This window comes from Rattus norvegicus, chromosome 8, assembly GCF_036323735.1.
Source record: "Rattus norvegicus strain BN/NHsdMcwi chromosome 8, GRCr8, whole genome shotgun sequence".
Lineage (NCBI taxonomy): Eukaryota > Metazoa > Chordata > Mammalia > Rodentia > Muridae > Rattus > Rattus norvegicus.
In genome coordinates, this window is record NC_086026.1 from 98718573 (window position 1) to 98790661 (window position 72089).

Below are 72089 nucleotides of genomic sequence, written 5' to 3' on the forward strand. Positions count from 1 at the left end.
GTTGTAAAACATTCACTTCCTGGGTTTAAAACTTACCATAAAGACACAGTTATAAAGGCAGTCACAAGATCACAAAGAGACATGGAATGGAACTAGGAGTGCAGACAAAACTTGGAAGAAAATGAGTTTATTTATTAAAAATTAACACTAAGGTATTAGATATCATCATATCATCATGGTATTTTCAAACAAAGTAAGGTTTAGTAGATTCTTCTTTCTCCTCATCTCCTAGGCTCCTGCTGTTGCCATGCTCCCCCGCCCCCACCCCGGAGAACCTCAGTATAACGAGTGACGCTATGTAAACCCTGCTCCACAATTGCAGTTAGTTGGTTAATAAAAGGCTAGAGCCTGTGATTGGTCAGTAAAGCGAGAAAGGTGGGACTTGAGAACTGAGTGAGGGGGTCTCATTTGAGAAGAGTAGGGAAGAAGGAAAAGGAAAAAGGACAGGGAGAGAGGAGGAGGTCACCAGGACTGGAGAGGGAACAGGAGCATGCATCCAGAAGAAACGCCAAGTAAGGGACATGTCTGATGGAAGTCAGAATAGCTTAAAACCTGCCCAACCACAGGTTCTAGTCCTTTATTATCCAATTAACTTTAAATTGGGGAGCAGGGTTTACACAGTAACTCTTGGTGTGTGAGGGTCTCCTTGTCAGGGGCAACCAGATCCTGGGGACCAGTAATCAGCATCTGAATACATAGCACCCCCAGACCGACTCCCAACAGCCTGCTACTCTTCACCCACCCCTGTCACTACTCACTTCCTCTTTCCTCTTTTGTGTCCTCGTGCACATTCCATGCTTCCTTTTCACGTATGATTCAAGGAGAGCCAAGTCCCAAGGGCAAAAAACTCATGTTTTCTCTCACCCGAGATCCAACATGTAATGTATATGCATACACATTTGTGTGTGTAAATGTGGGTAAACCTACAAAAATACCCACCCACCTATTTCTTAGCAAAGCTACCTAGGCTGTTCTTTGAGGGAAAGGATAAATTTATTGAAAAAAGTGCTAGTGAAATAATTAGATAGCTACATGGCAAAGATGAACTTGGACAGGTACCATATAGCATATGTAAAAACTAAATAAAAAATATATATGTGTGTGTGTGTGATATGTGTGTGTGTGTGATATGTGTGTGTGTGATATATATATATCTGTGTGTGATAAATATATGTGTGTGTGTGTGATATTTATATATATGTGTGTGTGATATGTGTGTGTGATGTGTGTGTGTGTGTGTGTGTGTGTGTGTGTGTGTGTGTGTGTGTGTATCTGGTGCTGGTTTGAATAGGAAATGTCCCACTTACGCTTAAGCATTTGAACAGTGCACTCCCAGCTGGGGATGGTGTTCGGTAGGATATGGGGAAATATAGCCTTGTAGGAGGAAGGAAGTACGTCATGGTGGGTGGGCTTTGAGAGCTTAAAGCCTCCCTCACCTTCCCACCTCTGCTTCATGCCTGAGTTAAAAGTTGTAATCTCTCAGTTGCCTGCTCTGGCCCCTCCTCATGCCTGCTGCTCTCCGAAAGGTAACCCAAGCACACTCCTTTTAGAAGTTGCCTTGGTCATGTCTTTTATCACAACAAGAGAAAAGGAAAAGACACACGGGTAAAATAGAAAAATTATGACCCCTCAAAGGAAAATAAAGAATAATTGAACTTCACCAAAATTTGATTTCTTTTACACTTGAAAAGAAGCCCGCATTGTTGGTATTTTGTCTAAGCTTCACCCCCACAGTTGCCTGGCAACAGCCAGCTGTGCCCGACACTATAACCTCTTCCTCTTACCCTCTCTTACTTCTCCCTTACTCTTTGTTCTTTCTTGCCTCCTTCCCCATTCCCCCACCCCCCCCACGTGCCCATGGCCAGCCACCTTTCCTCTCTTCTTCTACTCTTCTCTTATTTAACCTCTCCACGTGGAACCATGTTGTCTGGGTGTGTTCTGTCCAGGCACAGGCTGAGATTCGAAACCCTAACAGTCACCTCCATCTCTCTGATCTTTGCAACCAAGACCTTCACTTCGCTGTTATTTTCTTCTGCATCTGGGGGATTTTCTTGAAGAATGATTTCTGATTACTGAGTTTAGTTTTTGATGGGGCTGTGTTTACCATTGCTTCTGTGAGGGATGTGTGGCCATGGGCATGTTAGTGACTTAACTTTTCAGTGCTAATATCACCATTTTTAAAGTAGATAAATTGATCGCACCTATCCTACAGTGTGTTGTGGGAAATAATTCACTGTGTATATTAGCTCCTATTGTTTATAAGTAGTCTTATAATGTTGTAGTAATTGGTAATAAAGTGCTTTTTATTATAATGAAGCATTTCTGACTCCAGAAATTTATCACTGCATAAAGCATTGCCATTTGCATATATCAGGCTAAATGTGCATGTAAAACTATCTTTTTTTATTAATGCCCTAAACTTTATTTTATTTCTTCTTCTCTTATACAATAAATTCTAACCATAGACTCCTCTCTCTTCCTCATGATTCCCCCTCCTATCTCTCCTCTCCTCCAGATATGCTCCTCTTTCCCTTTAGAAAATAGTAGGCCTCCCACTGATATCAATTGAACTTAGCATAACAGCATGCAATTAGACTAGTACAAACCTTTATATCCTGAGTGGTGCAACCAGTTAGCATGGGGTACTTATGTGCCTTAAACTTTCATATTTGAGGACTTCTTGGATATTTTACTAGGCAGAGGGCCATATAGTTTTTCAATGTATCTTCTGTTAAATTGTGTGGGGATCCTTTTTGCATCTTTTGGAATCAGAAAAGGAGAGACTAAAAATATTACATTTCCTTCATGGTTTTATTTATTAGACTGTAGGTCAGTAATAGTTCCTTTCTTTCTTAGGGTTACTAAAACATCTTAAGGAAAGGAATGGTTCATTCTGGCTTACAGTTCCAGAAAAGGTCCATAACTGCAAGGGAAGCATGGCAGGAGGAATGTGGGGTATCTGGTTGCATTGTTTCTACAGTTGGGACTAAGAGCTACAGATGTTGGCACTTAGAAAGCTTTTTCCTTTTTATATAGTCCAGGACCCCATCACAAGATGTGCTAATGCCCACATTCAGAGTGAGTTGTCCCACCTCAGTCATCTAATCTAGACAATTCCTCTCAGTCGTGGCCAGAGGCTAACCTAATCAAGATCATCAATCTATCACAAGTAAGCCCACTGGTTTGCCTCTGTGGTTGTAGAGCCTGTCAAGTTGACAATCAATATTAACCAGGGCTATTTATCTGGAAGGGATTATGGGAGAGCCATATTTACATGCTGATCTGTTGTGAATTCTACTCTGGTGTGCTGAATGACAGTTTCCCCTACCTGTGGTATAGTATCAGAGATAAGTAGGGAGCTAACTCTATATGTAACCCACACTGCCACAGGTAGATGTCAGCTGAGGTAATTTCTCCTCTCTTGACTTAGAACCTCTGGCTGAAAGTGTAAAGGCCTCCCCCATTCAGAGTTAACAGAATTTCTACTTCTCCAGATGGCTAAGAACCTCCAAGGTATTTTCCTTGTATTGGTCCCATGGGCAATTCTTATTTCCATCCCTGCTGCTACAACTTGGGGACATGCGCTTGTCAAGTTCTAGTTGCTGGGGGATGCTAAGGAGGATGAGAAACCAGAATCAATAACGCTACAAGGAATCCCCGGACCACAGGATTTTCTTTTCCTTTTAGCTGGGCACTTACTAACCTACACACTGCCCCGTCCCAGTGCTGACAAGGATATCTGCTGCATCTAAGGCACTGTTTTTCTTAACAGTCGACTCCATGTAAGCTGGATATCCAACCCCCAGTGCTTAATAACAGGAGCATTTCCCTACAAAAGTCATGGCAACAAGCTTTGCTCTCTTCCCCTCCCACTTGTTCCTTGAAGTTCTTTGTAGTCTACTACGACGACTTCCCACTTGCTTGCTGTATTATCTTTCTAATATCTCATTAACTAAGAGACAAATAGGGACCTCCCCAACCAATCCCACTCTATACAAATTTCATCAAATTCCCAGCCCTTTGTCACACTCTCCATTACATTGATATAGTTTTTTCTTCTATTTTTAGATACCAGAAAATGGAGAGAGTGAAAAAGATGAATGGTTGTGCTCTAATTTCCATCCAGAAACAGTCCAGGGAAGTTGTTGTATGGGCAATTGATCACTTAAATTGGATTCTTGGCGCAGCCTTTGCCCCTCCTTCCCTATAGAGATGGGTCTCCCACTCCTGCATCTCAGCAGACCTTGGCTTCATCATACTTCCTCCTGGTTTGTGCCCAGGCAGCTCCCGAACAGTGGCAGAGCACCATCTGCAGAAAACACTTCCTGTGAAAGCCTCAAACACTCACCTTTTGGTCCAGCTCCCCCTACTTATGTTTTTTGTTTTTTTGTTTTTTGTTATAGAATTTCCTCTTTATTGGGCATTTTGTGGTGTCAGGGAACTTTTATATTCCAACTGTATTCTAGATCTTCCGATAAAGAATTTCAGTTGGTCCTTATTTTAGTGGGAGTCTTTAGCTCTAAGCATTATGAAATATGTCAGAAACTTGCTTTTTTTTTAACCTAGCAGCTATTTCTTCTCTTCTTATTAATAAGAGAACTCTGATTTTTATTGAGGATGTCATAGTACTCAGAAGAAAACAATCACTCTATAGTATCCTTTGAGTCAGTCACTGTAGACACAAACTTCCTCTGGGTTTTAAGAATGTATGTGTTTCCCTGAATGACATTTTGCTATAGGCCTATCTCATTCTTGGAGTCAGCTATTATGGATAGAAATGAAGCAACCAACTTACATATGTTAGGGAAAGCCAAGATAACTTTAAAGGTCTTGATGTGCGTGTGTGTGTGCGTGTGTGCGTGTGTGCGTGCGTGTGTGTGTGTGTGTGTGTGTGTGTGTGTGTGTGTATCTGCTGGTCTTGGGACCCAGGGATTATATACTTTTCAAGCACTTTGCCAATGTACACCCTAACCCTGATATCTTTGAACCAACAATTCAATGCCAGCCATTAACTGTCCCTAGTCCCACAGTTTTGAGACACAATCTCCCATCTCATTTAAATTTCTCTTAATTGAGTTTCTGTTCAATTATGCCAGGTTGAATTACTAAGTGCAACTGGCAACTTGTTAATGTTTAGATCGTCCAAATGTAAGTAAACTTACCGTGGCCTAATAAACTCACCTAGCCACATTCACTTGAGAAAGAACTAACTCTCCTACTGTTTTTCACCTCTCATTTACGGTTCCTCACAGACTCAGTGGCCAGCATATGTCTGTTCCTGAAGCAAAAGTCAATGGCTATATGGGGAAATTGGACACAATTGGGTTTCCTCAGCAAGGACACAGAGGCAAATGCTCCCTGAGTGGGCATCCACTTAGATCTGCTATTTAGATGATGGTGTTGGCATAAGGTTGCAAACTTAGGCATTTAGAATTCTATTTTAACATTCTATGTGAAAACCAATCTCTGATTCTGGAGGAAAGTACACTGTACTGAACCCAGCAGTCATGCTAGACAGCTCACTAGTAATTTCATCTATAAAGCTAGTGTAAGGTTGCACACCTCGGGCATTTAGAATTGCCTTTCATTCTTGACTGAAACCAATCTCTGGTTTCAGGGTACAGTGCACTTCACTGAACCCAGCAGGCATGAAGATAGACACAGCTCACTGGTGATTTTGTCTATAATTTTATGTAGCAATTATATATGTTTTATGGCAAGACAGGTTTCTGTGATGGTATGTATCCAGATCACAGGATGAGGAAATCAACAGCTCTCACTTCCCCCCATCTCCCATATAGTAAATTAACACTTTGCAAAGGAAATAAACAGCAGAAAACATCTGAAGGCAGATTACTAATTGGGCCATCCTGCTCACAGATATCCACCAAGAATCAGCTGAGTGTCATTACTAGCATCTGATGTAACTCCGTCTTACTGTTTCCTACGACAATAATAGGATAATAAAAAAAGTGTATCATCAATAGCCTTTCCACACAGACGGCAGCAGAGTTTCATACTAATAGATGATGAATGAATGAGTAAATCTAGAATCAAATATGAAGACACCTCTTATGAATTGGTAAACATTACAGAATTATGTCTATTGATTGAAAACTTGTCTTGGCAAACATTGGACTCATTAACTCTTTTGTCCTAGTAGCTATGAGACGCTGTTAGGAAACATTCATTATCTTTTTCCTGTGAGCTACAAGTTAGGAGATGGACACTTGATCTTCTTTTTTTTTCTTTATTAACTTGAGTATTTCTTATTTACATTTCTTTTTTTTTTTTTTTTTGGTTCTTTTTTTCGGATCTGGGGATCGAACCCAGGGCCTTGCGCTTCCTAGGTAAGCGCTCTACCACTGAGCTAAATCCCCAGCCCCTCTTATTTACATTTCGAATGTTATTCCCTTTCCCAGTTTCCGGGCCAACATCCCCCTAACCCCTCCCCCTCCCCTTCTATATAGGTGTTCCCCTCCCCATCCTCCCCCCATTACTGCCCTGCCCCCAACAATCACGTTCACTGGGGGTTCAGTCTTAGCAGGACCCAGGGCTTCCCCTTCCACTGGTGCTCTTACTAGGATATTCATTGCTACCTATGAGGTCAGAGTCAAAGGGTCATTCCACGTATAGTCTTTAGGTAGTGGCTTAGTCCCTGGAAGCTCTGGTTGCTTGGCATTGTTGTACATATGGGGTCTCGAGCCCCTTCAAGCTCTTCCAGTTCTTTCTCTGATTCCTTCAACGGGGGTCCTATTCTCAGTTCAGTGGTTTGCTGCTGGCATTCGCCTCTGTATTTGCTGTATTCTGGCTGTGTCTCTCAGGAGAGATCTACATCCGGCTCCTGTCGGCCTGCACTTCTTTGCTTCATCCATCTTGTCTAATTGGGTGGCTGTATATGTATGGGCCACATGTGGGGCAGGCTCAGAATGGGTGTTCCTTCAGTCTCTGTTTTAATCTTTGCCTCCCTATTCTCTGCCAAGGGTATTCTTGTTCCCCTTTTAAAGAAGGAGTGAAGCATTCACATTTTGATCATCCGTCTTGAGTTTCATGTGTTTTGTGCAGGAGATGGACACTTGAATAAGCATCTGGCATCTTACAGCGTGAAAGAAAAGCCATGGAGACTTACAGTAGAACTGTCTAATACATCTAAGGAAGGTTCATAAAAAGAGGGATGCGAAGAGTTGGTGACTTATGTTAATGTTAGCTACAGCAAGAGCAAAAATAGCAAGAGTCAAAATAGCAATGGCTTGACATGTAAATTTGGTTCTTAATTGTATCAGAGTTGAGTGAAGATATTTCTGGTTAGTGGGAATTGGCATGACCGACCAAGTTATGAGGAAGTAGATGTTTTCCTCCATGTGTGGGGATACAGTCGAATGGTGGCCCTACATCTTCAATATGCTGTGTTTCCTGGGTCCTCTGTGAGTGTTGAACTCTGGTCAGTTGATGGAAGAAGAGAGCAATTTGGCACAAATACAATCAAGATTTTATTCATGTTAGAGGGGATCAGATTTATATTTTATTGAGTAGTTCCAGTCACGCAACCTCATTTAGGGATAGAGGGTTAGAAGTACAGTCCCTGTGCAGGAGATCTTTTTCTAAAATCAGCTCCAACGTATAAAAGGGAGGTTTGGATCTGTGGTGAGCAGCAAGCCAGCTTTACCACAGAGAACTTTCTGGAAGAGCTGGATTAACATAGGGTTGTGAAGAATGAATTTGTCAGCCAGATACCGACATACATCCAAGCTACAGGCAAAAATATTTGTGAGAATGTTTTTAATGAGCCATGTTTTGAAAGATGTGAAGTCATCTTTGCCAATTGAACAGCTTTCGGAAGTTTCATATCTAATAGCGTCCAACAGAGCCATTCACAATGATACATCTGTGTGGGACAATTTCTAGGGGAAGAGTGATGACCTCCATGTTCTTGCAAATCAAGCTGTCTGGGTGTGGGATTGGATCATGAGTTAGTCTGGGGTTTAAATCAGATAGGTTTCAGGCCTGTCCTCCATTCTGAGCTAGCAGAGCATAGCCATAGAGCAAGGACAGGCCAGCCAAGTTTCAGAGAAGAATTTTCTTGTGAGTTATTTGGACAGTACATGGAAAAGTTGTGACCAGAGGGCCTATTAAACAAATGGCCTTCCTAAATCTTGGCTTCCTCATGGGTGAGTCCACACAACCTGTAAGTGCACAGTCCCATCCCACCTAAAATTATTGCATGGTCACTGGGAAATAAGACATCAGAAGTGAGAGGGAATCTGAACAAGTAGATGATATAGATGGAGCCAGTTGCAAGTGACAGTTTTATTCAAATCGGTGAATCCTTGACTTCTGTTTTCATTCAATAGCATTTGGTGCAGTTACATTGGGACACCCCTAGAGTTGGAAACTGGTGAAGGGCCGTCAGTGGCCAGGTGGCAAACTTTAGGATGCATTCCACAAGCTGCAACACATCACAGATGGCTCCTGGTCAGCCAAATTGCCCAATTAAAAATGTGAGGACTGGGGGGTTGGGGATTTAGCTCAGTGGTAGAGCGCTTGCCTAGCAAGTGCAAGGCCCTGGGTTCGGTCCCCAGCTCCCCCCCCCCCCAAAAATGTGAGGACTACAGTTCTCTCAGTTCAGTGCACTGAATTGCTTTTGACTTGCTCTGTCCTTTCCAGAGTTTAGGCACTCTAGTCATCCAGCCCCTCACAGCTTTCCAGCATCCTAAACAATCTTCTTGCCTTTAGCCTTGCCTACTCAGTGTGTGCTTAGAGGATCTCATCCAATGATTTCTTGGTTCACCCTATTAAGTCCTCCAATAAAGAAGTAGCACACAGGGTTTGTAATTTCAGCTCAGCTTTGTGGACAGCTCAGGCAGAGATGGCGCATGGTTCCACTTCTTAACATGATTTCCTTTGTCCCAGAAGAATCAGTCACGCTGTGGGGATGCCAAGTCAAAAACTATTGAGTAGCTTAGAGACTCTGAGGATGTGGCATCATATTTCAGCCTCACCTAACCTTGTCTCTCCCTGGATTGTCTGGGCAGCTCTGAGACAGACTGTATCCCTCATTCCTGATCTGACAGTGAAGCTAAGGTCCTCCTGTTAGTGACATACAGAAAAGGCTGCAAACAGAAGTGAGGAGCTAGTAGCAGAAGGCCAAAAATTTATGGCCACGTTCAAGCAGTTTGTCCAATGATAACATATGGAACAAATATAATCTTTGCTGAAAAGTAATTTTAACCATTTGCATATATTCTCCCCAAGGGGGGGGGGAAATCCTGGGTACCCAGGCTTAAAGAGTGTGTTGCCCCCTAGAATTGCTCTAATTACCTGTGAGCTAATTAGAGACTATTATGTATTCAGAAGTGAGAATTTTATTCTTCAAAATTTGCATTTGCAGCAAGAATCTCATTTTCTATGCACCATAAGGTGAGCGCTCCCTGCTGACTTCCTCTCCCTGTGTATAAGCAGGGCTTACTCTGGGACCATGATAATCAGAAGTCCATTAGGCAGAGCCCAGGGAAGCCAGGAAGAGGGAACAGACTTCTGGGTAGACACAAGGGTCTAGAAACTAGTAGCAGAATCAAATCTTTGGAGTAATACAATTTGGATAGCTCCTTGCTGAAGCCACTTTTGAGTTTGCTCAGACATACTCAGAATTTCCAGAAGAAAGGGCACTCCCACAAGTAAGAAACAGCCCTTGCCTGTCCCTGAAATGAATCAGGAAATTTGGGTTGCTCCGATAGGGCCTGGCAAGGTATATATAGGAGTGCTAGTCTAGCATTCATAAAATACACAGTCGGAGATTTGCCCCATTTTCTTTGGATCCCTAGCTCTGTTTTTTTTTTCTTTTGTTGTTGTTGGGGTTTTGTTTGGTTTTGTTTTGTTTGTTTTTGTTTTTGTTTTTGGTGCCAATGGGCTAAAGTCTCCATGTCACCACACCTCAGAGTTCTGGCTGAGGGACAAGTGTGGAAGAAGGAAAGGATGACCTCCTTCTACTGTCCAACTCTGAGTAGAGAGAATATCACAGGGAGCATGGGCTTCACTGATCAGGATGCTCAGAGTGCCAAGGGCTGTTGCCAAGACCAAGGGAATTTTAAGTTGTGAATCAGAACAGGGTCAATATTACAACTCCTCTGAGGTTAGCACACTTGTAAAGAAATCAGAATTGAGTGCTAAGTGGTTTGGATTCATAGTTTTACTCATTAACTCTTCCACTTTACTGTTTCTATATATTTGTGGTTTCTAAAGGAACAGCTTAGCTTAGAATGGGAAAGCAGCCATGTGGCATAGAGTCCCATTGCCCTGTTCTCTGACCCTGTTGCTGATTCATTATAGATTTATTTTACTGTGAACCAAAACTTTTTTCCCCAGTTATCAAAAGTCCCTGCCAGTGTATTTGGCCAGTGCCAAAATCTCATATAAAAGTCCTGATGGACAAATGATTGTTTCTAAATAGACCAGCAGCAGACTAAAAGTCTAGTTTACTCTAAAGATTTGTTTTGCTAAACTCCCCTCACTTTCCTTCCCAAATAATCCCATTGAAATCTCATTCTGTTGTGAGAAATACTCTGACAAAAAGTGACTCAGTTGGAAGGAATGAAAAAATGCCCAGTGATTGAGTTTTCCTCCTTGATCCAACTTTGCTTTTTTTTTGAAGCATTTTGTTGTATTGATTGCATTTTCCAACTTTTCACTGATTCTTTGTGAGTTTCACACCATGCACCCCAGTCCATCCCCTCTCATCCATCCTCCACCCTCCAAATCTTCCCCCAAAAGAAAACAAAACGAACAAAACAAAACAAAAACAAACAAACCAAAACAAAGCATAAAAAACATCTCATGGTGTAAGCCAGTGTGTCTGTCACAAACAGTGTGCCCCACAGTACACCTTTAAAATGCACGTTTTCATTCCTTTGAGCTAAGCCAAAACTTCCTATTATTGGTCTTGTGTTCTTTCACTGACAGCACCTAAGTGATTTCAGATCACCTATGCATTTCAAATTAGTCCTGTTCAAGCCCCGAGAGAGAGAGAGAGACCCAAGTATAAGAAAAGCTGATGCCATACAATTCCATGCTCTTTGTATGATACAGTGGCAAAGCTGATTTCTTTCCCTGAAGCTTCCCCGGGGAAAGATGAATGCACTGGAGACGGTGTAGCAAGCGGGGATTCACGCACTCTCAACCATTTAAAGCATCCCTGAAGTAGGAAAGGAATGGGAATGGGAAAGGAAGCCAGGGTGAGTGGAAAACTTAGTTCAGCAGGAATGAGAATGATAGAGACAGCAGCAAGGATAGAGACAGCACACAGTTTGGGTGCCAATGCACACCAGCCAAAGTCCACTAACAGCCGAAGGAATGGAGTTCCTTACAGGATATAGCATGGAGAACACATAAGGGAATCTCAATAACAGGGGGCCTGAGAGAAGAGGAAACTGCAGTGTTGTCACTAGATCTTACCTCGGAGGAGGAAAGAATGGATGAAATAGAAAATGTAGCTGGCTAAAATGAAATAAAGTAAAATATAGTAATCACTCACACTAGCTAAGATTCAGTCCCACCCTTTAGTGTCAGCTGGATTCCTGTGTCCTTCTCAGGAGACGAATAATAGATATGATCCAGCCTTAGGATGTAGCAGAAGATGGAATTCAGACTGGCCTGAAAAAAAAATCTTGTGACTAGAAACTATTATTAGGTTGACTTAACCCAGTGGCACACTTCCTGCTTTTTTGGTTCAATTGCCAACTTTTTGGACCTCACATATGAAATGGCAACAGACAAAGAAAGAACAACCCAGCATCTATCCTAGAGGTTCACTGATTCCAGTTGGGTCAATCCTGAGTTGACTCGGCATTGCTGATATATTACTGATGAGACTTCTTCTGTGACTTCTTCAGGTACCTAGGCAGCTAATGCAGAAGGGACCTGAGGAGACACAAGGCTTGCTCCATGCTAGCGACTGTGGCAAGACCTGAGGCGTGAGCCCTGTAACAGACCAGCATGTCCAACAAAACTCTACAAATTGAACACATGAGACGACTCTCAAGAGACAATTTGAGTCATCCTTAGTTCACAGGCCATATTCTTAAGAGTACTACACAGATAAAGGATGCACAGATAAAAATGTTTGCTCTCTTTAAGGATGCCGCTCTTCTATTCATGCCAAAAAATTCTCACAGAGGCTTCCCTCCTCCACACTGTGGCTCTGCACCAGTGCTCCGGTCTCATTTTCGAGATACAGAAATTTATAATTGGTTTTACAATTGTCACGGAGGTACCTTAATGACTTTTTACACATTATTTGTTATAAGGACAACATTACTGGGAACCAGACTGAAGAGGAAATTAACCCATGCTCTGACCACCACCACCTCCGTCACAAGTCAAGCTGTTTATATTTAGCCTTGCTTGGTTCAAGATCTCACCCAGGTGCATCCAAAATTTAATTGTAAGACATTCAGTGTTTTGACTATTCTGTGTCTATTGTGTAATTACTATAATTATACTTTCAGCGATGTTGGGGTCTACAACAGATTCATGAATGTAAAAACTGACTGGCCAATAAAACTCCTTCCTCACTCTGTTTCACACCTAGGTATAGAATTAGTCTGGGGTTAATTTTTCCTTTCTGTTTCTTTTCTTTTTAGAGAGAGAGGTAGTGCTCCCAGGCGAAGAGCGACTTGACGTCTGAGTGTCTTCAGGGTAGCATCTTCCATTTCTGTGTCAGTTTAAAAAAACTAACCCTGCTATTTTAATTGCAAATGTATGTTTTGATTCTATTGTTTAGGAGTTATAGCCCACGTGTGTCCCAAAAGAATGACATGGACTAGAATAGAGAAAATGTGAAGCCTAATTAGAAATCTGTTTTAAAATAGAACTGAGTCCGGGTCCTGGATAAAGCAGTGAATATGAGATAATTGTGTGAGTAGCTAATGTCCTGTTAGACATTGTAACCCTTCTCATGCAAGGCATCACTAATCAAGCATCATGCTCTACCACAAAAGCATAGGATACAGTTTAACATCTTTCTCAGCACATTAGCTAGGAAGAGCATTGCTACAGGGAAACAGGACTGGCTCCCAAAGGCTTGTGTGTTAAAGGCTTGGTCTTCATCCTGGTGCTGTTGGGATGCCGTAGAACTTTTAAAGGAAAACCAATAACAGTCTTTAAGTCACTGTGGGCGGGGCATGCCTGGAAGGGAATTGTGGGACGCCAGTCCTTTCTCCCTTTTCTTTGTTTCCTGCCACTAGTGAATGCGATACTTTGTTTGATCATGTACTCTTCACTGTAACACACTGTCTTACCACAAGCCCAAAGCCAATGAGAGCAACCAACCATAGATGGAAAGTCTAGAAACTGTAAGCCAAATTAAACTCTTTCTCCCTAGAAGCTGATTATCTCGTGTTTGTTATGCAAAGAAAATTGATTAACAGAGACACAGGCTCACATTCTCTGGTGTTGTGGAAAGTGAATGAAGGTAGGAATGAATTTTAAAAATAAAATCTAGACAGAGTTTCACTATGTAGAGCAGGTTGACCTCAAACTTGAGGAATTCTGCCTGTCTCTGCCTCCCTAGTACTGGGATTACAAGTGTGTGCCACCATACCCAGCTGTGAAAAGTAGTCTAGCTTTACCATAGATTAGCCTTGTGGGCTGAGATGCTGCTTGTGAGGGCATTAGTGGGGCTAACCTAGCTCTCCTGAGCCATGTACTTGATGGCCACTGAGTTCTAGTGAGCATTTAGGTGACTCAGTTTTCGGGAAAGACTAGTGAGCATGCTGTTGCAGTACTAACTAGAGTTATAGTAAACACTCCATCCCCTTGAACCATGGGATAAAGAAGAGGACAAGGCCTTAGAACTGCGAGTGTCAGCAAGTGTCCTATGTGGACACCACTTTGTTGCTTTACTCATGGCACCACCCTTGTACTCTTCTTGTTTCTTTCAGAGCCCTTCCATAAGTTCTCCAGTCTTCCTCACAGCACCCTTCTCTGCCTTACAGCAGTGAGCTCCAGCCACATCGTGTCCTGTGCTCACCACCACCTCCACTAACTCCTAGGTAACCTTGGTCTGAAGTTTTTCTTTGTCTAAATGTGTGTTGCCTCCAAAGTAGGGTTTGAAGCAACCTGGTTCTGTGTGTTGGCAAAGTGAGGAGTGTCTGGATGCTTCTGATTTCCTCAGGAAATTAGAATGAGACTATTCTCATTATCTGCAGACCATTATTTTGGGAAAATAAAAGAAAATGGAGCAATGGTTGCAGAATTTAGGATTTGTTTATGAATGAACACTTCACACATAAAACATAGTAAATCCATTCTGAGTCATTTATCTCACTGTACTGTGGGGTCAGGAAGGGTTATACACCAGTGACTCCTCCATGAGAACACCTTCTCTCAGTCTTGTCTGTGTAACTGGGTGACTCTATTTTAGTTGATCTGGAAGTAGAGTTGAGTTTGGAGTAGAAACTCAGAAAACTCACTTTAGATACTGAAGCTTAAAAAGTGAAAGCACTATTTTCTGAGCACTCAGGGAGATGGCCAGTTTGAAATCTGTGCAATGTCCCCAAAGGAAGATTGTACAACATTTTTAAAGGATGGGAACAGAAAACAAGGGGGAAGCTCGGAGGAGCTGCAGTGTTATCCAATTGTGTCTTGACATTCTGGGTCAAGCAAGGGAGTACCTGTTGGAGACCTGGCTGTTTCTGGGCACCTTACTGCAAGGCTCTTAGTTCATTCTCCTAGAGCTCAGAGTGATAAGGGGACAAAGGAGCTGCATATCGTTAATTTATGCATAACAGACAGTTGGTTATATATTTTTACAATGTTTGCACCTTGGTTTAGATAACAGCAGTTTCTATATTCTTTACACTTAACAGATGATTAAGAAAACATTTGGAGAAGTGGGATAAATGTTCATTCCTAGGCCTGGGAACACAAACTTGTTGATCCCACCAACAAAATGGAGAAGTTGTCCTTGAGATGTCTGGAATCAGACAAGTGTTTACAGCAAACAAAAGCTGTTCAGCTAGAGGGGAGTCCCCAGCTCCTCTAGGGCCTGGGACCTTGAGTTTGGTTTCTGAAAATGAAGTGGGAGTACTTAGAATAAGTTTTGTTGTTGTCATTTTTTGTTTGTTTCTTTTTCTTGCTTGTTCCCAAAAGTCATTATCTGGGTTGAGTTCACTGTGGTAGATCACGACTCTGACCTCCACCTCATTCTTGCCTTGTCTCTTTAATGATGATGGCCTTTGACTCCTTCTCAGAATGAAGAAGATGTAGTAATGCCTTATCATCTCAAGAATTCATTTTTTGAATAATAGCCTAATGTAAGAAGTTTATATATCTCATTAACAGGAGTCTCAGCCTTCCTTTTAATGAAAACATTAATGTTCATCTTTCTACATCTGGTCCCATTCCAAGGAGCATCGTGTCAATCAAGAAAGCCTTGCCCAAGCCATTGAGGATGTGGGATGCCATTTCAGAGAGTGTCAGTGTAACTTTAGTTTCTTCCCTAAGAGCAGGGCCACATACAGTTCACCTCACTACAAATACCCACCTTCATATTGTTCCTGTTGCTTCCTTCAGGATTTTTTCTGTGTTCTCCAATCTTTGCTGAATAACAGCATGGTTTCAAATGGGGTGGATTATAGTGGATTCAAAATTCCCATCATCTCTTTTTAAAGTCTTACTCCTTGTGATAACTTCATGTGTTGACTGATGTGCTAAATCATCGCAGGAATTTCCATCTTGAAATGAATGTGACAATTACTCTTTCACTTGAACAAATAAAAGTCTGATTTATGTCTCAGAAACTCTTTGTGGGCAGAGTTTATGTACTGCAGTATATCATATTTTGTCATGGTTGGGGCTGTTAATTTTTTCAATGAGATTTTAGGACAGTAAACTGAGTTTGTGAGTTGTGTCACTCAGCTAGGTTAGGATTATGCTGTGGTAATAAATCACACCCAAGTTTCTCTTGCTTGAAACAATGAGTTTGCTTCTGGTATATGTTTATCACAGCTTCACTGGGAAAACTTGGGTATGTCTCATTCAGGAATGGAGACAAGTAGTGACTCCATCATCTCTCTCTCTCTGTTACCTCAAAAAGAAGGAAGCGGATGTGATGGCTTTCACATTGAATTTTTCTTTCTTTCTTTTCTTGTTCAAACTTGGGTTAAAATTGAAGTATCATGGAAACCACCTTGCATCCTGATACATATGAACCCTCTGTCACCGTGATGAGCTAAACAAGTATTTCGGATTCTCTCAATTCTTTTGTCTTTTGTAATCATGGCCTTTTCTAGCAGACAACTGAAGCTATCATTAACTGTGTTGTGGTTTTATTTATGTTTATTTTAGTGCAATAGTTTTGCATATTCTAGAGTTTTGTTTAAATGTACTCTTCAAGCTTATTTTTCAAGTAAACTTAAGCATTTATTCTTTTTCTACTGGCTTCTTTCACACAGAAAAACTACATGTGTGTATATTGATAGCTCCCTCATTCCTCATCACTAATGAGTAGGATTTTGCTGTAAAAATACATCATATTTGTTTATTCATTTCCTGCTAGTGAAAATTTAGTTGTTATAGTTTTTGGTTACCTGAAAGCTGAGAACATTTTGGTACAAGGCTTCTTGCAAACGTATGCTTTAATTTATCTTGAGTATGTGTCCTGGAGTGGAGATTTTCTAAGCTGTCCACACCATTTTGCATTCTCTCAGAAGCTATGAGAGCTCTAATTACTTTTCATGCTTGCTAACACTTGACATGTTCAGTTCAAAATGTCTTAGTCATGAATCCACTTTTTTTTCCAGTTCTGCGATTCAGTGAATGCAGAATTTTATACACTGCAGAACCAGTTTCATTCTGTGTCAGACCTGTTTTTGTCTGAACCAGTTTGACCGTTTCATTTTCTCCAATACCTATGGTATGCTACTAGGCTCCATATAAAAGGACCCCTTCCAGCCCTCAGTCCTGGCACCTAGAAACCTTCTGGATGTTACCTTCTATCACAGTGTCCTTTTTGGAGTTGATTGGTGAATTTTTTTTTTTTTTACTGTAGATCTGACTTTTTCTTCCTGTCTGTTCCCTTTTCTATTTGATACATTTTGGCTATGTTCAGAGATGCTTTGACCCCTGTGCTCTTTAAGAACCAAATGATAATATATTCTAGAGTTGGGTAAGTTCTTTCCCTTCCTGTCACCACCCTCTTTCCTAGGAAAACTGTCCCTAGTTAGAAGTCTAGACCACTTCCTTTTCAGTGGCACCCAGACAGCCCTGCAAAAAAGCAATATTAAGCAGGCCTGCTGGCAGCATGCAAGAAATTCATGTAGAAACTGTAGTGACACAAAATCTGTTGTGTTCGTCTAAAAGAAATGAACTCACTAGGTCCTGCAGAGGCTCCTCCTGTAGAGGTATGTCTTTTCCTGGAGCAGCCCTTAACTTGGAAATGGAAATAGTGCTTGTTTCCAAGACCAAGATGGTTTCTGGCAAGCTACTGGCAAGATAAATCAGTACATGTCTTGAGGGGAGGAAAGGATGAACAGTGGAGTATCCAGAAGACTTGGCTATTTGGTAAGAGTTTCCTGTCAAGAACAGAGTAGAACTCAAGAAGGAGGCTTGGGCACTGACTGGTGACAAACCCAGGAATATGTCCTCAAGCCAGAGTATAAGCTGTAACACAAGACAGGGCTGGAAGAGTGAAGAAAATGCCATCTGGGATTTTGGGTACTGAGTCCATTCAGGTACTCCTGATACTGCAAAGGCCCCAATTGAGGGGTTAATCTTCCAGAGTTCACGCTGCCCATGGCAATTGGGACCAGGTGAGGGTTGTTAATGCAGAAGAATGAGTGGGGGGAGCTATACGTATAAGGCAGGGTGTGACAAAAATACACCATGTGTCAACTCCTTTAGAGAGGACCCCAGCTGAAAATCCTAGAAGTGAACTTGTACTCAAAGAAACCAAGAAAGGAGGCAGAGCAGCAGTATGTAGAGAGTCCTTCTTAAAGGTCTTACAGTGGGCTGCCTCTTCCCAGAGCTGGTGAAACTTGGCACATTTCTAGCCCTCTGGTGGTGTTGCTCTGCAGCAGTTGCAGAGGGCCAACCAAATATACTAGAAACTCAAGGAAAATTGGCCTGTATTGCATAGAGAGGAGGGAGGAAAAGGAGAGGGAGGGAGGGAGGACAGAAGACCACCTATAGCTATAGGCTGTGGACAAGGAAACTTGGCTAAATATAGCATTTCTTCCCATCCTCAGTGTGTGAGAACCTAGGGATCCTAATAAAACATGAATTTTGATTCCGTAGATATAGGGCAAATCTCAGGACACTGCATTTCTTACACACTCTCCAGGCGATGTCTAGCACTTGCTGGTCAGTTGAACAGATTTTGGATAGAAAACACCATTTGCAAAGAAAAACACCATTCAGAGGCAGCTGCTGAGATGAGGGCATTCAGGCTAAAAATAGCTGTCAGAGTAAAGGGAATGACAGGCTGTTTGCACAGGTGATGGAGATGGGACAGGGAGAGGGAATAGGTAAGATACAGATGGAGATAGCTGGTGCCTAGTGTGGGGTGCCTGTGTGGGATTCTGTTAGTAGGGGCTGATAGTCTACAGAAAAAAATAGAGTCAATTGGGCTGTATGGACATGGGTTTGATGTCTGGGTCAGCTCATTAGTAGCTATTTTGACCTTGATGAATTAGTTTCTTATGAGTTTGTACACTAGTCTGGGTTGTTGTATTAACTTCGCAGATGCAAATGAGCTTGGACAGGTCAGTTCCATGGTGGGTACTCATGTGCTCATTATGATACCAGGAATCCAACTGTAGAGAAAGAGTATTGGAAACAAGGACCACTGGGGATAAGTCATCTTCATGTGACGGGACAGAAGTGTTTATTCTAGACTCAAAGTGCCAGGTCAACCCCTTTTTGACAAACTGGTATATAAGGATGACTGTGAGCCTTGGGAAGTAAGAGATAGCAGGAAAAAAAGATCCAAAGGCCAGATTCAACCCCCACCTGAGAGATTGAGTTTCAGAACCATAGTTTTACTGAACTATTGCAATCCAAGATTAGACTCAGTGCAAAAGTAAATCCCAAGGATGGCGGTCCACTAGCCCCTTGACAGAGAAAGACCACAGGCCTGAACTTCTACAGTTAGCTGTCAGCAGAAAGTATACCATATAAACCTCTGCTTAGCCCGACGGTGGGTCTTTCTGATCTTCTTTGCATTTAGGCAACTATTAGGCAGAGTATTAGAAGGCTTGAAGGTCACCAGGACTTGAATGGCCAAGAACGCTATCTTAGGGTTTCTATTGCTGCAATAAAACACTACTACCAACACTTGGGGAAGAAAGGGTTTTATTTCATCCTATAGCTTGTAGTTTATCATCCAGGGAAGTCAAGGCAGGAACTCAAGGCAGGAACCGAAGCAGAAGCCCTGGAAGAATGCTTCAGGCTAGCATGCTCATTGAGGCCTTCTCAGCTTGCTCTCTTACAGAACCCAGGACCACAGTGGGTGGGGACCTCCCATATCAGTCATTAATCAAGAACACCTTCTACAGACTGGTCCTGGGAGGAATTTTCTCAGTTGAGATTTTTTTCTTCCTGAATGACTCTAGTTTGTGTCTAGTTGAATAAAAGTAGTCAGCACAAATAGGAACTGAAGTACCAATTACTGGTTAGAACACTGGGGCGACTGAGTCATATACTTTGGCCAAGGAGGAGACATAACCTTATGAAATGCCTGAAAGATCCTTAAATAAACTCTAAACCTGGCTTTAGGAGCTTAAAATAATATATAGGATTACTGTATGTCAGGGTGCTTTTTGACAGCCCATTGCGCCCTCTTGTAAAAGTCAAAACGAACAAGCCTGTCAACTACGCGCATCTTTAAGTACTGTTGCTTGTATCAGAGATGCTAGAAATAATACATGTAGGTTGGGATATTGGGCCTTTGGCTATTGCCCCTTCATACTTCCTGCCTTACTTCTGAAATAAACCATACCTGTCTTCTATACTATGCTCTATGTGCCTCATATTGATGACTATTGCAAGGACTGTGGAGCTGAGGGGGTCTAGAGGAAGATCCTGGTGACAATATAGGTTAAATTGGAATAAGCTCTTCAAGCACATACCTGTTGTACAATGTTCATTTGAAATAATTCATTTCAAAGCATCCCTGATTTGAAGAGTCTCATAACTGGAGGTCCTGAGAGCTCTCTCAAACCAATTCCTCTGTTCTTCATTGTACTCATGGGAAATACACAGGCAGGTCCCACATCCATCTTGGATTTCCCCTTTTATAGAATAGTAGGGGCCACAGAGCATAAAGATCGAGTCAATTCCTGTCCCACCAAGTACCATGTATGTGGCATTGAACATTTTACCTGAATTCTTTTAGATGGTGCCTTCTGTAAAATGAAAACAGCTTGTTTTAGACACAGTACATGACCTTTAGACCAAGGTCATCACTTGGTATAAAGAGCTTTGTAGACTTGGACCTTTGCTTCCATTTCATTCTGTATCCTTATCAAGGGTATTACCTTATAGTCCAGGCTGACACAAGGACATGCAATGCAGGCTGGATAAGAGGAGTGATTAAGGCGTACTTACACTAAAATCTTATCTGATATTCTTTTGAAATTAACAAGTCATAGGACATCCTATACCTTTATTTTCTATACCTGTCACCTATGCACACATAGACATCAAAATCCAATGAACTATGAGAACGCCTCTATTCTTATTAGTACCCAGTGTGGTTGTAGGGTTAGTGCTTCTCATTGATTGACGTCCACCTCAGACGAGGGGGATACAGCATTTCCATGTTACTAGTTGATGACAGATGACTGGGAGTAAACAGCTTAGTCTCTTAACTGCTTTGTGAGTCTCTGGAGATGTGATGATAATTGCAAAAGCAAAAATCAATGTAGAGACTCCATTAGAATGGATCTCCAAGTATGTGTAATGGAAATAAATCTTGCTGACCTTTGAAGGATCTGTAGTTTGATGAAGAAATAAAGATTATTTTAAGCTAGGAGTTGGCCAGAAGTTGTCTGCAGGTCAACCTCCTCCCACCACTTGTTTTTCACATAAACACATTTGCAAGTTATTTATTTAGGAATCATTGAAGGATGCCTTTATGCTACAGGGCAGAGCTGAGCAGTTGTAAGAGAAACCCAGACAGCTCACAGTGACTGAAATAGTCACAATTTATTCCTTTGCACAAAAGTTTATCAACTTATGCTTGGCTACTAGATCTTTGCAACTGTTTACTATTATAGTGCACATAGATTCTCCTAACTGCTGGAGTTGGGGTTGGGTTCAGTGATTAAGGCTTGCTAATCTAATGGATGGAAAAATATGTTTAAATTATTTTCAGTTGTATTTGCTTGACTTCTACTTGAGTTCCATGCTTCTTGTAGGCTGATTAACTAGATTTCCTTTTTGTCTGTCTGTGTCCATCACCATTTTATCGTTATGAATTTAGTGATCTTTCTTATTGATTTGGTTCAGTTTTCAAAGGAGGTAGTATGTTAGTCCTTTGTAGTTATATTTGATTTATTCAACCAAGCCTCAGCCTAGAGCAGAGATCGTCCTTCCTAGCCAGAAGTTTAATAAATGTTTAATTGGGTCTGTTCTAGTTTCTGTATTGGAGTAGTAAAAGAAATATTAACCCAAAGGAATTTATTTTAGTGTGATGGGTAAGATAAAGGCCTAAGTGAATGCTTTGCCCCTTCCCCAAATTGCTGACCAATTTCCCAACACCCTGAGTAAACCAAGTTCCCCATTCTTGTTGTTTTTAAAAATATTTTTTTTATAGTTGGGAAATTTATTCTATAGGAAATGATTCATTTTCCCTGTTGAATTATCTGGAGTATTCTTACAAAAGTGCTTTTCTTATAATTTTAACTTGAAAAACAAAATACAAGTCTCTCTCTCTCTCTCTCTCTCTCTCTCTCTCTCTCTCTCTCTCTCCATCCCCCTCCTCTGTGTGTCTCCGTGTGTGTTCATAGTAAAAATAGACTTTAGGAAAGATATCTAAAGTGTTAGTAATAATAGTGTTTGTATGAGATTGTATTTTATAGATCACTCAGTTGTCTTACATTTGAGTAATTTTCAAAATCTCATATACAGAACAATGGAAAATTAACTTATTTTATAAGAATAAAAATCCTTGTTTAAAAATGAATCTTGTAAGCCATTTACCATAATACCAATAAATGAAATCTACTAGTTACATGTAAAAACTGGGATTCCTTCTAGCTACACCCTCGACAACCTACATGGTCTCTGAACCTGTTTCTTCATTTGCAAAAATCATCACAGCACACTGGAGAGAATGTAAACATTAAATGGATAATGAATGTAAAATATTAGTAGCAAGTTTTATTTCTTGTAAGCAGCCAACAATTCATAGTGGTTACTGGAGTAGTAAGTAATTGCACTAAGAAAATGGACGAAAATGATGGCCAATAAAATACCTTCAAAGTACAAGTTGAATTCTTATCATATATACTGTATCCTGGAGTTGGGATTACGTGTGTGCCATGAAGTAGGCATGTTTCACTCAGTGGTGGGGAACCTGCTTAAGTTCCCAGCTATTGGTTAGGGAAGACACCAAGAAAGAAACTTAGTTAACCAAAGACGTGATTCTCAGTATACGACGCTGACGGATTTCACAGCTCTGAATCTGGATTATCATGTCTATATGACTTGAAATCACATGAAAATAGTATTGCTGGTTTTACCTCTTGAAAGTTTTGTGATCTTGAACAATAAAGTTTATCTTCTATAATTTTAGTTTCTCATTTATGAAGTAAAGATAGCTGTTTTTGTTGCTGTTACAATAATTTTATGAGTGAATGATTTATCCATGGGAGACTTTTGATTTGGTATTATCTACCCCCAAGCAATGGTTTGTAATCCTTATAATGTTGTGGTTTGAAAGCCTAGTCATTTATTCCTTAGATTTTATCTGGCATCCCATGTGACTACATCAGCTGATAGCTTAACTGTGCCTAAAAGGTTCAAGAAGGGCTAATTCAAATGTTGTTTATAGGGAGTTGGCATAACTGGGATGGTCTTGATTAGTCTAGAACAAATGACTCCTACAATGTGTCCCCTCCAGTTTCTAACCCAAGTTTCTTCATAGCATGGCGATCTTACAGTTTGATGAATAAATGTAAAGGTTGTATGGTTCCTCCGGGAAAAGTATCTTAGTTGACTTTCTATTGCTGTAATAAATAGCATGGCCAAAAGAACAACTTGGGGAGGAACGAGTTCGTATCTTAAAACTCTCAATACACTCTATCGCTGAAGGACATCAGAGCAGGGACCTGGAAGCAGGCAGTAGAGCAAGACCTGAGTGGAATGTTCCTTACTTGATTGTGCCATGGCTCACTCAGTGTGCTTTCTTATACAACTCGGGATCACCTATGAAAGAGTGGTGTCACTCAAAATGGACCCTCTCACTTCAACCATCAATTAAGAAAATGCCTCACAAACTTGCCTATGGGACAATGTGATAAACTAATGTTTTCTTCTTTTTTTTTATTTATAATCATTTCTTTTTTTTTTTTTTATTAACTTGAGTATTTCTTATATACATTTCGAGTGTTATTCCCTTTCCCGGTTTCCGGGCAAACATCCCCCTCCCCCCTCCCCTTCCTTATGGGTGTTCCCCTCCCAACCCTCCCCCCATTGCCGCCCTCCCCCCATAGACTAGTTCACTGGGGGTTCAGTCTTAGCAGGACCCAGGGCTTCCCCTTCCACTGGTGCTCTTACTAGGATACTCATTGCTACCTATGGGGTCAGAGTCCAGGGTCAGTCCATGTATAGTCTTTAGGTAGTGGCTTAGTCCCTGGAAGCTCTGGTTGCTTGGCATTGTTGTACTTTTGGGGTCTCGAGCCCCTTTAAACTAATGTTTTCATGTCAGCTTAACTCTTCTCAGGTGATCCTGGTTTATGTCAAAGTTACTAAAACAATTTATCCAAGACAGAGAGGCTCTAAAATAGAGGAGTATAACGTGACCTCTGCCACAGTATTTGATCTAAGAAGATCACAGTCCACTCTATTCAAAGAGAGGTTTATCCTATTTCAATAGGGCTGACAATGAGGAAAGGGGGGTCTTGGGGCCATTACTATAATCATCTCTCATGATGGTTTGCAACATATATACATGGTCTCACCCTTTCCCTTATTTGCTCTTGTTGAGACCCATTGAAGATAATGTGTTGCCTTTAATATCATCTATTTCCCATCTTTTATTTATTTATTTATTTATTTATTTATTTATTTTTATTTTTATTTTTTTACAGTCCAGATTTTATTCCCTTCCTGGTCCACCCTCTATCTGTTCCACATCCCTTACCTCCTTCCTGCCCTCCTGTCTACACATGGATGTCCCCACTCCACCCACCCCACCAGACCTCTAAATTCCCTGGGGTCTCCAGTCTCTTGGGGGTTAGGTGCATCTTCTCTGATTGAACCCAGACCCGGCAGTCCTCTGCTGTATATGTGTTGGGGGCCTTATATCAGCTGGTATATGCTGCCCGGTTGGTGATCCAATGTCTCAGAGCTCTCAGAGGTCCAGGTTAATTGAGACTGCTGGTCCTTTTACAGGGTTTCCCTCCTCCTTAGCTTCCTCCAGTTTTCCCCTAATTCAACCAAAGGGGTCAGCAGCTTCTGTTCATTGGTTGGGTGTAAATATCTGCATCTGACTCTTTCAGCTGCTTGTTGGGTCTTTCGGAGGGAAGTCATGATGGGTCCCTTTATGTGAAGGCCCCATAGCCTCAGTAATGGTGTCAGGTCTTGGGGCCTCCCCTTGAGCTGGATCCCAATTTGGGCCTGTTGCTTGACCTTCTTTTCCTCAAGTTCTTCTCCATTTCCATCTCTGCAGTTCTTTCAGACAGGAACAATAACGGTAACCCCAGTTTTGACTGTGGGATAGCAACCCCATCCCTCAGTTGATGCCCTCTCTTTCTGATGGAGGTGGGCTCTACAAGTTCCCTCTCTCCACTGTAGGGCATTTCATCAAGGGTTTCTCTCCTTGAGTCCTAAGACTCTCACCTCTCAAGACTCTGGTACATTCTGGAGGGTCCTCCCAACCTCTTACCTCCCGAGGTTGCCTGTTTCCATTCTTTCTGCTGGCCGTCAGGGCTTCTGTCCTTTCCCCCCCACCCAATACCAGATCATGTTCCCCTTTTCCCTCAACCCTGTCCCTGTCCCCTTTCCCTCTCAGGTCTCTCCCTCTCTCCTCATGTGGTTGTTTTTTTTCTCCCTCCCAAGTGGGACTAGGGAATCCTCATGGACCCTTTAGCTTGTTGACCTTTTTGAGTTCTGTGAACTGTATCTTGGGTATTCTGTACTTTTTTTTTTTGCTAATATCCACTTATTAGGGAGTACATACCTTGCATGTCCTTTGGGTCTGAGTTACCTCACTCAGAATGATACTTTCTATTACCATCCATTTGCCTGTAAAACTCAGGATGTCCTCATTCTTTTTTTTTTTTTTTATTAACTTGAGTATTTCTTATATACATTTCAAGTGTTATTCCCTTTCCCGGTTTCCGGGCAAACATCCCCATTCCCCCTCCCTTTCCTTATGGGTGTTCCCCTCCCAACCCTCCCCCCATTGCCGCCCTCCCCCCATAGTCTAGTTCACTGGGGGTTCAGTCTTAGCAGGACCCAGGGCTTCCCCTTCCACTGGTGCTCTTACTAGGATATTCATTGCTACCTATGGGGTCAGAGTCCAGGGTCAGTCCATGTATAGTCTTTAGGTAGTGGCTTAGTCCCTGGAAGCTCTGGTTGCTTGGCATTGTTGTACTTTTGGGGTCTCGAGCCCCTTCAAGCTCTTCCAGTTCTTTCTCTGATTCCTTCAACGGGGGCCTATTCTCAGTTCAGTGGTTTGCTGCTGGCATTCGCCTCTGTATTTGCTGTATTCTGGCTGTGTCTCTCAGGAGCGATCTACATCCGGTTCCTGTAGGCCTGCACTTCTTTGCTTCGTCCATCTTCTCTAATTGGGTGGCTGTATATGTATGGGTCATATGTGGGGCAGGCTCTGAATGGGTGTTCCTTCAGTCTCTGTTTTAATCTTTGCCTCTCCCTTCCCTGCCAAGGGTATTCTTTTTCCTCATTTAAAGAAGGAGTGAAGCATTCACATTTTGATCATCCGTCTTGAGTTTCGTTTGTTCTAGGGATCTAGGGTAATTCAAGCATTTGGGCTAATAGCCACTTATCAATGAGTGCATACCATGTATGTCTTTCTGTGATTGGGTTAGCTCACTCAGGATGAAATTTTCCAGTTCCAACCATTTGCCTACGAATTTCATAAACTCGTTGTTTTTGATAGCTGAGTAATAGTCCATTGTGTAGATGTACCACATTTTCTGTATCCATTCCTCTGTTGAAGGGCATCTGGGTTCTTTCCATTTTCTGGCTATTATAAATAAGGCTGCGATGAACATAGTGGAGCACGTGTCTCTTTTGTATGTTGAGGAATCTTTTGGGTATATGCCCAAGAGAGGTATAGCTGGATCCTCAGGCAGTTCAATGTCCAATTTTCTGAGGAACCTCCAGACTGATTTCCAGAATGGTTGTACCAGTCTGCAATCCCACCAACAATGGAGGAGTGTTCCTCTTTCTCCACATCCTCGCCAGCATCTGCTGTCACCTGAGTTTTTGATCTTAGCCATTCTCACTGGTGTGAGGTGAAATCTCAGGGTTGTTTTGATTTGCATTTCCCTTATGACTAAAGATGTTGAACATTTCTTTAGGTGTTTCTCAGCCATTCGGCATTCCTCAGCTGTGAATTCTTTGTTTAGCTCTGAACCCCATTTTTTAATAGGGTTATTTGTTTCCCTGCGGTCTAACTTCTTGAGTTCTTTGTATATTTTGGATATAAGGCCTCTATCTGTTGTAGGATTGGTAAAGATCTTTTCCCAATCTGTTGGTTGCCGATTTGTCCTAACCACAGTGTCCTTTGCCTTACAGAAGCTTTGCAGTTTTATGAGATCCCATTTGTCGATTCTTGATCTTAGAGCGTAAGCCATTGGTGTTTTGTTCAGGAATTTTTTTCCAGTGCCCATGTGTTCCAGATGCTTTCCTAGTTTTTCTTCTATTAGTTTGAGTGTGTCTGGTTTGATGTGGAGGTCCTTGATCCACTTGGACTTAAGTTTTGTACAGGGTGATAAGCATGGATCGATCTGCATTCTTCTACATGTTGCCCTCCAGTTGAACCAGCACCATTTGCTGAAAATGCTATCTTTTTTCCATTGGATGGTTTTGGCTCCTTTGTCAAAAATCAAGTGACCATAGGTGTGTGGGTTCATTTCTGGGTCTTCAATTCTATTCCATTGGTCTATCTGTCTGTCTCTGTACCAATACCATGCAGTTTTTATCACTATTGCTCTGTAATACTGCTTGAGTTCAGGGATAGTGATTCCCCCTGAAGTCCTTTTATTGTTGAGGATAGCTTTAGCTATCCTGGGTTTTTTGTTATTCCAGATGAATTTGCAAATTGTTCTGTGTAAGTCTTTGAAGAATTGGATTGGTATTTTGATGGGGATTGCATTGAATCTGTAGATTGCTTTTGGTAAAATGGCCATTTTTACTATATTAATCCTGCCAATCCATGAGCATGGGAGATCTTTCCATCTTCTGAGGTCTTCTTCAATTTCTTTCCTCAGTGTCTTGAAGTTCTTATTGTACAGATCTTTTACTTGCTTGGTTAAAGTCACACCGAGGTACTTTATATTATTTGGGTCTATTATGAAGGGTGTCGTTTCCCTAATTTCTTTCTCGGCTTGTTTCTCTTTTGTATAGAGGAAGGCAACTGATTTATTTGAGTTAATTTTATACCCAGCCACTTTGCTGAAGTTGTTTATCAGCTTTAGTAGTTCTCTGGTGGAACTTTTGGGATCACTTAAATATACTATCATGTCATCTGCAAATAGTGATATTTTGACCTCTTCTTTTCCGATCTGTATCCCCTTGACATCCTTTTGTTGTCTGATTGCTCTGGCTAGAACTTCAAGAACTATATTGAATAAGTAGGGAGAGAGTGGGCAGCCTTGTCTAGTCCCTGATTTTAGTGGGATTGCTTCAAGTTTCTCTCCATTTAGTTTAATGTTAGCAACTGGTTTGCTGTATATGGCTTTTACTATGTTTAGCTATGGGCCTTGAATTCCTATTCTTTCCAGGACTTTTATCATGAAGGGGTGTTGAATTTTGTCAAATGCTTTCTCAGCATCTAATGAAATGATCATGTGGTTCTGTTCTTTCAGTTTGTTTATATAATGAATCACGTTGATGGTTTTCCGTATATTAAACCATCCCTGCATGCCTGGGATGAAGCCTACTTGATCATGGTGGATGATTGTTTTGATGTGCTCTTGAATTCGGTTTGCCAGAATTTTATTGAGTATTTTTGCGTTGATATTCATAAGGGAAATTGGTCTGAAGTTCTCTTTCTTTGTTGGGTCTTTGTGTGGTTTAGGTATAAGAGTAATTGTGGCTTCGTAGAAGGAATTCGGTAGTGCTCCATCTGTTTCAATTTTGTGGAATAGTTTGGATAATATTGGTATGAGGTCTTCTATGAAGGTTTGATAGAATTCTGCACTAAACCCGTCTGGACCTGGGCTCTTTTTGGTTGGGAGACCTTTAATGACTGCTTCTATTTCCTTAGGAGTTATGGGGTTGTTTAACTGGTTTATCTGTTCCTGGTTTAACTTCGATACCTGGTATCTGTCTAGGAAATTGTCCATTTCCTGAAGATTTTCAAGTTTTGTTGAATATAGGTTTTTATAGTAAGATCTGATGATTTTTTGAATTTCCTCTGAATCTGTAGTTATGTCTCCCTTTTCATTTCTGATTTTGTTAATTTGGACACACTCTCTGTGTCCTCTCGTTAGTCTGGCTAAGGGTTTATCTATCTTGTTGATTTTCTCAAAGAACCAGCTTTTGGTTCTGTTGATTCTTTCTATGGTCCTTTTTGTTTCTACTTGGCTGATTTCAGCTCTGAGTTTGATTATTTCCTGCCTTCTACTCCTCCTGGGTGTATTTGCTTCTTTTTGTTCTAGAGCTTTTAGGTGTGCTGTCAAGCTGCTGACATATGCTCTTTCCTGTTTCTTTCTGCAGGCACTCAGCGCTATGAGTTTTCCTCTTAGCACAGCTTTCATTGTGTCCCATAAGTTTGGGTATGTTGTACCTTCATTTTCATTAAATTCTAAAAAGTTTTTAATTTCTTTCTTTATTTCTTCCTTGACCAGGTTATCATTGAGTAGAGCATTGTTCAATTTCCACGTATATGTGGGCATTCTTCCCTTATTGTTATTGAAGACCAGTTTTAGGCTGTGGTGGTCCGATAGCACGCATGGGATTATTTCTATCTCTCTGTACCTGTTGAGGCCCGTTTTTTGACCAATTATATGGTCAATTTTGGAGAAAGTGCCATGAGGAGCTGAGAAGAAGGTATATCCTTTTGCTTTAGGATAGAATGTTCTATAAATATCCGTTAAGTCCATTTGGCTCATGACTTCTCTTAGTCTGTCGACCTCACTGTTTAATTTCTGTTTCCATGATCTGTCCATTGATGAGAGTGGGGTGTTGAAATCTCCCACTATTATTGTGTGAGGTGCAATGTGTGTTTTGAGCTTTAGTAAGGTTTCTTTTACGTATGTAGGTGCCCTTGTATTTGGGGCATAGATATTTAGGATTGAGAGTTCATCTTGGTGGATTTTTCCTTTGATGAATATGAAGTGTCCTTCCTTATCTTTTTTGATGACTTTTAGTTGGAAATTGATTTTATTTGATATTAGAATGGCTACTCCAGCTTGCTTCTTCTGACCATTTGCTTGGAAAGTTGTTTTCCAGCCTTTCACTCTGAGGTAGTGTCTGTCTTTGTCTCTGAGGTGTGTTTCCTGTAGGCAGCAGAATGCAGGGTCCTTGTTGCGTATCCAGTTTGTTAATCTATGTCTTTTTATTGGGGAGTTGAGGCCATTGATATTGAGAGATATTAAGGAATAGTGATTATTGCTTCACGTTATATTCATATTTGGATGTAAGGTTATGTTTGTGTGCTTTCATTCTCTTTGTTTTGTTGCCAAGACGATTAGTTTCTTGCTTCTTCTAGGGTATAGCTTGCCTCCTTATGTTGGGCTTTACCCTTTATTATCCTTTGTAGTGCTGGATTTGTAGAAAGATATTGTGTAAATTTGGTTTTGTCATGGAATATCTTGGTTTCTCCATCAATGTTAATTGAGAGTTTTGCTGGATACAGTAACCTGGGCTGGCACTTGTGTTCTCTTAGGGTCTGTATGACATCTGTCCAGGATCTTCTGGCCTTCATAGTTTCTGGCGAGAAGTCTGGTGTGATTCTGATAGGTCTGCCTTTATATGTTACTTGACCTTTTTCCCTCATTGCTTTTAATATTCTTTCTTTATTTTGTGCGTTTGGTGTTTTGACAATTATGTGATGGGAGGTGTTTCTTTTCTGGTCCAATCTATTTGGAGTTCTGTAGGCTTCTTGTATGTCTATGGGTATCTCTTTTTTTAGGTTAGGGAAGTTTTCTTCTATGATTTTGTTGAAGATATTTACTGGTCCTTTGAGCTGGGAGTCTTCACTCTCTTCTATACCTATTTTCCTTAGGTTTGATCTTCTCATTGAGTCCTGGATTTCCTGTATGTTTTGGACCAGTAGCTTTTTCCGCTTTACATTATCCTTGACAGTTGAGTCAATGATCTCTATGGAATCTTCTGCTCCTGAGATTCTCTCTTCCATCTCTTGTATTCTGTTGGTGAAGCTTGTATCTACAGCTCCTTGTCTCTTCTTTTGGTTTTCTATATCCAGGGCTGTTTCCCTGTGTTCTTTCTTGATTGCTTCTATTTCCATTTTTAATTCCTTCAACTGTTTGATTGTGTTTTCCTGGAATTCTTTCAGGGATTTTTGTGTCTCCTCTCTATGGGCTTCTGCTTGTTTATTTATGTTTTCCTGGAATTCTTTCAGGCATTTTTGCGATTCCTCTCTTTAGGCTTCTACTTGTTCTCTAAGGGAGTTCTTCACATCTTTCTTGAAGTCCTCCAGCATCATGATCAAAACGATTTTGAAACTAGATCTTGCTTTTCTGGTGTGTTTGGATATTCCATGTTTGTTTTGATGGGAGAATTGGGCTCCGATGGTGCCAGGTAGTCTTGGTTTCTGTTGCTTGGGTTCCTGCGCTTGCCTCTCGCCATCAGATTATCTCTAGTGTTACTTTGTTCTGCTATTTCTGACAGTGGCTAGACTGTCCTATAAGCCTGTGTGTCAGGAGTGCTGTAGACCTGTTTTCCTCTCTTTCAGTCAGTTATGGGGACAGAGTGTTCTGCTTTCGGGCGTGTAGTTTTTCCTCTCTACAGGTCTTCAGCTGTTCCTGTGGGCCTGTGTCTTGAGTTCACCAGGCAGCTTTCTTGCAGCAGAAAATTTGGTCTTACCTGTGGTCCTGAGGCTCAAGTTCGCTCGTGGGGTGCTGCCCACGGGCTCTCTGCAGCGGCAGCAACCAGGAAGACCTGTGCCGCCCCTTCCGGGAGCTTCAGTGCACCAGGGTTCCAGATGGTCTTTGGCTTTTTCCTCTGGCGTCCGAGATGTGTGTGCAGGGAGCAGTATCTTCTGGTTTCCCAGGCTTGTCTGCCTCTCTGAAGGTTTAGCTCTCCCTCCCACGGGATTTGGGTGCAGAGAACTGTTTATCCGGTCTGTTTCCTTCAGGTTCCGGCAGTGTCTCAGGCAGGGGTCCTGCTGCTCCTGGGCCCTCCCCCACGGGAGCCCAGAGGCCTTATACAGTTTCCTCTTGGGCCAGGGATGTGGGCAGGGGTGAGCAGTGTTGGTGGTCTCTTCCGCTCTGCAGCCTCAGGAGTGCCCACCTGACCAGGCGGTTTGGTCTCTCTCTCACTGGGTCTGGGAGCAGAGAGCTGCTGGGGGCCGGGATCCGCGGGTGTCAGGATGTCCTCATTCTTAATGGCTGAGTAGCATTCCATTGTGTAAATGGATCATATTTTCTATACCCATTTTTCTGTGGCTTGTTTCCAGCTTCTGGCTATCACAAATAAGGCCACTATGAACATAGTGGAACACACGCCTTTTGGCATGGTGTGGCATCTTTAGGGTATATTCGCAAGAGTGGTACTGCTGGATCTTCGGGTAGACCTATTTCCAATTTTTTGAGGAACCTCCAAATTGATTTCCAGAGTGGTTATACCAGTTTGCAACGGAAGAATGTTCCACTTTCTCCATATCCTTGCCAACATGTGCTGTCACCTGTGGTTTTGATCTTAGCTATTCTGATTGGTGTAAGGTAGAATCTCAGGGTCATTTTGATTTGTATTTCCGTGGTCACTAAGGACTTTGAATTTCTTTAGGTACTTCTCAGCCATTCAAGGTTCCTCTGTTGTGAATTCTTGGTTTAGTTCTATACCCCATTTTTTGATTGGGTTCTTTGGTGTTTTGGGTGGTTAGCTTCTTGAGTTCTTTACATATTTTGGATATTAGCCTTCTATCAGATGTGGGATTAGTGAAGATTTTTTTCCCAATCTGCAGGATGCCGATTTGTCTTATTGACTATGTCCTTTGCCTTACAGAAGCTTTCCAGTTTCATGAGGTCTTATTTATAAATTCTTGATCTTAGAGCTTGAGCCATTGGAGTTCTGTTTAGGAAATTTACCCCTGTGCTAATGAGTATAAAGCTCTTTCCCACTTTCTCTTCTATTAGATTGAGAGTATCTGGTTTTATGTTGAGGCCCTTGATCCACTTGGACTTGAGCTTTGTGCAAGGTGACAAATATGGGTCTATTTTAATTTTTCTACATACAGACAGCCAGTTAGGCCAGCACCATTTATTGAAGATGCTTTCTCTTTTCCATTGTATATATATATATATTTGGCTTCTTTGTCAAAGATCAAGTGTGCATAAGTGGTTTTATTTCTGGCTCTTCAACTTTATTCTATTGATCAACCTGTCTGTCTTTGAAGAATGACTTCTAGTTTTGATTCTCTGTGTTCTAAAGTTAGGATAGTTAGAGAAAGAAAATCAGAAAGAGGAGATCAAAAAGTGGGGAGAATGAGGAAGAGAAGTAGTTAAATATACTAGACTACAGGAAGGAGGAGCAAAAGAATTCAAGAAGAAATTTTAATTCAAAATACAAGAAAGTAATTGTTTTAAAATTTTGTTTAGCTGCTGAACTGTATTCCCTTGGATGTGTTTTTTTTTTCTATAGATCAGGTCACACAGGTCTTGAAATTCATTTGGGCAAAGTATGCAGGTTGCCCCAATCCCATGCTGCATCACGATACTTGATTTGCATTTTAATGATCAAAGGCACTTCTGGTTGCTACTTCCTTATGTTTTTTTTTTTTTTTTTTTTAGGTTAACCATGGCCATGTTTTCAAACACTCAGACATTTCTTTTTTTTACTCTTGTCCACCCCTCATAGTGAGATATTACTTTTGCAAAACCCAGGGAGTAAGAATCTGGGGCATTGTTATTAGCCATTAAATTCAGGTATGGCAGAAAAAAAATGCTTCAATTTTCCCACTTCTCCATGCATCATTTAAGGCCATAGATCCTAAGGAGAATGTCAAAAATACAAACAGCACTGTCAGGGAGGAAAGTCACAGGCACAGATTTCAGGGACTGCAGGACCAACTGGTCTGTTGCTCACTGTCTTTCACAGACCCTCAACTCATATGTCTTCATATTCTTTTGAGTGGAACTCTTCCTTTCATTCCTCTACTTTGGTAACATTTCCAGTCATTTAGAGGCCAGGTCAGATACTCTTTAACAACTCCCCAAGGTGAAAATTTTCATTTACTTTGCAAATAAACATCTTAATAGATGTTTTTAATGTTACTTCTTTTCTCTTTATTGCTGTATGAATGTATTTTTATATAAAGCCATTTGTTCCCTCACCTAATTTCTGTCTCCCAACTAGAACGTTAGCTTCATGAAATTGGGCTCTTTCTCTGCATTGTTTATGACTGAGTGTCCAGCATTAAGAAAATAACCTGGAAAAACCAAGATTTGTGGAGTGGATAAAAATAAATGATTTTTCTTCTGGGTTTTTGTTTGTTAGTTTCATATTTGTTGTTTTTAACATGGGAGACTCTGGCTACTACAAAGTATTGTAAGGACATAAAGAGCTAAATACACTTCTAGAACTTTATCTATTCAGAACACAGAAAAATAGGAGCTAAACAATGCACCATAGTGAAAGGCTCAAATCATCTTTAAAAGAAATGCTAGTTTCAAAACTTGAGAGAGTCTATAAAAATGATTGATTTTTACTAGTATAGCTAAAGAATGAATATGTTAGTTGGGAAGGAGGTTGGTCTGCTACAGAAATACAAATCTCAAGAACAGTTAGAGAGAGCATTTTCACCCAGAATAGGGTAGCAGCAAATCCTGGCCAGTAGCTGTCCAGGGTCTGTGCAGGAAGGTAAATGGCTCTTGTAGTCTTCAGGTTCTTTCAGGGAGATGGAGGCTGTTGAGACCTAACACCCTCACTGGATCTTGCGCTTCTGCTCACCAACATACTTTCTAATGGTAACCCCCCACCTATATCTACTTTCTGGAAAAGAGTACCTTGTTAGATCATTTGTCTGCTAGGTACACAGTCTCACAGGGCAGGCCATACCCCCATGCAGTCTCTCTTCCCTTCTGGTGTTGTTTTAAAAGGAGCTGACAGGGTGCTAGAGAGGTAACTGAGCAGTTAAGAGAGCATACAGCTTTTGCAGAGGACCTGAATTTGATTTCAAGCATTCATAATAGGTAGTGGCTCCAGAGAATTTGAAATCCCCTTCTGGCCTCAGTGGGCAATTGCATTCACATTCTCATATACCACTAGCTTCTCTGTAGGCTTAGATATTTTAAAACCAGTTTTAATAAAGGTTCTCAAACTTTTCCAACCCCCTTCTATCCCACAGTCCAAAGGTAGGGGAGGAAAGATGATAAATAAGATAAGGGGATGTGGACTTGTTTAGAAGTAGTTCTTTGAGGCAATTCCAATCTCCATTGTCAGGATATTAGCACTCCAGTTCAGTAGTGTCAGTATACCAAACACAAATCAGCAGCAGTGGAACAATCCAGCAGAAACAGCAGGAGTCAACAGGAGCGACCAGAATCAGCCAGGACACCAGGAGAAGTTCTCTCTCAAGGAAACAAAGATCAGCAACGATGTAACGCCAACAAAGCATTGCAAAGCTAGCTATGCAAGTGCCTCATCTCTGTTGAGTCCTAGTCATGCTCTCTCCAAACATCATGTGCCCTCCCGTGGGTCTTACCTCAGCAAAGCACCATGTAAGTCTGCTTCATATGACACTACCAGAAATAATCAATTAATCTCTCTCTTTCTCTCTCTCTCTCTCTCTTTCTCTCTCTCTCTCTCTCTCTCTCTCTCACACACACACACACACACACACACCCACCCACCCACCCACCCACCCACACACACACAATTCAGTAAAAGAAATGATAAATAAGTAAATAAAAGACTTGAAGGGCCACCTGTTGTGACTCCCATTATCATTCTCAACTCACCATTCCCACAAGAACCAAATGTTTTCTTTTCTCCTGCCTCTGAGAGCAGAATTGACCAGGACAACACTCAGGCCCCTGCATCTGAGTCACAAGCATCTCCACTACAGTCATAGTAATCAACACTATTCCCCTGTCCATAACCTCTGTGATTACTCTAACTTAGTCTAAGTTGTGTAGCACAGGTCACTCATTAACTAAGCTTGCTACTCATGGTATAGGACTGACTCCTCCCTCAGAAACCCCTAAGAGTAAGCAGCCTGCATTTTCTGGTGGGATTGAAGCTTCTCTTACTTCAGTATCCCACTGTACTATGTCTGTTGCTTGTCCGATGCACATCTCTTATCTGAAGAGCAAACTCATTTTGCTGTGTTCTGTCCTGCTCTTCCTCCTCTTCCCATCTGTATCCCTAAGATTTGACCTATAGTGATCAGACCTCGCAAAACCCTCTGGACCCTGTCTCTCTCATACCTCTCTTTGTAACACCACTGGTTGGAGTTTCTTGTTGCATCCTTTTGGCTTCCCAAAGTCTAGCACAGAATGCCAGACCTATTCCTCTATGGTTTTGAACATTCACAGCCATTATACTTTATATTTTAACTAGTGCATTATAATAGATGTCATCCTGTAAAGGTTTCAAAGTCATAGCCATGCTCTCTTGGAACCTTCATTGCTTTGCCATGGTTCACGTCCTTTGAGTTCTTCTTTAGGAAGAACTGAAATGGTCTTTGTAAGAAGCAACGATGGTTGTTAGGACAAAGTGATTTCCTCTGCCTTAGACATGACCATTTGCTAAGTGGATCAGAAGTTGTTGTGGTGAATGGCAGAAATATACTTCTGCATTGTCATGACAATGAAATAAACAAAATCATATAACAATAGCTAGGTTTGTGATAATAGTCATGGAGCTGTTCACACTGTTTTGTAGGAGACAGAGTTTCAGGATACCCTTACAGCCTTGCCTCTCAGCTCCACTTGATCATGGGAGCTGGAGAGAATATAGGAGGCAGAAGGTTAGCTGAAGACAGGATTCCATGGCGCAGCTTCCTTGAAGACATAATTCATGCTGCAGTGGGACTTTGTTGATGTGATGCAGTTGTTTTGGGTCACCCATGCTCCTCTAAGTAACTCCTCACTGTGCTCCTGTCAAGGAGTCACATAAAGTTACTGATTCTATTTGAAGTCAATAGACACTTGTTTACAAATCCCCAGGAGAAGGAAAAGGACCGCAGATCTTGTAAAATACGCTCTCACTTCAGGTAGATCTTCAAGTCTCAGTTCTTTAAGAATGGTCTACAAACCAGGTGATAAGGTGTCCTAAGACTTCATTCCTGTTTGATAACTGTGCTTCTGGATCACACCAGGGAGAGTATGCATTCTGCAGGATACTAAAGGAAATTAAACAGGACCTCTTGGAGACACTGGACTTCACAGCAGTATGTGAGCCTCTGAACTTTGTGAACCACCAACTTCATTCCATTTGGCTTTGTGTGATAGTTTATCGATTCCAGAGATTAAATTGGTAACTAAAAATAAAAGATTTCTTCCATTCAACACATTTTAATGAAGCTACCTCAGCCTCCAAGGCACTTCTCTCTAATAAATTTATTTTTCTGCAGTGGTAACATCATTAAAATAGGTTTATGGGTTATATTCATGTAGTAACAACTTAAAAGGGACATAATTCAGATGCATAACTCTTGAGATCTTTGTTCCAGGGAATGCTTCTCTCCAAAGCTGTTTTTTTTCTTTTGGCACATTCCTTCTTAACTCAATTGTTGGACAGTTTTACTGTGAATGTTAGCATTTTTCATTCCTAAGCATATTTTAGTTTTGCTAACACATGTGAAAAGAGGTTGTTTTCTATTCTTACCTCCCATTTAATCTTTGGAAGTCATATTAAAGTTTCTCGAGGGTGAACACAGACAATTCTTTTGAGAGAGACTTAGGTAGAGGCAGAGGTTGTTAATCCTGGCTATGTATTAACATCACCTAGAGATACTTTTAAAGTCCCTGCCTAGGTACCACCCCATAAAAATGGAGCAGGAATCTCCTCAGGCGATTGAGTCACTGGGTAGCCGTGGATATGAACTATTGTAAAACCTTCATAAAAACTTTTCTCTTCTATGCACAAGATGGGACAACCAGAAAATTCTTAAAACCCAATTGTATTTATTGGGTCTATTTTTAATTAGTAAATTTTTGATTGACAAATAAAAACTTATATTTTACACACACATACACACACGCATATATATGTATATATATTTCATGTTATTTCATGCTTTTCTTTTTACTGTCCTTTAGGAGGTGGAAGTCCTCAAGATCAACAAGATATATGTTCGACTACTGAGTTACATCTCCAGCTCTTACTGTGATATCTTGATATATGGGTACATTGTGGACTTGGTGAACCAAATTAATTAATGAGTGCATAATGTCTTGTGGTCATCATGTTTATGGTGAGATGGATAAGGGTATTTCATAGTCTAGATTATAAGAACACATTTGTACTATATGTTGTAGGTAGGAGTCTACACTAATATTTGTTCTGTTAACTTTCAAGCTGGATCTCATCCAAAGGATAGGCTCAGGAAGAATGTAAGAATCCAAGGCCTTGGTAAGTTTTGAGCCTTGCTCCCCTTCTTCACAGAGAGGGGAGATAACAAGGAGAAAAGAAGCAGTACCATAAATCTCAGAGATAAGATTGACTACCTGACTAGAGAGTTAAGACTCAACTTTGAATTTATTGACTGTTTGTGTTCTCTTCCCAGCCCAGTCTAGTGGTTAAAGATGAGATGGAGGAGAGATCTTTAGGATACTAATCCTGTCTTCTCAGATGGCTAGCTTTCTAAATAAAACACAACTTCGAGATTCTATGTGCAGTTTGTGGCTTGTAATACAGACTGCATTAGTCTTTTATAAGATCACTTAAATCCACTTTTTGGGGTGATTTTCAACATTGCAGCACTTTGGTATGAACTGGAGTCAACATGTTATATAATAGAACTTTAACATCCATTCCTTCTAGTTTAACTGAAATTTTGTATCTTGTGATCACCTCCCTCTGGAGCCCCAACACCAACATCCAGTCACTGGTAACTACCATTCTATTCTCTGTTTCTACAAATTCAACTTTCTTAGCTTGCTCATGTAGGTGTAACCTCATAGTATCTGTCTTTTTTTGTGTGTGGCTTACTGCTCTTTAGGTTCATCTATATTGTAAATAACAGGATTTTCTTCTATTAAAAAGCTAAATAGTACTCCATTATGTATATATCTCTTTAAGTTTTTTCATCTGTTGATAACTTTATTTGACTATGTTTTGCCTATTGTGAATAATGTTTCAATTAACATATAGTGCAGGTATCTTTCACTATATGATTTTCAAATTACTTGGAAATATAGTCAGGAGAGGGGCCTCCAGATCATATGGCATTTCCATTTTAATATTTACTGGAACCCTCATATCACTCTCCATAGTGGCCGTGAGAATTTACATTTCCACAGTTTTTTTTCACACTCATGTCATTCTTTTATTTATTTATGTTTTTATTTATTTATTTTTTTGAAGCAGTGTCTCATGAAGACAAGCGAGACCCTTATTCTTTATATAACTGAGACTTCTCTTCATCCTCCTGCCTCGACCTCCTAAGTGCTTATATCACTACAGGCTTATACCACCATGTTTGGAATTCACAACTGTTTTCTTTCTGTAAAGGTTTATTTTATCCTTGTGTTTATGGTGTTTATGTGTATATCTTTCTCGCTCCATCCTATAATGTGTGGCTGTGCTTTGGTGGTAGTCATAAAAGTATTGAATTCCCTGGAGCTGCAGTTAGAGGTGGTTGTCAGTTGCCTGATATTCGAGCTCTGGTAACTAAGCTTAGGTCTTCTGGAAGAGAAGCATGTGCTCTTAGTGGTTGAGTCATTTCTCTAGGCCCCTTACTTTTTAATCAAAGAGAAATTGGCTGGTGGTGGTGCAGGCCTTAAATCCTTTATACTCAGTAGACGGTCAAGGCCAGTATGGGCAATTTAGTGAGAATCTGTTGAAGTAGAAATGTAAGGGTTTTTTGAAAAGTCAGTTGAATGGTATTTTGCTGGGGCAGACTCGTGAAGGAACATTTAGCTGAAGCAGACACAAGTGAAAGGATGTTCTGCTAAAGCAAGCACATGAAAGGACACATGATGAAGTATTCTTCGCTAATGATATTCATGTATTAGTCTGCCTTATGACGGTTAGTTGAGCTGCATTTGTCGGGATGCCATAGAGAGAAATGCACCAAAGAACTTCTGGTGGTGTGCTGCAGTTTCTTGTGCTTCTGCAGGCTCAGGCTGATGGGCAGAGTGATGTCAGCTGAGACAGAGCCACGTGTGCTCAGGAGGACATGTAATGTTTGAAGGGTATAAATAAGACTCTGCTGACAAAGACAGAAAGCTGAACTGGGCTTGCTTATAGAGCTAGCTATGTAGCTGTGCATTGCTTGTGGGTCTCATGTCTTCATTTATCTTTGCTTCCCTGACAGAGGAATGGTGGAGAACTTCTTGTGTTCCTTCTGGTTCCTCATGCTGACTTAAGCTGAGGCTGAGGCCTGGCTGTCTTTGCTAGGTAGGGGCACTGCTGCTGATTCGTGTTTGCTATCTTGACTCTACCGAATTGGACTGTTGATTTATCAGAGAAGTGTTTGTGAGTGGATCTAGCTGCCACTGCTAACCTGTGAACTGAACTGCTGATTTCCGGAGAGCACCGATTGGAGTTACTCCAAAGAACCTTTCTAAATGGGTCTGTTCCCACCCCACTCCTATTCCCTGTGTCCTTTCCCACTACTTCTGGCAGGTGATGGGCTACAAGGGAGGTTAAATGATTTAAGAACTATCATTAAAAATAAGCATTTGGAAAAATTATAGTTACAGTCTGTCTCCAGGAAAAAGTAAATAAAAGAGTTGTTGGGAATACAGCTCAGTCATACAGTCATTGCCTACTACGGACAAAGCCCTTGATTCAGTCTTCAGTACCACAATACATTCTGAAAAATTGCCCTTGATGTTCACTAATTTTTTTAAATTTTCAATTGTGCTTGAGTACCTCACATGGAGGTTGACCTTACTGAACCTTGTGTATAAGGTGGGACCAATATTTAGTGCTAGATTCTTATATGTATGACCTCATTCTATTCTCGTATCCATCTAACGACATTGGCATCGATGCTTCCATTTCATTCTGAGATAAGAAAACTGAAGTTCAAAAAGGATCATACTCAGGGCTATTTGACTATAATTTTATGTTTTTTTCATACTGTTTCTCCTTTCAATGCTTTATGCAGAGAAGTTAAACAGAGAAATTGTAAGTTTCTGGAGACTTTGAAGAGATAATGGAAAGAGAAATTAGTAATTACTTCACTCTTTCTGCAGGAACTCTTTAGTCTACTCTGTGGTAGGAGAAAGCATCAAAAGTTGTCATGGTGAATTTTTAATAATCCATAATATTAGATTAGTATCTAATGGTATGGAAAAGTACATGGTATAGAAAGGAAAGCCATCTAGATGCTGTTTATTCAAACATGAGTCTCAGCTAAGTTGAGTGGAATTGGGAAAATATGATGTTGTTTGTCAATATGTCAAAGAAAACTGCTGGGTAATGTACAGAAATGCCCAGCGTTGTGACTGAGAAAGCAAAGGGGTTAGGGCCTTAAGAGTTTATTCTTTGTTTCTGTTTGTTTGTTTTTTGTTTCTTTTCTTTTCTTTTCTTTTTTGATTTATACACTCCTAAGTTTCCTGCCCAGGAGTCCTGAGTCCATGAACGTGTGACTGAGTGACAGTGATAGACTGAGCAATTGTCATAGCTGGAGTTAGATGAGAAATGTTCATCTGTGAAATGGTAGGAGGTAATGCATTTCCAAGTGCCTATAAATATTCTTAAATATAAATTATTTTATTAATGGCATCTGTTGTAATTTTAAATAGAATTATTTTTGGTAAGTGTTGATAGTGATCTCTTTTAAAAAGAGACTATTAATTATCTGTTCCTCTTAATTTTGACAAACACTCTTGTTAAGATATTATGGTTGTAATTTAAGCACACCCTCTTAAAATTTATTTATTTATTTAGTATGTATAGATATACATGTATGTGAGTGCATATGCACATATATGAGCCAGTGTGCATCTGTTCATCCATCTCTCTGTCTCTCTGTCTCTGTCTCTGTCTCTGTCTCTCTCTCTCTCTCTCTGTGTGTGTGTGTGTGTGTGTGTGTGTGTGTATTTGAGCATTTAGAAGTGGGGGTGGTAGGAGATAATAGTGTGGCAAGTATCATAAGCCATGTAGTGCATGAAACTCTGAAGTTTATTGTAAGAGTAACGAGGAATCATTGATGGGCGAAAAGAAGTAGAAGAACCAAATTAATCACCTTGACTACAGAATCAGACTGCACAGAACAGAAGAAAGAGGGAGTCAGGAAACTAACTGGAAAGTAACTCCAATTACAGCTGTGATGTGATGAAACAACTGGTGGCTGTGAAGCTGAAGAGAAGTGAAAGGCCTCAGGAGATATTCAGGGATAAAACAGAGAATACTTGGAATAAGGCAAAGCAGGGAAGAACAACTTGGTACCTGATTATTTTCACAGATGATGGAGTTAGGGATGAAGATGAGAAGAGATTATCTGGTTATTTAAGGAACCTAACTTCCTTGAAGTTCTTAGTTTCACCTTTTGAACATTACTTATTTCTCTGCAGGTCTACTTTGAGAGTACTCACTCAGTATAAGGAGCAGTGTGCTTCATGCAAATGAAACAGCCTAGCACTGTGGACCAGGTTGCCTTATAAGGTTATCAGTTTAGAGTGGCATCCTCCCACACACTTTCCCACCTGAGTTCCATTTCCCTGTCTGCATGCTCTGAGAGGTTCTGATAGTGACAGTGTTCCTAGATACAAGGAAAATCTTTTCTACCATTGAATAAAGCTATAAATGTACATGTATAAAATTAAAAATATCATGTGGAAAGGGCACAAAAGAGTCAGTAAATGGTTCTAGAAACAATGAAAAGTGTTGAAAATGCCTAGAGATGTCGCTAAGTTCTTGCCTGGTATACATGAGGCTCTGGATTCCCTAGCACAAAATAAACAAACACAAATACCCGAGAGGATGTATGCTGTCTTGAAATACAAGGTAAGCATACATTTTGAGAAGGAAGACAGAGTCATAAGTGTAAGTCAACCAAGATATCAAACGAATAGGCACCAAAGAGTGGGTGTGGCAATAAGCCGGAGTAGCTTCTTGATCATGCTGAAGTAAATTTAGAGATGAGGAAAAGAGCCCCATGACAATAGAATATCCATGGAGAGAGAATGTGAATACAGCTAGCAATCACTTCCAATTTGGTTATGAAGGGAAGAGGAAAAGCCATGGACTTGTGCTATCAACAGAGATCTTTGTTGTGGTGTTTGGTTGAATAGTGTGTACTTCATACCTGATTAAAAGGAATCCAATAGAAAAGGTGAAAGTCTAAGGAGATAGAGAGGGACAGGATTATTGATCAAGAGAGGTCATAGTGAAGGTAGAATGTACAGGTATCCATTTGGATACAGGGCCTGTGGAAGGAAGAAGAGATATGGCCACCAGGGAGTTTGGGAGCAGGAAGGTTATGGAAGATAAGATCCACTTTCTCTTATGAAAGGGGTGAGATCAGATTAGTTTTCAAAGAAGATGACAGAGCAGAATGGAGAAAAGTCCATAAAAAAAACCACCAAGTGAGTTCTGTTTATTATTTTTCTCCAATAATCTTTACATTTATTTTTAGAAATCTGTCCTTGAAACCCAAGGTCCACTGAGAACATTGTACAGCGTTCCAGGAAAGTAAATCTTCTTGAGTAGTAGAAGTGGTTGCATCACATAATGACTTGGGGCTTAAGAATAGACCAGCCTTGCGAACGCTTTTGTCCTTTAGCAAACCAGGAATCAAACCTTCTGCATGGAAGGGAGTACAGGAGCCAAACATTTACAGCAGGTAAATGGTAGACTTCTACCACTCCCTTTCAGAAACAAGGACGCAGAGACTCTAAAGGGAGGGAGTTTGTTTCCATTTATTGCTAAGGGGCAGAGTCAGTAACTACACCACAAGCAGAATGTTCCCATTAGAAAGATTCACTGAGTGCATTTGTTATGAAAAAGGGGGAAAAAATCCCTTCTTTCTATCCCTATTTTTCTCATCATATAAACTGGATTTTTCTTTATGTTTAATGAGCCATTTTGTATTTATAATTCTCAAGTTGATTAAGCATCGGTAGATTTTAAAGTGTTGACGTAAGAGATTTTTAATTCTTAAAGATTTCCTTGGGAAATATTTTCTCAAGCAAGAAAAGATAGTCTGTTCAAGAATGACACTGGGACAAAGAGCTGTCCATATGGAAGATAATCAAATTAGATGACTAAACAATGCTATACATCAAAATAAATTCCATGAGGGCTTAAATGCTAAATGAATAAAATAGAATCATAAAAGTTATAGAAGAAAATGAAGGAGGATTATTTATAACCTGGAGAGCAAGAGTCCTTCTCATATGAGATGGAAACTCAGAAGCTATAAAGGAAGATTGGTAGACTTGATTCCATGTAGAAAGATCTAATTACAACCTTGTTTATAATAGAGGAAAAATGAGAACAATGTAAAAATCTCTGTAGTAGGGATCCATTTAAATACATCACCAAATATGTAAGAAGTTAAAGAAGCCTAGGAATTAAAAAGCCTCTTTCAGTATGGAAACTATCTGAGTTTGGTATCATTGCCATTGTGGTGAGGAAAATTACCCAACTTTATTCATCTGTAGGATAAATGATTTTATTTATCTTAGAAGGTGTATTACTCAGGGTTCACTAGAGTCACAGAACTTATGGATAGTCTCTATATAGTAAGGGAATTTGTTATGATAACTTACAGTCTGTAGTCCAACTCCCCAACAATGGTCAGCTGTGCATGGGAGGTCTAAGGATCTAGTAGTTGCTCAGTCCCACAAGGCCAGTAGATTCCAACAGATGTGCTAGCAAATAAATGCAAGCAGGCAAAGAGCGAATCTTCCTTCTTCCAAAGTCCTTATGTAGGTCTCCTGCGGAAGGTGTGGCTCAGATTAAAGGTATAAAGCACCACATCTGGATCTGGGACATTTTTTTGTTCCAGGCTGACCTTGAACTCAGAGATCTTCTTGCTTTAGTCTCCTGGGACTCATAGCCACTATGCCTCAAGATCTCCATGCCAAGATCCAGGTCAGAAACTTGTATCTCCAACTTCAAGATCAGGATCACAGGTGAGCCTTCCTATTCTGGATTGTAGTTCATTCCAGATATAGTCAAGTTGACAACCAGGAATGGCCATTACAGAAGGTAACTCTAAAAGCTAAGGGAATTGATAATACAAATTGTTTTGGATAGATTCTTAACATAGTGTCATTGTTATAGGTATTAGTTGTAGTTATAATACAGTACTTAAAAAGATGAGGTAAGGCTAGGAGCATAGTTCAGTGGTAGAGTGCTTGCCTTTCATGTGTGAGGTTATACATTAGACTCATAGTGCCACAATAAAAGAGAATGAGGTAAATTGATAATGATCCAATGCATTCTCAGATGTGTTATTGAGAAAAGAGGTTTTAGTAGAATGTATAGAGCATGGCATTACCTTAATAAAATATAATTTCATATTTGCATACACGTAGAATCAGAACAACCCACCAGACTGTGAGTGCTTCAGAGGCAGTAGAAATATTAAAGGGAATATTTACATTTTATACTCTTTAATTTTGTATTCCTTGAGTCTCTCATAAAGAGAATGAGATTACATGCTCTTTGTTAACAATAAACAAAAAGGATGTTAGGAAGAAAAAAATCTTAATTTTCCCTACCAACATAGGATGAAATTCACATAATAAAAGCACAGACACATGTTTGTGGGGCACTGGTCATTTTCTTCTAGATGCACAATTTCTGGTTTCTTTGGAGACTCACTTGTGTCATGTGATTGGAAACTGTCTTATGATCTTATGAGATTGGTTTTTGCTGAAGCAGACACGTGATGTTTTTCTGGAAACTGCCTGGAAAGGGGGCATGTGATGTTTTGCTAGAGTGGATGCTTGAGAGAACATCTGATGTTTGGGTAGGGTATAAAAATTACCCAACAGACAGTGGGCAATGCTGTGTGACATTGGTTCACCTTGCCACTCTTTGCTGGTCTTCACTGGGCTTTGCTGATGCTCGTCTTCCCTGATGATGCTGTCCCATTCCTTTACCTTACCTTCTTCGCTGATCAACGATCATCATTTGTTGTGATTTTGTAGAGAGAAAAGCACCAACTTCTGGTGGTTTTCCTGCAGCTTCTTGCAGCTTCCACTGACTTGGGCCAATTGGCAGAGCCTCTCAGTTTCTTCTGGATGGAACTGCTGATTCACGAATGGTGTTTGCAGGTGGATTCAGTGCCTGCTACTGATTCATGTGAACTGAACTGCCGATATCCTGACACTGAAGATTGGAATCAACATCCCCACCCCCCAACTATTTCTAAACAGGTTCTCATTCTCCGTTGCCATATTAACCTTTTCTTTCCACTACCTCTGGTGGGTGATGGGCTGGAATGGAGGTTAAAGCATTTAAGAACCTTTATTAAAGTAGGTTTTGAAAAATCTAAGCCTATATCCAGTCTTGGAAATATTCTTCACAGCATAAGATCTACAGAAAGCACCAAGTAAGGGAAGGCTGATAGCGCAAATGAAATTTAGGATAAATAGAAAAATCAAACCCAGGCCTGTGACACAAAACCCAAGCATTCACTTAAAACAGTGGTTCTCAAGCTGTGGGTGTTGCATATTATATATCTGTATTACAGTATATACATAACAGTAGCAACGTTATAGCAATGAAATAACTATGGTTGGGGGGGTCACCATACCTGAGTAACTGTATTGATGGGTTGGAGCATTAGGAACATTGAGAACCATTACCTTAAAGGGAATATTGAGTTTTAGTTTAAATCAACAACCAATTCTCTTAAATGAAAGCATTTAGGTGTGTGTGTGTGTGTGTGTGTGTGTGTGTGTGTGTGTGTGTGTGGTATTGTTTACTCACCCTGACCATCTGGCTTGCTTTAACTTTTGTCTTCACGTTGTCATGAAAGAGGCACAACTTAGACAAAATGCTCTGGAAAGATCCCATGCTTGAGGAGTTGACCTGAGGACTCCTGACAGCAACAGTTACACATGGTGTCCTTGTAGTTACTGTTTAGTCTTTTAGCTATAATAAGCAGAATTGGAAGAACTTTTATCTAATAATTTTCAAATCTCCAGGCAACAAAACTCCAATATTTAGGAATTATTTTTGTTCTGAAACACACAGATGGGTCACCTGGAATGTCTGCAATAGCAAATTAAGTTTCTTCTTATCTAATTGAGTATTAGGTTTTAATGCCATTAGAAGTATATGGTTTAAGCCACCATTTCTCAGCCTATGGATTGTGACCCCTTGTGGGGGTCAAATGACCTTTTCGTACAGGTTGCCTAAGATCATCAGAAAACACAGATTATTTACATTACTATTTATTCCCTTAACAAAAATTACAGTTATGAAGTAGCAATAAAAATAATTTTATGGTTGGTGGCGGGGGGATGGGGGAGTCACCACAACATTAAAGGGCTGAAACATTAGGAAGGTTGGGAGCCATTGGTAAGGAAAGGAGGTGTTTCAAGTCTTTTATCTATTGAACTAGTCTGTTCAGGTCAGGCACTAGACTTTGAAAAGAATGCCTCAGTTCTACTTGGAAGGGAGAAGAAAGCAACCACAAATTCGGGAAGCTAGGAGGGAAAGGGGATGGGGTGGAGGAGAGGAAAACATGATCTGGTATTGGATTGGGAAAAAGAACTGAAGCCCTGAGGACCAGCAAAAAGAATGGAAACAGGCAACCTTAGGAGGAAGGAGGTTGGGAGGACTCTCCAGAATGTACCAGAGACCTGGGGAGTGAGAGACTCTCAGGATTCAAGGGGGTGAAAGGTCCTACAGTGGGGACAGGGAACTTATTAAATCCACCTCCATCAGAAAGACAGGGCATCAAGTGAGGGATGGGGTTGCTATCCCACAGTCAAAGCTCTGACCCATAATTCTTCCTGCCTGAAAGAACTGCAGGGATGGAAATGGAGACGAGCCCGAGGAAAAGAAGGTCAAGCAACAGGCCCAAAGTGGGATCCAGCTCAAGGGGAGGCCCCAAGATCTGACACCATTACTGAAGCTATGGGGCCTTCACAAAAAGGGATCTATCATGACTGCTGTCCAAAAGACCCATCAAGCAGCTGAAAGAGTCAGATGCAGATATGTGCACACCCAACCAATGAACAGAAGCTGCCGACCCCTGTGATTGAACTAGGGAAAAGCTGGAGGAAGCTAAGGAGGAGGGCGACCCTGTAGGAGGACCAGCAGTATAAATTAACCTGAACCCCTGAAATATCTTAGACACTGGACCACCAACTAGTGGTATATGGCAGTATACACCAGCTGAGATGAGGCCTCCAACACATGTACAGTAAAGGACTCCCAGGCCTGGGTTCAGTCAGAGAAAATGCACCTAACCCTCAAGAGTCTGGAGTTTAGAGGTCTGGTGGGGTGGGTGTGGTAGGGACATCCTTTTGGAGATGTGGGATGAGGGTGGGGATGGTGGGGGGGTGGGGGAAGTGCGGGAGGGGGGAGGAGGCAAGGAGGAGGTATGGGATGTGGAACCCTCGGGGAGGGAGCAGTGGACTGGGAGGGGAATAAAATCTGGTGTGTAAAATTAATTAATAATTAATTAATTCAAAACCACTCAAAATCTGAAATCCTATGCTCAGGGCTTACAATGGGAGGGTAATTTGTAGAGGAACCCAAAATGCAAGACGGTGCTTCATGTAGGTATTGTATCAGCAAACACATCCCACTTGGTGCAAAAAATGCAAAGAGAAAATGACCATAAGCCTGAAATAAAGAAGATAAAACCTCTTAGGCCTGTGCCAAAGCAAATGTGGAAATATTTTACAAGGAAATTTCACAGTAGCCCTGAAGTACTTATGCTTATGATTAGAACATCGAAAAGTAAAAAAGACAATTAGTCATCACAAAAGGGGTCATTAGGTATTGCTCCAAGGAAAAGATTACACAGTGAAAATGTTGGAAGTATTTATGAAATATGTGGAGGAAAAGCAATAGGGGAGGGCAATGGGGTGAATAATCAAAGCATTATATGCAGGTATGAAAATGTCACAGCGAATTTCATTAAAAGGAGGTAAGTGAAGAAGCATGAATTACTAGGAGAACGAGTTCCTATGACACACTTTTATAAAACCATAACTTTTCTTTTGGCCTTATCTCAGCTGATAGATAAGACTGATTAGTCACAGCTGATAAAAGGATCAGTGAACTGGAAGATATTTATGAGGAGATTATTTTGAATGTAACACAGGGAGACAAGACATTGAAGATAAGAGAAAAAGCATTTCTTTTAAAGAATTCCCAATATTTATCTACTGGGGATTCCACAAGGAATGACCAAGGCAATGAAGAAATGAGAAAACAAAACAAAACAAAAACCTAAGATATTGTCTAAATATTTTCCAGAATTAAACTAGACACAGTCTTCAGATTTAACTATTTTATCATCACCTGGCTTGACTACATTTGCGCATGTCCACATAATCTGTGTACATGTTTTTGTGCAAACATAATTTATGACAAGTGTCCAGGACTGAAATTTCTTTATCATTTGTTATAGTATTGGCTTTTGAGACAGGGTCTCATTGTGTGGCCCAGACTAGGCTGAAACTTGTGATTCTCCCCCGAAGCAGTACGATTACAGGTATGTATCACCACACCTGGCTACACATCTTCTTAATTTTATAAAAGAGGGACAAACCATTGTCCAGAGTGACTGTATCATTTATCAAAACCATCAAGAACATGTGAGAGTCCAGAGTTCTGTGTAGCCACCAGCAGTTGGTATTGTTTATTTTTAATTTTAGCTGTTCTTACACCATGGAGTGCATCGGATCATGGTTTAAGGTTTTATTTTCCTAATGATGGGATGTTCAATAGCCTTTTGCTAAGTTAAACTCACATAAAATGAATTTTTCTCTTTCATATAATGCAGTGGTTTGAAGGTGAAGGTATAACCATAAATTTTATAGCTACCATCACTAATTAAAAATATCTTCATGACACTAATAAACTGTGTAACCATTTTCCTCTCAGTTGAGCCTCTGGCAATTACTAATTTCCTTTCTGTCATCTGCCAAGTTTGGGCATTTTATTAAAATGCAGTCATACAGTGGTCGGAGATAGCATAGTTAGCGCAGCGCTTACCCATACAACATGAGGACCGTTCTTTACATCCCTGTCCTCAACAATATTTTATAGTTTTAGGACATAAATTGTTCATTCCTTTCATTACATTTTTTCACTAAGCATTTCATTCTTTTTAATGACATTTGCAAATAGGGTTATTAAACTTTATTTTGGCACTGCTTATTGTAGTGATGATTTCATTTTCATCATTTCAATCGTGCAGAATAATAATTTTCGTACATTTGTCTCATATTCCAAAACTTCACTGGAGTCATTTATCCATCACGACAGGCCTCTGTGTATGCATTTATGTAGATTCTTAAGTTTTCTCTTTATACAGTATTGTGTCATTTGCAGGTAGAAATGGTTTTATTTCTTCTCTTTCAGACTAGATGGCTTCCATTTCTTTATCTTGATCATTTGCCCTAGAAACTATGATACAACAATGAGTAGAAATGGCAGAAGTGGATACTTTTGCCTTTTTCCTGCTCCAGCCTTTTCCAACTGAGTTTGATGCTAGTTACCATGCTTTGTTTTATTTTCATAGATGTTCTTCATCACTAAGTGTGTGTGTGTGTGTGTGTGTGTGTGTGTGTGTACATGCACATGTGCACTAATGTTTATTTTTAATTTAAAATTCTAAAAATTGGCCCTGAAATATGGGAAGGTAATTGAATTTTTGCCAATACTTTATATGCTATAATGCCATTATCATTGCTTATTAGATTTGAGGGTTGTGAGTTTTTGTCTTTTGATTGTTTGACTTAATACAATTATGTCACATGAGAATTAGGACATGTTTGTTCCTTCTGTGCTAATATACATGTATTTCATTATTGTTTCTTGTCTCATTTCATTAGCTAGGCCTTTAAAGATGATCTTGAGTGGGAATGGTGACAGAGGACATACTAGGTTTTCTTTATTAAATATAATGGTACCTGTATGTTTTTCATAGCTGTTATTTATCTAATTGAGGAAATTTCCCTCTATTCCTAGTTTTCTTAGAATTTCATTTTTAAATTATGAGTGAGCCTTTGTTTTTTTTTTTTTTTTTTTTTTTTTTTGGAGCTGGGGACCGAACCCAGGGCCTTGCGCTTCCTAGGTAAGCGCTCTACCACTGAGCTAAATCCCCAGCCCGAGCCTTTGGTTTTTGTCAGCTGCATTTTCTTTTTCTTATTTTTATTTAAATATTTATTTACAGCCCAAATGCTGTTCTCCCTCCCAGCCCCCCCTCACAGAGTCCCTCTCCCAATCCCTCACTCTTCTCCTTTGAGAAGGTGCACCCTCCCCTCAGGTATTGCTCCACCCTAGTGCATCAAGTTTCTGCATGGTTAGACACATTCATTTCCACTATGCCCAGACAAAGCAGCCCTATGTGCTGGAGCCTTGGTCCAGCCCTTGTATACTCTTTGGTTGGTAACTGATTTGATCATGCAGTTTTTCTTTAGTCATGCAGTAGATGACACTAGTTGGTTTTTGAGTGTTGAATCAGAAGTGAATGCGTCTAATAAACACTTGGCCATGTGACTGACTTCTAGATATTGCACATTGAACTCACCAATATTTGGTTGAGAAGTTTCACATTCATGTTTATAAGGTTCATATTCTTGTACTGTCTGGTTTGAAACTGTGATGCTTAATTTTAATCAACTTGATTATATTCAGAAGCATAGGGTATGAGTGAGGCACACTGTTGGATCTGCCTAGAAGGACATTTCCAGGGCAGATCAACTGAAATGTAAAGATCCATCTTGAGTGAGGAGGAACCCAATTATAGACTGTAGTTCTGGGTTGAATAAAAGTGGAAGGGTGAGAAAGAATCTGAGTGGCATCATTCCTTTCTGTTTCCTGTAAGCCACCTAACATTCTTTTTTTTTAAAGTTCTTTCTTTTTTTTCAAAGATTTATTTATTATACACTGTAACTGTCTTCAGACACACCAGAAGAGGGCATCAGATCTCATTACAGATGGTTGGGAGCCACCATGTGGTTGCTGGGATTTGAACTCAGGACCTCTGGAAGAGTAGTCAGTGCTCTTAACCACTGAGCCATCTTTCCAGCCCGCCACCTAACATTCTTAACACAACAGATATAAGCTACCATCACTGCCATGCCTTTCTTGTTAGAGGCAGTAATCTCAAACCACGACCCCAAACAATCCCTTCTTTTAAGTTGATTCTTGTTAGATTTTTTTTGAATAGAAAAGTAACTAATATAAAATTGGGTACTGAGAGGTGGGGTCAGTGCTGATACCCGACCTTATTAATAGGCCTTTGGGAGTGGTTTGCGGGAAGAATATGGAGTTGTTTAGAGCTGTTTAAGGCTGTAAGTGGAGCTTGAAGAACCATTCTGGTATGAAGTTGGAAGACCAGAATGGCAAAGAGAGGCAGACATTGGAAGCCATTTTCATGAAGTTTCAGAGATGAATAATATCAATTATATGATGTTTTGACAAGAAAGTGGCTATGCCTGCCTGTTTCCTAAAATCTTAAATTAGGCTAAATTAAAAAATAATGGACTAACTCTTTTGGCAAATGAAATTTCAAGTCAGCACACACTTTGTGGTGTGACAAAATTTTTCCTGTACAGGTGCAACACACATGTCTACTCATCCCAGATAGAGATCCCATGATAGACTAAAGTATGAATACCAACAAAGTCCAACTTGGTGAATCATGAGTTTAATTGGGCCTATTTACAGGAATATGTGTGAGGAGTTACTTACAGGAGCAGAAATGATTTAAAGATATCTTACCAAAGCTCACTCAGTATGGATGACAGCTCACAAAAACTGGGAACATAGAGAACACCGCACAGCCTACCAGCAGCTCAATAGGTTAGTGTCCTTTCGGGTTGCCTCAGATGATCTAAATCTCTTCAAGATAGCTCCGATAGTCCCTGCTTTTCTCAGGCAACTGGCCTAGTCTCAGAGTCTACTTGGCAGCTTGGATTGTCTAAGTCAAATTTGTAGTTCAGCTTTAGTAGTCTGAAAGGGATTCTAGGCTTTTATTGCTTAGTCTGTGAGGGAGGGGGGTCTAGTGAATCCGGTAAGTTTCAGGGACTTCCTGAAACTGTTTGCATTGTTTACCTTTCTGTAGAATGGAAGGTAAAGGTTGAGTTTTCCTGTAGAATGGGATGTTTCAGTCTCTGAGAGAGATTGTTACATAATACCATGTTAAGGCTGTGTAAAATTATTGTTCACTGTTCCTACCAAAGTTACAGTAGGAGAGATGGGGGGGGGCAGAAGTGGAACAGAAAAATGGGGAAAATATGCATCTTGGCAGGGAAAAGAACACAGGTCAGTTTAACACTGTGGACATAGTAGATGTAATTGTTAGAGATCAGGATAAGTAAAGGGAAACATGCTCTGTTCTATAATAATAGAATATCTCCTTCCATCTATTCATGGCTTCAAACTCTTCTGAAAAGTTCCCTTTTGTAAAGAGTATGTCTGAATAGAGCTTTGGGCTAGAGTACAGGCACTTTAGGAAAGTGCTTTCTTCTCAGTCTTGGTTGTCTATATCCTCATGCTGTTCCCCTCCCAGGGAGATCTGTTTCCTCCCTTTTGTCTTCCCCATTGGTTTTGTGGGATGTGATTTCTATCCCAGCCACCCCAGTTATTTGAATAATGTTGCAGCAGCAGAAAGCTGTCAAGTCTTTGTAAGCGGACTGATAAAGAGATAATCAAACTGCTAAGAGTGACAAAAAGGTGTAAGGCAGAGTGACACTAATTTTACATACTGACCACTAGTATGGGGCCCTGTCACTGGAAAGAATGGAGGTGGAGTAAGTAAGGATGTCTGCAATTCTGTTGGGCAAGAATAAGAGCTTTGAGGAATGAGGTTCATTGTTCTTCTCTTGATTCAGTTTTCTCATGTATAAAATGGTGCTGGTATGAAGGAGCTGGATGACTCTATATTTAGGGTCTTCCAAGATCTCCCATGTGCTCTAGACATCATTTGAAGAGGAATCTGTACATAGAATATTGATATCTGCAACACTGCATCTTCTGCTAGAATAGTTACAAAAGTTGTGACTTCTACTATGCTTGTGAAAATGGAAACCCAGAGTTTAAAGATGCATCTGGTGGATCTTTCAATATCATAATAGTATGTGGTTTTCTTCATTCATGTAAAAAAAACTATCCGGGAAGGAAGAACTACATGAAGATAGCAGGGAAAATCAGGGAGGGCAGGGAGGAGGAAGGTAACAAATAATACTAGATTATACTGACATGCATGTGTGAAAAAGTCATAACGAAACTTGTTACTCACATGCTAACTTAAAATGTCATAAGATTCAGCAAGATGGTCCAGAGGGTCAAGTGTGTTAACTTGAGCTAAGTCCTCATACTCCATGCTGGAAGAAAAATGTTTCCTTTTCTCTTTGCAATTGTAATATAATTAAATCATGTCCTCTTTTCCTTTCTCCCTCTAAGCCGTCCTTTCTTTCTTTTAAATCGATGGCTTCTTTTTTAATTGTTATTATATGTGTATATATGTACATACATACATCTTCTTAAATATAACCCTCTCCATCTGTATAATGTCATTTGTACGCATGTTTTCAAGGCTGACCATTTAGTATTGAATAACCAGCTGGTGTGCTCTTCTCTGGGTAGAACTATTTCTCCCACCTATTACTTAGTTGCCTATAGTTCTTTGCTGAGTCCTTGTGCTCTTTCTGCCATCCACTTTGGCGTTCCTATTGTTGTTATCCTTGTTCAGCTCATGTTTAGGCAGTCATGTTGGTGAGACTTTATGGGTCTAGCTTCTGACATTAATTAGCCGACAGTCTCACAGCAAATTCTCTGGGCCCTGTGAAGTGGATGAAGTCTTCAGCAATAACGACTTACTTAATAATTCCACTTCTAGGGGGCAACCAAGAGCAACGTTCTGTGATGTTCTGGGAGTCTAGACAAACCTCACCAGCAACTCAAATGAGGGATTCTCATGACTGATGTTGGGATTTTTGTTAGGTGGTTTTGGAATTTTGCAGGAAGCATTGTCAGCCCAGATGAGAAAATTTCATTAAACTACATATGTATATTCATGTACATATTTACACATATTAGAAAGTATTTTTAGTGAATAGCTAATACATGATTTCTTCTGACTTTCCAGATTTCCTTACTGCAGAAGTTAGGTCTGGTCATTTCTCTCAGACTCAAACTTCACTTACAAATATGTTGTCCATATAGCTCGGCTCTTCTCAGACTAGATCATAACTTAACATAATAACCCATTTATTCTAATCTATATTCTTCCATGTGGCTGGTTACCTGTACTCAGTACCAGGTGTCTGTCTTGTCATATCTTCTGGTGCAAATGTATTACCTTGCACTCTCTCAGAATCCTTTCTGCTTCCCAGTTGTCCCCCCTTCTATTTCCTACCTATTATTGACGGGTACGACATCCATATGTATGTGATCGACGGACAAGATACCTTGCTGTTATTACAATGTGGGTGAACTGATTTTTAAAAGTTGCTCTTTGACCTCAACATGACTGTGGCCATAAGCACCACCCCACACGCATATATACACATACCATGATGATGATGATGATGATTTTAAAGAGTATAAAACACTATAGAATAGTGTTCTACACTAAATTATAATTGTAATTGTCAGTTCACAATTATTGAAAAATAAAAATACTAATAATCTCATTAATATTAAGTAATTTATCAGAAGAACAAAAAAGCTTTTATTTAATCATTTACTATATCTACATGACTATTAACTCAGATCAATTGTTTCACAATATTCTTCTTTTTATATTCATAAGTGCCAAAAGTATATAGAAATGAAATTTGCTTTGTCAATTCACTTACATCTTTGAACCTTCTGAGTTATTCACCATAATGTATACAGAGATTTATTATCAAAATTATGTTAATGTTGTTAAAAGCAAGGAATTGGGAACCACCTGGGTTGGGAAATGAGTTGTTATTCATTTTATAAAGAGCCCTTCACTTTTTCAATTAGTGGGAATTATATAAAAACCTTATAAATTGCTAACTATTAATAATCTCAGTGGTCTTTCACTTACAAAGTCAGGCACGTTTCAAAACCCAGGGAGATCTAATTCAACCTCTGCATAGACATTTCTGCTATATAACTTCCTTCTCTTTATGTGCTTTGAATATATTTTCAGCCAAACCTTGGAACTATAAATCTGGTTTATTAAATATATATGACACCTACTGTATAATCTAATTGCAGATTCAGTCCTCCCTTTAATATCATTCATACATGTCACTCTTACTTTCTGTTAGGATAAAATTCTAACATTGTTTTATTTTTCCAATCCAACCAAACATGCTAATAAGCATTTCAAGGACTCTTGTAAATGCCATGGAAGAAAAAAAATTATGGAAGCCATCATGTGGGATAGATAATAAAATCAGTCAAGTTAAGATTAAAATGATGCAGCACTAATGTAATTTATCCACTTTATAATGTTATAAAAATAAGGTCATAAATCAACATGCAGTTTCTCTTTAGTGAATTTATAATAAAGCAATATGGTCTGTATGCAGAAGGACAGCTATCAAATAAATCCAGCAAGTGCGGATGCAGGCACATATCAAACATTGTTTTTCTGTTTGGGAGAATAATTAAATGAGTGAAATATAAAGATGAGAAATAACTCTATTAATTTTATGACATGGAATGATCAAGCTTTCTTATAGGATCGACAAATAGTCTTCAGATACTCAGTGGCCAGTAGAAACCCATCTGTCTGGAAGTTCACTAGGAGGAGGTGAGTAATACTAAGTATGTACAAGATACTCTCTTGGTACACCATATGTAACTATGTGGGTTTCTCCAGCTGTTAATACCTTCTCTGGGTAGGGGTCATGGAACCCCTGGCCTGGTGCACCATGGATGGAATAGACAAAGAGCTTAAAATGATGACATTCCTGTTAGATTAGGGGATGACATTCCTAAGTGTATATGTGAGAATGACTTTGAGTAAGGCCATGGGAGGATTCTCGTTTTGAAGAACCAACAGCCCATTTTTCACATTTTGAATTTCTTCTTAATTATCCATTGAATATTTTCATGGCATAAAAATAATTTTAATTTTTCTGCTGTCATCTCACCCTGTTCATGCAAACCTTACTGAATCTAGTCTGAGTCTTTTACCCATCCTGAAGTTTCAGTAGCTGGCCAGCTTCCCATGAACTTGACATGAGGCCCTGAATCCTTTCTTCCTTTCTCCCAGCTCTATATTCTAGATCTGACTTCACCTCAGTTACCAGGTCATCTCCTGGAGAATTCAGTCTTGGAGGCCTCTTCACCACTGGGCACCATTCTCCAGAAACACAAGTTTTTTTTTCTGTTCCTCTGGGATCTTTCCTGCTACAAGATGGTGCAGTACACTCCATTTTAGCGTCCCCTGGTGATGCAAACAGGTACATGTCCAGGGTTTCCTCTTGAGGGGAGAATTTGGTTAAGAACAAGATACTCTCTTTGTACTCCCTATCTCCTGAGCTACAGCAGACTTCTTCCAAATCTAGTGGATTCTAAGATAAATCACTGACACCCAGCTAGCAATCTCAGAAGACATTTCTAGTGGCTCTTGGCCCTTAGTGTGATGAAAATGCTAGACGCTTTCTGACAGAACACAGTCCCTACTCCTGACTCCATGGCGGATGGTCTGCCTCTCTGGGATTATAGTTACTATAGCTTCTTGAATACTAATTCTTGTAGTGATCTTCTCACACACAAAGGATGGCTCAGCCAAACCAACACTCCCGTGAGTCATAGACCCCATTCTTAGGGTAACCCTTTTAATTCTTTCTAACCCCCCAAAAGCTATAAACTCACTACACAAGAGCTCTCTTGGTGTCATGTTTCCATTAAAGAATTGGTATGTTCCATCTCTATATCTGACACTTTAAATGGATTCTATAATACCTTATATAAAGGCTGTGGAACTTAGTGGGAAAGCAAATCTTAGAGAAGTTGGCTGAGCAGGGGACCAGGGGAGTTCCTTGACCTCTGTTAGACTACGGAAAGATGGTACCAGTTGCTTCCTTCTTCGGACAAGGGGAGGTTGCATATTTCTACAGTCCCAGGGACGAGATACTTTGTGGGCCAAACAAACCTCTCTGGACAGTGTAGGCAGCTTTGGGCTCAGGCACTATTTTCCCAGTCTGACTAGGACTTTTGTGACTTTCCTCTTTCCCACAAAGCTGGCTGCTTTTATCTGCCATGCAGCTCTGCAGTGCGTGAAGAGGGCAAGGCTTGACAGCTAGAGTTACAGCCACAAACCAGTCAGTCACCTTGCAGAACAGTCGCTTCGGATCAAGTGTGTAGATGTAGTCTTGAGCATCCACTCTGTTTCCCTTGCTGTGCGCTTTGTTCTCATAATCTTCTCACAGGACAGTCTATGCTTTCACAGCAGCCTGGAGATAGAGGGGGTAGTGTTGTTACGGACAAACTTGACAGTTACTCCCAGGGTTACTTCCCATTTTACATTTAATTCACAACATCAAACACAAGGCAGATTTCTACTCTTCTGCCTCCAGCAGAACACGGGGGTAGGAAAACCAGGAAAGTCTTAGGTCCTCTGTACTCCATGACTCACTGTGGTACCTGCCTTCTGGGTGTTCTGGGGCTCCTACACCCCCATCATTGCTGTAAGGAAAGAGGGGCGGGTAGGGAGATGCCATTTTTGTGAGGTAGCCCTGGGTTGGTGAACAGAGGGACTCTGAACTTAACATGCACAGGCTGAGCACCAGATGGAGATTTATCCATCCTCATCCATCCTTTATCTGTCTACATCCAGGGGTGGCTTAGTCTCTGCTTACTCCTCCCTGCCCTAAAGCCACTGACTGGGGTGGGAACCTAAGATAATGTGGTATCAGCTTCCACCTCGAATGCCTAGTACTTCTAGAAAGACTCTATCTGTGCAACAGTTGCTAGAAATGACTGGTTACAGATGCAGTGATGGCTTACCTGAGGAACACAGATCTGAACACACACCCATGGGAAGAGGTTGATGTTGAGATAAGAGTTAGCTCACAGTAGGCAGTAAGGCAAGAAGGAATCAAAGCGAAAACTGTAAGTTGTCTGCACATGCTGCAATGGGAATGGATATTAGGGCAAAAGGGGGCTGTAAGAGTAATACAGCTAAGCTGTGGAGCTCCAAGGATGGCTGGCTAGCAGGTCAGGGGATGCAGCTTTTAGGAGCTGTCATCCGTCCTGAGAATGGGCTTTTGGGTGATGTATCTGTCCTTGAGCTAAATATGCTCCTTTAAGTAATTACAAGTAAGTTATTAGTTATATCAAACTAGACATAGATAGATTTATTTCTTTAGTCTGTTGTTGATGCCCTATCTGGGGCGAAAAGACATTTGCTCATATCTTTCTAGGTAAAGTAACAGGACAGAAGGCTTTCAGTAAATGTTGGTTGAAAGAGTGAGAGAGAAACCCATTTGATTGACAAAACAAACTTACCATTCAAGATTGGAGCCTACCCATATCCTCTACTCCTGATGCACAGAGCCTCAGGGTACCAAGTTACAACTGAGTGGCTGGGTTTTCCTCCTCCTTTTCCTCCTCCTCCTCCTCCTCCTCCTCCTCCTCCTCCTCCTCCTCCTCCTCCTCCTTCTCCTCCTCCTCTTTTTCCTCCTCCTCCTCTTCCTCCTTTTCCTCTTCCTCTTCTTCCTCCTCCTTCTCCTCCTCCCCCTCCTCCTTCCTTTCCTTTCCTTTTCTCTTTTTCTCTTGTTACTCCTCTTCTGCTTTTTTCTTCTGCTTAGTCACCACACAGCACACACAACCCTGACTGGTTTGTTTATTTTCAAATCTGATCATTATCTAAACCCTGCAAACCAAAGACCCTCTAGGCAACAATTGACTTATAGATATGTTTTTCTAAGCCCTCAAAAATATATACACTCTTAGTGCTTAACATAATTAAAAACAGATCACCAGTCTTTGACAATCTGAAGATTTCATAATGAATCCTAAACTTCTGTTTTTTTGAAATACCCATCTTTTGTTGACATTGGTCTTATCTCTAAGTAGCAGGAGCTGAGTGATGGCTGTTCCTTCATATGGAATACCATCTCCCTGCTTCCTACTGTGATCCTGATGCTCACACCAAAGATGCTAACACCAAGATTTGCAGCATCAAGTCTCCTCCCATAGCTGCCTTCACTCTTGTTCCTTGTGCCTAATCTCTATAGGCATTTCATTTACAGCTCTTGATTCTAGAAGAAACGAAGAGATGTGAATAATATATTAAGCATCCCTTGCTAGGGATGACTTTCTCTTTGGGGTACTTATCTTTCTTTTTATCTAGCCTTACTTCTTGGGCACACTGCCAGACCATAATTTACTGTTGTAATGTTGGAGTGAGAATCCTCTCAGCTGTTGGGAAGCTGCAGAAACCATCTTGTGTTATGATCTCTTGTTTTTTTTCCCTAGGAGACTAGAGTAATCTTAAGGTAAGAATATGCTATGCTCACTTTAAGTCTAGTAGTGAGCAAACTACCACACTGTAATGTGCCTGTGTGCTTAGTGGTTCCTGTGTTTTTGAAGAATGTTTTTAAAGTAATAAAATAATATGCAGGAGTAACCATATGTGGTTCACGTAGCCTAAACTGTTAACCGTCTAGATCTTTACAGATAAAAGATCGTTGATCCATGCTCCATCATATGGCTAGAAATGAATGGGAAGTGAAAGATATGTATTGCCTTGGCTTGCCATTTTGAGCAACACACCTGTCCTGCAAAGTCCACATTCAGTAGAGATATCAAGCTTGCCAGTCTGTGATTATTTGACCTAACCTTATACCTGATCCATGAGAATGACCTGTGGCACCATCCCCTTTATGATACAGTGCTGTTTTACTTTTTCCCTTATTTTCAGATACTCAAACCCTCCCACTTGGGTCTAGGCACAGGACATGCACTTCCCATCCTCTCTACTAGGAGCACTGTTTTTGTTTGCTTCCAGAATAGTTGATTTCTTTAGTATTCAGGTTACAACTCCAGCTTTGGTCTTTAGAAACAGGCCTCCCTATGCCATCGAATCATCCTGTTTTATCACCCTCGTAGAATATAGTTAACGTTCTTATTTCCTTGTTAAGTTATGAGTGGTGTTTATTTCCACAGAGAAGGTAAGCTCTTTGAAGCCAGGCGCATGTCTTTTCTTCCCCATTACGCCCCGCTCTTAGAACTGATGGCAGAGTCTTGAGATGTATTTCTAATAAAGTGGTTACAAAGGGACAGTGGTGAGCAGTCACATTCCTGTTCTTTCTGCACAGCTATTCAGTTCGACAATTAAATCTGTGAGTTAAGCCTCTGACTTGAGTCAAAAGGAACCAGCAATGCTAAAGTTGAGAGAAACAAGACCCTCACCATTTAATAACAAGTATGAGACTAGTGAAAGCAAAACACTCCCTAATGTACCATTCTGCAGAAAGGGACACCAGCATAGAGAAAGAACAAAAATGGCTGGCATGGAATTTTGGTGAGAGATAGTGGGTTTTTTTTGTTTGTTTGTTTGTTTTGTTTTGTTTTTTTACTTTTTTTTACTTTTTTTTAAAGTTCCTGATAACAGAAATTGCTACCTCTTTCCATAAGCTTGTACCAAGAGTTATAGCCTTTGTGCTCTTCTACCATAGTCCCCCTCCCAAATTCCTCACCCCATTGGTTTGGGGAAATATATTAGGCTTCAATTATCCCCTTTTCTGATCATGAACTCAATTATACAACAGTTCAGTGTTCTGAGACAAGCCAGTGCCTACTGCCAGTTATAGGAGGGACAGACCTAGCTCCCCTTGCTTATCTGGGACACTTTGGTGGGCTATAAGCACACCTTATACTGAGAATGAGCCATAATGATTTATTTTTATTTAGCTGCTGAGGTTAGAATACTTTGCCAAGATCTCTTAGCTAATGAGTTACATCAGCGGGGATATCTGTGGGTACACTTCCTGTTTCCTACTCCATTCCCTGCCTCCTATTGGATTCAGAAATTTCAGGCTTCTACTGAGAAACCTCCCCATCACTAGAAAGGCATAAAAAGATACCCCGTGTCTGCCATGTGTACTCGGATTCCTCTACGAAGAGTCTCCACTATATCACCTGGCTCTAGTACTAGGGCTACTGCTTCTGTCTGTCCAAGCATGACATTAACATCTTTTCAACTAAACTGTATTCCAGTAACATTTCAGTATCTACCTTGAACTATGCCTTGCTCAACCAGAAAGCCAACAACAGTCACTTTTCACCTCGGACTCAAGGGGAAAAACATCTTTAAGTGGTCAAAATCTATTGTGGTAAGAATGGGCCAATTGTTTGAGGGTGTGAGACATCACAGGGGAAAAGACACTTCTGAGAATAAACCATAACATGCTGATGTGAGGATAAGGCCACTTGGTCTAAAATTCTGCTAAAGAATAGCAGCAATGAACCCTGGGAGTAGGGAGTGGGTGTGGGGGAGTGGTTGAATGAATGAGCTGTTCTGGCTGGCTTGTTATTAACAGAAACAGCCAACTCTAACTCAGCAAGCAGGAGAGAGAGAAAGAGAGAGAGAGAGAGAGAGAGAGAGAGAAAGAAGAAGAAGAAGAAGAGAGAGACAGAGAGACAGAGAGAGAGAGACAGAGACAGAGACAGAGACAGAGGCAGAGGCAGAGGCAGAGGCAGAGGCAGAGGCAGAGGCAGAGGCAGAGGCAGAGGCAGAGGAGCCTGGTTGTTTCTTGTCAGCAAAGGTTTGAAATACTCGAAGGCCTCTCAAGGCCCTTTTGACTACTGACTCAGCTGATTTAAACCTTGAGCTTCTTTGTTGAGATTTAAAGGAGATTTGATTTTTCATAACTAAAAACTCTGTCATCTTAGTGTTCTCTAGGAACACTTGGAGAAAAACAATTTTCCAACATAAAACAAACAAACAAACCTGAAGATGGATTAGAATACACAGAATCTGATCCCAAGGAATAGGTATAGATAATTGATATTAATTAATTGCCCCTTGGATCTTAATGACAAAGAGTAGATTTTAGAAAATACACTATTTCCCCTCCTCCTTTAATCTCTTTTTTTTGCCGTGGCTTCTATCTCTCTTATATATGCCTTAATAAATCAGCAATTGTTTTCTTGAGCACTTAGCTAAAAGGTTGGCAACTCATCATGGAACCTGGTGGCAGAAAGAAACATTAACCTTTCTTGATGTAGTCATGGGATTTGATATAATGATATGTTGACCTCAGATACACAAATACCAAGCAACATTTTGTGAGTGGAAATTGAACAAGAATTGGTTGATAGCTATAAGCACATCTTTCATGCAGGGCAGGCACCCAACTGGCATCTTATATTATAATTGTAGGCAAGGTGTTGAAGATCATGCTCTATGAGCAGCTGACACCACTGTTATCAAGACCATTCTGATCAGGAATGACCTAAAATCCAGCTGTCATTTTGTGCACAATGAGAATCAGTTTGTTTCCTCCTAGGATACAAGAACCATCCATTCTGTTAATTTTTATATGGCTTACTATGTCAAAAGTTCTGTGTTTATTAAAAAGTATGTAGAGTTAGAAGCAAAAGGATCCATGCAAGTTCAAAGCCGGCTTGTCTCTAAAGGGTATTTCAGGATACCCTGGAATACATAGTTATGTATTAATCAACCAGAAGAAAAAAATGATGAACTAAAAAAAAGTATTATAAGTGGAAAGATGAGTTATCAGAAACTATGAGCAGCATAATTCCAAAACCCAAGACATGTCAGTGAGTCAAGCAGACTTGCAATCAGATGTAAATTATAGGTTGAAAAATGTATAACACATGCATGTAAAAAGGAACACACATGAAGATAGATGACTCTAAATAAAGGGTGTAAAACTGAGTGATTATATCCCACTGTCACTTTGAGTTTTGATACTTCTGTATTATACTTGCTGAAGGGTGACCAATAAAGGAAGTTGTGTGATGGTCCAAGTATCCTTTCTGTACTATTAATGCTTGCTGAAGGTGGAAGAAATACAGACTCTGTACTAAAGAAAGTGGATACAAACACCAGCTAAGGCCACATGTGACCAGTTTCAAAACCACGGATCATAACTAACATGAATGTTTCTGTGCTATGTTGTTAAGAATGTGCTTGTGCACATATACACATACATTAAGCAATGTTTGTCTTTTCTTTCCTCTATTTCTTTATTATGTAATATAACATCAACTGAGAAGATTCCAGTATTTATTATATTTAAGCTATGAGACACTAAAAGAATGTCCCTCAAGGGACATTGCTTCCTATTCTAAAATGTATAATGTGCTTGAGATCATATATGGGATAGTTATATCCTGCTGGGGATAATTGTGACCTGGCTGTTCTTTCATTTGGGAGGTAAGTATGGCATAAGTAGATGTGACTGTGTCAAGCTGACAAAGGTCGGATGTCTGATGGTTAATCTTGGTTGTTAACTTCTTCGCATCTGGAACCAACTAAAAACTAAGCAGCTAGGCATGCTTGTGGAGGATTTTCTTGATTGTAGCATATGAAGTGAGAATGCCCATCATAAATCTGGACTACACCTTCTGGTGGCATCCTACATTAGAGGACATGGAAGAAGGAAACTTTTTCTTTTCACCCGTTTGCCCTCACTCTCACTGTCTAGTTCATCTATTTTGCTGTTGAAGTATTCCTCTGCTGGTGTAACAACCTGCCTCTTTGGAATTTCAACATGGAGTATGTTGTGTTTTATAGAAAGATAAAGAGAGAGGGGATATTTTTTGGTGGAGGTATAGTCAGGTATGGGGGAAGGGGGTTCTTCAGATAGCCCATGCTGAGGTATCCCTTCCCCCTGTGGGACCAGTCACAGGATAGTATAGTACAGAATAGAGTTTATTCAGGGCATGGGGAAGGGAGTTGAGGGGGTAGTAAAGGCAGAGAAAGGCAGAGAGAGAGAGAGAGAGAGAGAGAGAGAGAGAGAGAGAGAGAGAGAGAGAGAGAGAGAGGTAGAGACTGGCCATGAGCATATGGAGAAGGGGGAGGAAATGGGGAGGGGGAAGAGGCAAGGGGACAGAGCTGGAGCAAGAAGGGAAGAGCAAGTGAGCAAGGAGGGGGCAAGCAGCCCCTTTTATAGTGAGTCAGGCATACCTGGCTATTGTCAAGTAACTGTGGGCTGGAGCTTAGACAGAATGCTAACAGACTCAACATTGTCAGATCTCTTGGACTTCCTGGGACTCTAGCACCAGACTGGAACTACTGAGACATCTAATCTTTTTTTTTTCTTTCTTTTTTTTTATTAACTTGAGTTTTTCTTATATACATTTCGAGTGTTATTCCCTTTCCCGGTTTCCGGGCAAACATCCCCCTCCCCCCTCCCCTTCCTTATGGGTGTTCCCCTCCCAACCCTCCCCCCATTGCCGCCCTCCCCCCATAGACTAGTTCACTGGGGGTTCAGTCTTAGCAGGACCCAGGGCTTCCCCTTCCACTGGTGATCTTACTAGGATATTCATTGCTACCTATGGGGTCAGAGTCCAGGGTCAGTCCATGTATAGTCTTTAGGTAGTGGCTTAGTCCCTGGAGAGACATCTAATCTTATGGACTGAATAACTACTGGATCTTTTCCCTTTCTATCACGAGACGAGACATCTACTATCGAACTACTCACACCACAGCCTATAAGCCACTTTAATATATCATCCAGGTCAGTTCCTTTAGAGTTCTACAAGGTAATTCCACCAGAGAATGGACACACTTAAAGCTGAATAGAAAAGCTGTATTTTCAGCCTGTGACTGCATGGGGAGCTTGCATAAATCATGCAGCCCCAAGTACCATCTTCTGGTTGCATACTTCTGTTAGCAAGAACAGTTAGTGAGAAGTGAAATTACATACGCCAAAATATGAGGTTAGTACATTTAGGGACTTTCCTGGATCCTGGAACCTGGAACCATAGGTCTTTGATGGATTAACATTTTGTTCCTTTTGGCAGGTGTTGGGGGCCTATGTGTTGGGTTAGAATGGTACCTCTAACATGACATCAGTTGTGCTAAGGTCTGGGGACTGTTCCAAGACAACCATAGTGACTACAGATCGTGGTACCAGGAATGGTTCTAGAAAAACAGAATTGTGTGAATTACTTTAAGTTTCCGGAACAGGCTTTGCAATATTCATTGACACCTGCAGTTACTAGAGATTCCCCAGGTAGCATGGAAAGCACTGAAAACCCATGGACATATTTGAAGAGCTTGTTGCATTCAGGAAGGAATTTAGTGACTCTGTATGTAAAACTTTTGTCAACAGGTAGAAAAATTTGGAAGTAATGATGCTGGTTGGTTGCTTCTAGCATCTCTGGATAATTTGAAAAGGGAAAAGAATGAGCTTTGTGATTAAATTAACCAACTTCTAGAATCTCAGGTTATGGCGACAAAGGAAAAGAATAAATTTGTGATACAGCTCCAGATGTGCATTAACAGTCTAACGGTTTCTAAATGTGTCTTAGAAGAGAATATTCTCTTCAGTAGCTATAGAGGTCAATTGAGGAAAATAAAACCAAAGCCCTCATATAAAATTGGCTGAATTATGGCCTGGCATGGTGGTTCATGCCTTTAATTATAGCACACAGGCAGAGGCAGAGGCAGAGGCAGAGGCAGAGGCAGAGGCAGAGGCAGAGGCAGAGGCAGAGGCAGAGGCAGAGGCAGAGGCAGAGGCAGAGGCACAGCCACAGCCACAGCCACAGCCACAGCCACAGCCACAGCCACAGCCACAGCCACAGCCACAGCCACACAGATCTCTGTGAGTTTGAGGTCAGACTTGAATACATAGTGAGTACCTGAACAGCCAGGGTTATGTAAGAAACCCTGTCTCAATAAACAAACAAAAGCAAAAAATTTTAAAAAAGATTTTTTTAATTACAACAAAATTCTGAGTCCCTGAAGGTATTAACAGCTAAAGGACACTTATTAGTAAGAAACAGGACCCTGTAACTTGGGATGGAGAAGAAGTATATATCTCAGCTAGAAAGCAGTCTTAGTCTTCTTTTTTAGTAGAGGTTGCATCCCAATCCACCATTTCATGAAATATTGCCCTCTCTGCCTTGTAGTTGTGTCTAAAGTCATGAGCTTCCAGCTACTGCTTCAGTTCCAAAGCTGCATGCTCCCAACCGTGATGGCCGAGGACCCCAACCCTCTGAAACTATAAGTCCCAAGCAAATTCTTCTATAAGCTTCTTTAGTCTTGATGTCTTACCACAGCAAAAGAAAAGTTAGTAAGACCAATGGAGGAAGTTGGGGATGGTACAAAATCCTTTCTGGACTATTTTTGAAAAAAAATGTATAAGCATTTCAATACTGAAAAGTTTAGAAAAGAATCATTCTCTTAATTTTTGCATGTGACTATTATATTCCAGACAGTAAACCAGCACTAGGCTAGAGAGATGAACCAGACGTGGTCATTGTTCTCAGGAGCTCTGGGAAGGGACGAGTATATAAACAATGAAGCTGTACAGCAAGGGACACTCTGTCCAGCAGCAGGTGACTTGCATGAAAATTAAGGTCTGTCTTCTGGCCTGTTGCCTTTGTTCTCCCATCAGGTAGGCCATGGATTGCCTCATTCTACCTTCCATATCTCCTGCAAGTCATATTTCCATTCCCATGTTCAACAAGGCGGGAGACTCAGCCCAGAGATAACTGAGTGCTTTTTACTTTCTGGTTCAGACAATGTGGCAGATAATTGAAATACAGTTAATCTCCACTAAGTTCTATTTGTAACCACTATGCTACTTCAAAAATCCATATTTATAGCTCAAGATATAACTCCACAGGTCATAAAAGAAGTTGAGGAGTGTGCATTGGTAACACTCTACCCTGGTAGTAATTCTAAAATGAAATTAGACCTAGAAAAGGCACTGACAAGAACTGCTTACAATCAGACTGTACACGACTGCTATAGTTCCTCTGAAGTTTTACAAAGGAATGAGATAGAAGGAAAGGACAGAGTGACAGAAGCTGAAGTTGGACACCCAAGAGGGGTTGGCTGAGAGGATGGGTCTATGGAAAAAGGCTAAAGAGTTTGACATTGGTTCTGAAACAAAGACAGGCAGAGTTGAGGACATAACACTTGTTGCGACATAGTTAAGGGCTAGACTAGTTGGATGAGACTAGTGAGACTAGAGACCAGGAAACTGTGTTAGTTTTGTTGTTACCAGGCAGCATGTGCCCTCAAACATACCTATTTATAAACAAACAGCCTGTTTTCCTCATTTGCTATGGGACAGAGATTGTTGGTGGCTGAGCTGAGCTGGAAGGTCTAGGGAGGCTTCATTCTGTTGCCTGGCGGTGCAGGGTTATTTTGCTTGACCCATCTCTCTTTGGTGGGGAATGGTTTGCTGGGAATTCTTTCGAGAATGGTGTTTTCAGAGTAGTTAAAATTCTTCAATAGATGTAGGTGTTCAGGAAAGAGAAAGTGCATTCTGGTCGACAAAGGCAGTCCCTCTCTGTCTCTCTGTCTCTCTGTCTCTCTGTCTCTCTCTCCTCTCTTCTATCTTCTTTGCATTTTGGGGTGTGGGGTACGGTGGAAGAGTACTGGGAATTGAACCCAATGCCTTACACATGCCGAGTAAGTGTTCTCACACTAAAGCACATCATCGGCCAGCAGTTGTATAGATTTCTTAAAACCCAGTGTTGTCCATTAGTTCCCAGCTGCATAATGTTGTATTCATGGGTGTATACAAGTTACAAGGTTAGCTCAGATTTAAGAAGGTAAATAGAGCTTCCCACCACCAAGTGGAGATATAACCATCCTGAAGTCATTACTGGAGTTTGTAAGAATCACAGCCTGGGTTCTGGCAGCCTTCTCAAATTAGGCTATTCTCTTCTGGGCTACTAGTTCTCAATAGGCCAATTAAGGGACAAGTAACAGTGAAAGGGGGAAAGGCACAGATAAAAAAGCTCAGAAATCTCCAAGTCCATCTTCAGGGTTCTGACATAAGGCTTTGCTTTAAACAGAGATCCGAACCATCATTAACTCATCATTGTCTGGGCTCTATTCTGCTGCAGGGTGAACCAGCAAGTTGTTAGTATTGTGTGAAATTGCTAGAAGACAAGTTCTCACTCTACTGGGCACCAGAGCTTCAAGTATTTCTTTCTTTCAGCATGTAATTCCTGGGGAAGTGTCTATTCATTGGGTACCATTATTTCCATAATTTAATGGCCAAAGGGAAGGGCACTAAATGTTCCCTTTCAAAATAGCTTCACTGTTACTAGGAAGGGTTGCAAGAGAAGTCTAATGTATAAGACCATGAAAGTGGAGATACAGTCTAATTTGCCTTGGTAAACATCATCTATGAAGACACTATTTGGGATATTGTGACCTGTCAGACAGAGATAAGGAGGTGTGAGGTATGGAAGCAAGAATAGTGAAAGAAACACACATAGCATTGGGAGAGGTTTGAGATGACTCTTTGATGAGTCCATTTGAGTCAGCAAACGTGGGAGGAAGGGACAAGAAGGATGTCTACTGATGGTAGAAAATGGGGAATCTGGTCAGCTCTGTGAGTATGCATGTAACAAAGGTCAAAGTTGTTTGTGATAGGTTGAGTGTGTTAAATGAAGGAGTCGAGTGGTCACTGAAGCTTGGGAGAGTGATAGAGCTTAAAGGTACGATGCACTGGAGTTGAAGTTTAGATGTTGTGGTTTGAATGTATCCCCTTAAAGATTCCGGAGCTGCTAGTGTTGTCTTGTTAAGAGTTGGGGTCTTTAAGATTGATTAGGTTTCAAGGGCTTATCACTCATTAGTAGGCTTTGGTGCCCTTCTAAAGAGACTTGATGCAAATGGTTCCCCTGCCCTTCCACTTTCTGAGTGTGAGGAAGCAGGGAGAAAGCCCACACCAAAGGATGTGCACACAGAGTTAGTGAGATGGTCTAACCATTAAGAATATCCGCTGCTCCTACAAAGAACCTAAGGTTGGTTCTGAGCACTCACAAAACTCACAACTTTCTATATAACTCCAGCGCCAGGGGATCCTGTGGCTCTGGGCTCTGTGGGTATCTATAACACACACACACACACACACACACACACACACACACACACACACACACACACACTTAATAAAGATAAGAACTTTTTAAAAAGGCTCATGCCCTGACTTAGACTTCTAAACCTCAGAACTATGACAGAATGCATTTCTATTCCTTATAAACTAGCCAATTTCTGTTATTCTGTTATAGTAACACAAACCATATTAAGACAGTAAGTTATCTATCATCAGCATCAGACTTTTGTGGGGTCAATCTCTTCTTATACCTGTATGTGGTTTCTGGGGATTGTCCACAGGTCGCCAGGCTTCCTCAGCAAATGTTTTTGCCCACAAAGCCATCTTGTTATTGTGATCTCCCCACCTTGTAGAAAAGTGATTGCTTTAATTAGTCGCTGAGAAGAAATATAATAGCAGCGATCTGCATAGAAATTCTCAAAGGAAACAGACTATGATGAGAAAGAAGAGTGTAGAAAGATAAAACTACTGTATCGTATAATTACCAGCAAGATAAGAATGATCCAGGATTAGAATAAACAATTTTAAAATTTGAGAATTTTTAATTCCAATTTAATTTTAATTTTGAGTGACAATACAGACAAAGCCAGTGATAAAAACAATTCAAGAGAATGAATAGATGTAAGTATAAATCGAAACAATGTGGCACAGTTCATAATCAGGAGAGCACAGATGCTCAATTTATGATGTGGGTATGTACTTCCGACCCCATGTGAAACTGAAAATGCCATAAGTCAATGTATATTTAGTATGTTTCTGACCATCCTTGCTGATTAAAATAACACTGTGTTAATTGCTAACTGTTACGGTGCCAGCGAAGGGCAAATATATGATATCAAGTGTCTTATTTAAGGTTTTATTGCTGTGAAGAGACAGCATGATCAAGGCCACTCTTATAAAGGAGTTGGGACTGGCTTACAGGTTCAGAGGTTTAGTCTATTATCATGGTGGGAAGCATGGCAAGAGACGACGACTGTGTGTCAAACTGGGCATAACTTGAACATATATGAGTCCTCAAAGCCTGCCTCTTCAGAGACAAACTTCCTTGAACAAGGCCACAACTAATTGTGCCACTCTCTAAAGGCCAAGCATCCAAACATATGAACCTATGGGGCCATACCCATTCAAACCACCACACCAAGTATTGGTAATTATTGAAAATATTGAAATTCAGAATACAGTTTTGACTGAATGTTTATCACTGTCATTATCAGAAAGTTGAATAATAGAAGGTCAAGCCATCATAAGTTCGGGCCTATAGAATAAATATCATGTAATAAAAAAAATCTTGAAATGAGTAGGATAACTATGTATTGTTTTTCGTAGAAATTTGACATAGAATTATACAAACTGTATTTGCTGAATACAACTTAGTAATTTATGAACATTATAGAAAAGAAAAATAAATGACTGTCTTTTTAGGTAGCTAGACACAGAAAGCAAGGCATCTCTGAATGAAAAATACTGGCCACAGATTCAGCATTCAGTACCAGAGTAAATGAAATAATATATGAGATTCAAGATTTTTTAAAAAAAATTCAATATACTAGTTTTACACCAGCTAAATCATTCTTTTTTTTTAATCTTTAATCTTTTTTTACAGTGCAATCGTTAGTCCACCTCCTGTTCTGCCCTTATCCCATCCCCCTGCCTTCCCCGCTCCCCCATCTCCAAGAGGATGAACTCACCCCCTGCCCCACCCTGCCAGATCTTTCCATTCCCTGGGGCCTCAAGTTTCCTGAATGTTAGATTCCTCTTCTCTTGCTGAAGCCAGATCCGGCAGTTCTCTACTGTATATGTGTTGGGGGCCTCAGACCAGCTACTGTAAGCTGCCTGGTTGGTGGTTCAGTATCTGAGAGATCTTGGGGATTCAAGTTAGTTGAGACCGCTGGTATTCCTATGGGGTCATCCTCCTCCTCAACTTTTTCCAGCCTCTTTCTAATTCAACCACAGGGGTCTCCAACTTCAGTCCATTGGTTGGGTGTAAGGATCTGTGTCTGTCTCAGTCAGCTGCTTGATGGGCCCCTCAGAGGGCGGCCAAATCATTCTTAATGTATGAAGGCCATTTGTGGGGAATTCTCATATGAGAAATATAGAATATTCTAGCTTTACTTGGGGGGCATTAATAAAATAAAATAAAATAAAAACAACTCATCTACTATGAAGGCAACCATTTTCTAG

General features: G+C 40.6%; 1 long non-coding RNA gene across 2 annotated transcripts; it reads left to right on the forward strand.

The window, feature by feature from the left end:
• The first annotated feature begins 6515 nt into the window (after window positions 1-6515).
• On the forward strand, window positions 6516-44046 carry LOC120094223 (uncharacterized). Of its 2 annotated transcripts, XR_005488367.2 has the most exons (3): window positions 6517-13465; window positions 13935-14045; window positions 37854-44046. It is a non-coding gene; the product is annotated as an uncharacterized LOC120094223 (long non-coding RNA). The 2 variants fall into 2 exon arrangements; XR_010054447.1 differs by lacking the exon at window positions 37854-44046 and having other exon boundaries at window positions 6516-13465; window positions 13935-14237.
• The last annotated feature ends 28043 nt before the right edge of the window (window positions 44047-72089 follow it).